Source organism: Microchirus variegatus (genome assembly GCF_963457635.1).
Source record: "Microchirus variegatus genome assembly, chromosome: 21".
Classification (NCBI taxonomy): domain Eukaryota; kingdom Metazoa; phylum Chordata; class Actinopteri; order Pleuronectiformes; family Soleidae; genus Microchirus; species Microchirus variegatus.
The window spans coordinates 7,668,059-7,740,147 of record NC_139822.1 but is presented as its reverse complement, the minus strand read 5'-3'; the positions used below and the strand labels follow the sequence as shown (position 1 = coordinate 7,740,147).

General features: G+C 41.0%; 2 protein-coding genes across 2 annotated transcripts in view; one reads left to right on the top strand and one right to left on the bottom strand.

The window, feature by feature from the left end:
• Positions 1-30,208: 30,208 nt before the first annotated feature.
• Positions 30,209-51,435, top strand: LOC310942434 (protein APCDD1; the record flags this gene model as incomplete). The annotated part of the gene is made up of 5 exons (XM_083907814.1): positions 30,209-30,283; positions 40,061-40,238; positions 41,210-41,735; positions 49,222-49,543; positions 50,978-51,435. The coding sequence occupies exons 1-5, from the start codon at positions 30,244-30,246 to the stop codon at positions 51,433-51,435; spliced, it is 1,524 nt and encodes a 507-aa protein (XP_083763940.1). The 5' UTR covers positions 30,209-30,243.
• A 17,816-nt stretch (positions 51,436-69,251) lies between these two features.
• Positions 69,252-72,089, bottom strand: part of LOC310942517 (vesicle-associated membrane protein-associated protein A-like) — a 15,392-nt gene continuing 12,554 nt past the window's right edge. Inside the window, exons 5-6 of the mRNA XM_083907917.1 lie at positions 71,146-71,331; positions 69,252-70,243 (exon numbers count right to left, since the gene is read on the bottom strand). Of these exons, the coding sequence (XP_083764043.1) occupies positions 70,082-70,243; positions 71,146-71,331 (348 nt within the window). The 3' untranslated portion in view covers positions 69,252-70,081. The remainder of the gene's footprint in view (positions 70,244-71,145; positions 71,332-72,089) is intronic.

Below are 72,089 nucleotides of genomic sequence, written 5' to 3'. Positions count from 1 at the left end.
AAGGCTTAAATTAAACTCAAACTTTCACTTTAAATCGCTCCCGGAATATTGTTTCTCTTTTAAAGAACAACTTACTATGAAATGTATTACAAGAGAAACTGAAAAATGGTGAATCTCCAGCGAAGCATTTAAAGCGACATAGGATAGGATTTGAGTGATTGGCCCTGCGATCTCAGTGCACCCTGTCATAAGCGATTGTGTAGACAACCTTGATTTATTTGCATGACATAGGAAATTATACAAAGAACATTTTACTTTAAAAGCTTCTGGGAAAAGTCATCTCCATTCTCAGTGTTGTAATCATTACCAGACTAAGCTGAGGGTAAAGATGGCCCATTTTCATGTCATTCCACCTACTAACTCATGATCGCTTCTATAATATGTTCCTGTGCAGTTGTTGAAATTTCTTGAAATTTAAATGTGTCTCTCAGCGTCACAGTCGGGGCTCAGGAACCGAGAGCCTCTGTCTTTGCTCATCAAATATCAATTATCTGCAGTTATTATCTTAGGTTGCATCTCCAGGCAGGCTTTTAATTTTGATGTTTAGTCTTAGGACGTACCCACTGAGAGAAACCCAACTATTAAAGGTATCGCATCAGTCGTTTTTTTGTCTTGAGTCTTGTATGTGTCTGTGTCTGGATGGAGGGGAACTTTGTCTGGTTTCACTGGAGGGGGGCCTCTGTTTTCTCCTGCCAGAAACTCAGACCACAGGACCACCACTGGGCGATGCACAGGGTCAAGGACAGGGGGAGTCCTCGAAAATATTGACTCATTGCGAGACACAGGAAACTTGAGTGGAATTCGATGTGTGTTACCTGGCTTTGGCTCTGTTTGTTTTGCATAGAACTTTAACTTTCAACAGAATAAATAAATAAATAAAAAATAGCCTTGAACAATAATGAGCAAATGAGACATGTTCAGATATGAACTCTTGTTCAGAAAATTGGGTTATGCACAGTTCATGGAATTTAACTTCAGCAGAGATGCCATGCCACTAATGCCATGTTTCCAATCTCATTGTTTTCCAGGTAGTGGCTTCCAGTCCAGTGACTAATTGAGTAGAACAAAGCAGTTAGCAGTTGTTTTGATCACATACTGACTGAGAAATCATCCATTTGAAATCATGCATTTATCTGCAACAAGCTCGAGTTGTTTTGAGCTTTTTAAAAGGGGACTCACATTTACACATCACTTTAATGATTAATCGTGGATAGAGTTGATGCTTGTGCTCAAGGTAGCTGTGGAGCTCCTGACATCATGTGACTCAGTTTGCTCACAGCACCATGTTGGCTGGCAAAGCCACTGAAAAATTTATCCGCACCAGTGCCGGTGTCTTTCAAAGTTCACTCTGCACTTTAAATCCACAGAGATCAAGCAACATATCGCATAAACTGACAGACTGAATACACCGGATCCTTACAATACCCTCACTTTTGGATGTATGTAAACAGCCACAGTGGATATTATCCCAGACCTGCAGCATTACATCTTCAATTATCTGCAGAAAACAGTTACACATAAACAATAAAAGCATGTAAAATACACAAGACATTTAAGCTAATTAGTGTTGGAGTCTGTAGCAAAGCTGAAGTTAAACGTTGTAGGTTACATTTTAAGTTTGCCCTTAACTGGGAAGCTTTGAATCTGGATACAAACTTCAGCCTCATGGTTAATTGACCACTTTGTAGCAAGAGTTGCTAATGTTGCTAATTTGATGGCGATGTTACGCCTGACTTTCTTCATTCTGTCCCTGTTTCTGTGATTGTATACATTGTAATGTAAAGCTTGAAAAATGTTTGTACACTGCAAAAGCAGGCTTTATGCACATGCTCAAGGTCTCCACCATTTTAGGTGTATTTCTATAGCAGCGTTACAGCAGGGAAAGGTCTGTTTCTACGTGGATAAGGCCCAAAGCAACATACCCACAATGCAGTTTTGCAACAGTTGGCGCCTCTTCTGCTCAAAGAAAATCATTGTAGGCCTCCACCACGTACATGTGAGTCCGCCTTCACTCTTGAAAGGCTCACATCAAACATGGACTTGCAATATTCCCATAGCAAAACCTTTCAAACCAAGCCTTAACAATGTATGGGCTCCAGTTAAAAAAAAAAAAAAAAAAAAAATGAAAGCACTGTTTTTACATTTGAGTGTGGGATCAAGTGAGGGTCACATAGCTCAAGTGCCTAAAATCCAACCTGCTGCCATATAACAGTTTCTAGACGGAGGGCTGGCGGCCCACGGCTGACGGCCCTCAACCCCCTCAAGCCCTGCAGTTGCTGTTTTGCCCCAAAATGGACACAGTGTGCTGGGAACAGGTGGAACATCGATGACAATGCCATGACATGAAGCCAGGGAAGGGATGTGCTCAAAAGAAGGGACTATATTTTTCTTGAGAAGCAAAGGAAGATGATCCCGACTCAACATGGGAGTGGAGCATGTGAATGTAAACAGGATATGGCACTGTCTCTAATTCTATACACACACTCACTTAGCAGATGCCTTTCCCTGCAGTGTACACACATACCTATGGCACGACCCCGTTGCCTGTGAGGCGGCCTTTCTGAAGGGTTAGAGAAACACTGATTAAATGGTTCCCTCTGTGAATAATTCACTAGCAAGATAAAGTTGATGGCGGAAGTGAGTGTTGAAAGAAAGTGGACAAACTTTGAATGTGCACTCCCTCCTCGCCCACACACACACACACACACATATGCACATACACACGCAATGTTCAACATTATAACATGTTTGATTACAAAAGGCGGAAATCAGTTAATGTGACTATTATGTAATAGAAAAATATTGAAAAGGTACAAAACTGAAAAATGTTTTCTCAATGATTTTTATTTATTATCCAAAGACCAGTAGAGGATCAGTAGACGTCATGTGTGCATAAGTCATGGCATTTAAGAGATTTCTTGAATGCATCTTGAAGCTGCTCATTATAGCTGAACATACTGTAGATCTTGCAGATGTGAAACAATTTGCCAAGGGTCCTTGAGTGCATCTTGTTAACATACTGCTTAACCTGTATTACTTTCACTTGCTCTTGCAACACTTAACAGGTAAAGTTGTGGTAAATAATATTCTTAATAAGGGCCCACGGTTGGTGTAGTGGTTAGCACTTTTGCCTTTGCAGCAAGAAGACCCGGGTTCCTGGGTTCGAGCCCTGTTTGGAACTACTTCGGAACAAGGGCCTTTCTGCAAGGAGTTCGCATGTTCTCCCCGTGTGTGCGTGGGTTTTCTCTGGCTTCCTCCCACAGTCCAAAAACCGTAGGTGTGAGTGTGAGTGAATGGTTGTTTGTCTCTATATGTGGCCCTGTGATGGACTGGCTAACTGTCCAGGGTGTACCCCACCTATCACACAATGTCAGCTGAGATAGGCACAGCACCCCCGCGACCCTCTGGTGGAGGATAAAGCGGTAGATAATGGATGGACGGATGGATATTCTTAATAAGATATTACAGCTTACTTTAAGCTTTAATTACAAGTAACAAACTAAAGCAAGAAATATCAACAGCTCGTGGTTTATGTGATCACTACTGTGTACATTAAGTTTGTTAAATATAGAAGTAAAACACACTATCACAGATCTCTATCACATAAGGTATACATTTTTTAATTTAGTTTAATCAAGTAACCATATCAACATGACAATTTCTTTCCTTGTGATCATTTCTTTGCTTTCTCTTTATGTGTCATTTGTCAGTTTTATCTAGTTTGTGGCCTGTTTTTGTTCTCATTTTAAGGAACATTACAGCCTCAAAGTGGTTGGATGTGCAAAATATTTTTCTTAAAACTTTCCTTAATCACTTTTAGAATATATTTGTTTTGTGTTTTTTACGGCTGGTTTTGCAGCGTGGCCATACTGCACTGTAAAATAAAATAGTTTTTTTGTTTGAGTTAAAACTGAGGTCAAGACATTAGACTGAAAGCTAAAATCAGATGTTTTGGAGGAAATATCAGCCCTCACAACCCCAACATGACAGTCCATCTCTTTCTGTGGCTTTGTCAACAGCATAGCTTCTCAGAACAAACACTGTGTGGTAATCATTTGAACAGTCACTGATGGCTGCCTCACTGGGTGATGCGGCAGCCATCAGAACAAAGACTTCTGCAGGTCAGAAGCCGTGGAGCTGTGCAACAGATGCAGACGATTAACTCAGGCTACTTCAGATTAGCTGCCTTTTGAAGTTCAAGTTTCTTTTTTGTGACATTTTCTTTTGTGAGACCAGCGTTGCCTTGTAATCCGAGACAGAAGGGGAGGGTTGGGAAAGCTGGGAAGAAAAGGGAGGGAGGGCGCTGGTGTGGGTGGTCTGTCCCTCACGGTGGAATGCTGAGTTTTCTTTGAGCTTGAACAGATTGCTCTGTCGCTCTGTATCTGATTTGGCTATCTGAGCCTAAACCTTGCCACCTGCAAACGTGCCTGCTGGACCCTCAAGCTGTCCTTAAACACATCGCTGGATTAATCCGCCAATACCTCATGATTTAGTATTGGAAACATTTGAAAATTTCCCCAGAAAGGAGGCGAGTTTACATGATAAGGAATATGCCAAATTTTGCTTGGCTAGAATACAATAGCTTGTACATCCTAGCAAAATTTAGGAATGTTGTAGATAAAAATTCTGTCACATAAGAAATGCTTGATTTAAATTAATCTTCCTTTACTTGAATAATTTAGCATCAAGAATTTATACTTATACTGCACTTGCACCAACAGGTTTTTTGAAAATTAATGGAACGATTTAAAGGGAATTGAAGATTGAAGCAAGCTTGTTCTTTTTGGGGCAAAAAATGTGAAACATTTCCCAAACACGAGGGTTAATTTACTTTCTTCACAATCAATGTTTGCAGTGACATTTTACAGTCTGAGTGGTCATATACAAAAATACCATTTATATAATGGTTTAAAAGGAAATAAGAACAAGTGAGAACATTTTGAATGAAAAGTAAAGGAATTAAACTATTGGCTTTGGTCTTGGTCAGAAGAGGAAGCATATTTTAAAATAACAGCCATGATTCAATAGAAACTGTGTATAAAACCTTAAAATATCTATTTATGTGCATAGTTTGATACATTGTCACCCAACGTATGACTTATGACCCTATTCTCACAATTATATATTGCAATTTTATTATTGGGGAAAATAAATACATTTTGTTGAATAAATCATGTCAGTAAAGCAAAGTGCTTGTTGGTGGTCTTGTCTCCTGACACTTTTGTTACTGAACAGTGGAAATCGACACATGACAAACACTCCTGAAATAAAGTTTGACGACAGGTTTTACGCTGCTCCGGTTTCTGCTGCTGAATGTGTAAAACCATGCAGGAGTTTGTGTGTGTGTTCATTGGCCCGAGTGGCTTAAAAAGTGGGATGAAGAAAGGATTATCTTATATTTTACGACAATGTTTGCTGAACAGAAACTGAATATGCCACAAATAGACCAACATCACTAATATCTTTATGATGCTAATAAATAATAGATTATAAATGCCATACCATCCATCCACTCACCTTCTCATGCTTTATCCTCCACATGGTGGCAGTATATGAGTGCAATCCTTACTTAAAAAACATAAAAAATGTCACATATAATCTGCTGTTCAGTATACAGAAACAGTTGGAACTAAAAAACGTGCATTTTTGAAATTTTTAGAAAGAGTCACCGTTATTGACCCAAGGCTTTGGGACTCGTGTCTACTTTACATAAATCTGATACGGAGCCACGAAATGGAAACCAAATGTTTATGAATTCTGAATGACTTGGTCTTATCCAGGAACACGTGTCGCAGAAGTGGCTGGATTCTTTCCTTCTCTTGTGTCGTGCAGCAAACCACACACGAGAAGACAGAGAAAGTCTTTAATGTTTATCTGCCTGGTATGGGATAAGACGAGGGTTAATAATGGGTAGCACTTACAATAGGAGTACTTATATTGTTAAACATTTACTAATTTTAACGAATGTTTTTACTAACCATTCTTTAATGATATTCATTTAATGGAGTTATTAATTCATATATTATTCAAGGAACTGTAAAGCTACTATTAATGTAATTATTAACTACACTTTTAAGAGCTTTAAATAAAGGTTCATTTACACTTTACAGTCCGTACAGCAAGTGACACCCTCTGTCCTCCCAGGATGGACAGACAGTTCAGCAGATTATAGACAAAACATCATATTTACAAAGAGAGGAGAGAGAAGAAAATACAGACAGGAGTATTTTAAAAAAATTGTTAAAGCTCCCATAGACCAGAAGTTCCAATTAACGCTGTTTTTTGGTGTGTATCTGCGCCATTACCTCATTTATGAAGCCCTAAAGTTTTGTTTTATTGTAATCTCTGGCTCTACAAGCGGTCTGAAAAAGCCTGGAATTGTTACGTGAGGATCATTTCTCCTGAACAGCAGATCGTTCTGCTCCGGGCACTAGTCCGGGCACATCCGGTTGCGTACATTGAACCGCAGAAGAAGAATAACGTCCGTTGTGGAGGTGTTTCACGAGCGACAGCGTCTTCTGACTCTGGGTCTGACTCCGGTTTAAAGTCATAAAAGTGTTAAAGTTATTTTACATGACTTTTTGAAACACTACGAAAATGAAACAAAGAATATTATACAGCGACTAGACAATGCAGGAGCACATAATATGTATAACAAAGTGGATTTTGGGTTATATAAACCCATAAATACTACACAGTGTCCCTTTAAGTTTCGTTTTACTTTTTTTAAAAGATTAATTCATTTTATTTTCAATATAGAGCTATTAATTCAAGGAACATATATTTGAACAGCTCATTGCTGTACAAATAATCCCATAATTGATTTGCTACAGCTTTTTCAAGGATTTTAGAAGTTAACGGTTAGAGAAAGGATGATAATTAGCCAGAACGTCCGGTTGATGGTGGGTTTTTTAAAGTAGGTGTTTAATGATGGCACATGGCCTATGAGTAAAGTGATTTTCACGACCTGACTCCGGTCATCCCGCTGAGGCGCCGCGATGTCCACGAGGACCCGGGACTGCTGCTGCTGCTGTAACGTGGTGGTGCTTTCCTGCATCGCAGCGAAGCATGTTCTTTGTGACAAATAATCTGTTTATTGTCGGGGAAAAAACGGGGAACACAAATCAAACATAAATAGTCCACGTCACTCTGACGGCCGAGGGCCCATGTGTCATGTTTTTCTCTATCTCTGGACCCAGCCTACTGCAAGAGACCAGAACCAGGTTACAAACACATATATATATATATTTAGCTGACTGATTACTTAATTCTGTCCAACTGTCTGATCACCGGCTGCCACTCCTTCCTCTCCTCCAGCAGCCGCCGCTCTAACCACGCCCCACTGCCACATTAATCAATCAATCGAACAATTAATTAATTCATTCATTCATTCATTCTGTAAATAAATACCTGATAAAGACCTGCAGCTGTGCTTGTGAGTTCATAGATTACAGATCCCGGTCTCTCCGTCAGATTTCTGAGGCAAGTGTTTGAAATAGTTCCGATATGCTAAGATGTTTTCCACTGTCACACCTCCCTATGTTTGCAACGTGCTGCAGGGACCAGATAAAAACTGCCCTGTCAAGAAATGGAGTTGGTGAAATACAACTCATCAGCCATAAAGTGTTTGAAAGGGTGTGGTCAGGAGAGGAGGAGGGGAGGAATTAAGCAGTTTCAGGCTCTGTGGCTAATCCTCAGTGGGTTTCTAACGGCTGAGAGAGATAAACAACATGTTGGCCTGACCATTAATAATCTCAAGTTCAAGGTTTGCTGTCTTCTTATGTCAAGTCAGGCTGTGTTCAGTTTTTCACTTTAGATGGTGATGGTGAGGAAACCCATCTGGACTCACGGCTGGTGGGCAGTGTCAATTCGCTGAAGTAAAAACCACAAGCTGTTAAACTGAAATCAGATCATTTCCACCAGATGTTAAACATCATTGTCACAGACATGTTCAAAGAAAGCAAATGCCAAGGATGAAAAAGAGTTTGGACAATGAGTTTATCTGACACGCCCAATGTCTGCATCACTGTGATTGGCTGAACGTGGTTTGGCTTTATTTTCACAATAAGATATGCAACGTTTCTTCTTACAGCTACATGATGATAGATTGGGAGAGAAAATAAGATCAGGGAATGTTCAGGAATTTCCAACATTATGGTTCAGATGTCAAAAGAAATGTCTAAAACGTAGTCAGACACTTAAATAACATGTATGTTTATGGTGAAAAGTCACAACTGTTCAAACTACTAGAAAAATAATAATTTTTATGCATTTTTTTTTTTTTTGAAAGTGTGCAAAAACGGCCCTGCGATGAACTGGCGAACTGTCCAGGGTGTACCCCGCCTATCGCCCATTGTCAGCTGATATAGGCACAGCATTCCCTGCAATCCTCTGGTGGAGGATAAAGTGGTAGATAATGGATGGATGGATGGACTGCAAAAAACATGAAGTGGTACACATTATGATTTTAGCAACTTGTCTTCATCAAGTGCTCCTCTGTCCTGTGGGATGTCCTTATGGGTGATCAGACCAACGGACGAAGAAACTCAGACAAAGGAAACACAGACTATTTAAGCATGGAGGTAATAGAGAACAGGTGGAGGCAGTTGGGAGTCACAGGCAGACACACAGCGCTGACCCATGAAGGAAGTGCTCTGAAACCATTTAACATAAACATTTTAATGTATGTATATAAATTAATAAAAAATAAAATGAAAACATCCTTTAATGAAAATAAGAACCCCAAGGCTACACGAGGAAAATCTATTTATGATCACATAAAATGTCTTGATGTTGAACAAAAAAGTGACTCACCCACCCATTCAGATTTGATCACTTACAGTCAACAATGCTTTTCCAATTAGCTGTAAAGATCAGATTAAAGAAGAATCTGATTTGCCTTCAGTCAGAACATGGTGTTTGACTCCTTTCTGGTTCTGGATCTGGTGATAACGACTGATGTTGCGTTCATCTGGCGATCATTTACTTTTATTATCCACGGTTTGTACTGCTATGTTCCCGTTTGCTCTCCTGGGGTGTTCCTGTCTTTGGTATTAACAGATATCTTAAGATGGTTTGTGGCTTGTGGTGAATCCCGGGTTCTTGGAAAGTTCAGCTCGATGTTCCGACGGTGAAGTTACCTACTCGATTAAAGTCAGGGAAAGACTGTGGTCATGGTTAAAAGACGCCAACAATCACTGAAAGTAAGTCACTGTTGCCATTTTCTGCCACGTTTCAACTACATTTATCCCCCAAGTACCACAAGAGGATACAGGGTGCGATTTGTAGGGGCGGATGGGGGGTGGGGGGGGTGGGCGGGGGGGGAGGGTGCAGTACAGAAGAGGGGTGGCTGACCCTTCTCCAAACTTCAACCTCGGGCTACTGTTTGTACTCCTTAGGCAGTTTCTATCAGGAGCAATACTGTGTTAAGTGTCTCACCAGCTGAGCACATCGGCTTGTAGACTAACAGAACCAGGAACTGAATCCACAACCCTCTAATTTAAAGATGACCCGCTCTACCACTGATCCACCATCACCCACCAAACAAGGCTTGTGTTCCATGACAAACTCTTTCTGGTTCACATTCACAGTCCCTCTAGACCATGGTATCACAAGAAAGAATGGGGATTATCTTTTCAATTTACTTGGTGTTTGATGTTATGCAAGCAAGATGGACTTGAGAGCAACCAAATCTGCTTAGTTGGACACCGTGGAATCTATTCCTCGGACCAGGAAGAGCGAAATCTGACTGGCTTTAAGGCCTAATGTGCTGCAGCTGATCCCTCTAGCTTTCGCGGCCTCATTCCTTCTTTCAATCATAAGATTATAACAGATTCCTAATAGGATACAGACTGTGCATTCCCCCCAAGTACGTAAGAAGCCCGTGGGCATCCAAATCATACTGTTCACATTTAGCTTGAAACAGTATGACAAAGAATCTGTGACACACAAATATTCACATGTACACACTGTTCTCATCAGGCTGTGGCTGGGAGGAGAGGGAGGCGAGGATCTGCACATTGTGCTCACAGCTCTGTCATCCAGGAGCACAAAGGACTTGAGGAGGACAATTTTGCTCAGAAATGGGTACAGGGGAAGTTGTAACCCTGGAAAATGTTGATTTCTAAAGAGAAATAACAAGAGAGATTACAAGTCTCTGAGTCATGAAAGTGGAATTGGCAGTCGTTGGTGTTTGACCAGAGGAAGCAAATACATCATTTTTTATCACATGTATGACCTCTTGTCCTTTTTCTCCTCCTTTCTATCCCCCACCTTTCCTCTGTCCCCCGTTTTTCCTTTCACCCCAATCGGTCGAGGCAGATGGCAGATATTTCTTCTTCTGTTAAAAGGGAGTTTTTTTCTCTCCCCTGATGCCTCGTGCTTGCTCATTTTGTGAATTGTTAGGTTTCTCCGCTCTGCCTGATTTTGTCTATGTACAGTGCCTTAGGATAATGTATGTTATCACCCATCCCATCAATTCCTACTGCATTTTTGCCGACCAACCTGGCGATTCATAGACACCAAGTCACATGACACCCAGGGCTCTATAAGTATCAGTATTAATCTCCTGATGAAGCAGGAAAGCATACATTTTAACCTCCAGTCAGCGGGGGAAAATCATGGACCTTTTAAATGTTGTTGTCATACGTATAGAAAGTGCTTGGTCGGAATGAATCCCATCACATTTTATGTATGTGGTGATGCTCTGCTCCCTCTGAGCCACAGAAAGAAGCTTCGTCTAACTTTCTAATCATGCGTTGGGCAAACATTGGTGGCGCTCCACAGTGACCCCGAGAAGCCAGCATTTAAAGATGTTCTGCATCACTGGAGCAGCACTCAAAACTCTCACTTACACCACTAGGTTAGGTATCATTAGGTATCACATGTCCTCAAATATGGCGTCATAAACACGCAAGAAAAATGAGAGCAGTTTTGCATTTGGTGAAGTTGTATTACGTACAGATACAACCAGACTTGTGAGTGCTGCAAGAGTCGGACACTGCTGAGTGGTTTCATTGTTGAGGACAAGGGTCTGTGAAGGAAGGACAGGCTTCCTGTCTGTGATCTTGTTGTCGTGGCAACAGCAGGCTTCAGTCAAACAGATTACTTAAGATCTTTTGAATCTTTAAGAAGGAAACCGAAGAGGATCCTTGAATTGGCAGCACTTCTCCGCATAAAACAAGCGTCGCAGAGTTCTTTTGTCAACGACTTAACATCTGATTTGTTGCCTGCAGGAAAACTCTGCATTTTTAAAACTTTAAAACCAACACTAAACTATCATCAAGCAAAAATTGGTCACACAAATAGACCCAACTAGACATGTTGTTAAACTGACGGGCAGGAACAAAAAAAAAACGTTGTGATATTGAAATGTCGCAGGTGAAGAGATGAACTCGTTCCAGCTTTATTTAGGCAAGATGACATTTATGTATAATATCAGTATCAGTACTTTTCTTATTGCCTGACAGTAGTAAACCTACCACCTGTTTTGTCTGTCTTATATGTGCATGTACATTTAAAAGGTGAAAGATCAGATGATTTGTTTTCTTTAAAAAAAGGTTCAGACTAAGATGAAGTTGTGCCAGTGTGACAGAAAATATTACTTATCATCCTATTCTATTACTTTACCTATTGACTTAGTAAAGTAATCATATAGTTATTGTAGCTATTATAGTTATAGTTAGAACTATTGTCAAAACTACTTCTAAAAACATAATATCAATTGTAGTTAGTAAACAATAGTTAAATTCTATTGTATACCTATCTTCAGGATAGTACTCAATGATGTAAATTTGTGATTCTAATTCACCAACCTGACAAACTTTCCGAACATTAAGGCTGGCTTTACACGACAACGCTCCCGGGTGAAACCGACAAAATATTTTATCAGATGTGCCTTTCGTTTAGACGACGGCGGCGGCGGCGTTTTTGGCGGCTTAAAAACGCAAAAAAATGAACCCACCCTCCAGAGTGGAAATCTTAAAAAACGCTTCGCTGTCGCGTTCCCGTCTAAAGGGTCGAAAACGCTAAAGTGTTTTCTGAGCTGCTCACGCTGGCTATCCTCCTGTACGCTGACGTCAGATCCATGTGCACTACAGCCAAACAAACAACAAACATGTCAGATTCGATCCATCAGTCCGACATTCAAGTTGCCTTAGCTGCTCTGATACATATCCAGGAGTCATTTCAGCAATTACGCCGAGTTAATGTTTTAGTTTTTGACTGTGGGCTACTTGGTGCTACCAGAGAGAAGTAGAAGGAAGTTTCAGCGCATGCGCACACTCCTGGTGTTGTTGTATGACGGTGCTTCACAGCGCCACCTAGCCACCTGGCATGCATATTGCATCAAATTTCACACACTTTTGCGTAACCGTGTGCGTGCAGATTTCCACCCAAAGACGCTCGTCTAAACGCGAAATAAAAAGTGGGAACGCAACGCCACTTTTTGCGGTTTGTGTTCAGATCGTTGTCGTGTAAAGCCAGCCTAAAGCTATTCTAATCCCACAGCTAGTTTTAAAAAATTCCCCTGGCAGCTCGACTACAACCTGATCGCTCACATAACTGCCCTCTGCATTTGTCTTCATCTGCAGTAAACAAAATCAGCGCTGTGTAGTTTTATTTTTCACCGGGTCAGATTGCCTTCCAATCAAAATGGATAGGATCACATAGTGTGCTCACCACGTCCACAATACTTTGGTTTACTGCATAAACAGTTATCTGACATATGAGATAAACAGTTCATGCCGTGTTTAGCTCACAGAGAGATGGGGAAACATGGAGAGGAAGCAGAGGGAGGGAAAGATGGTGGAAACTACTGTCTTTCCCTCTGCTGTAATCCTTCCTTCCTCTACACACTGCAGACAGAGACAGTAAAACATTATTATTCAGAGGTGGGATTAATCCTCCTGCCTGTAGCTCTCATTTGTTTTCATGTCCTCTCTACTACATTAGAGTCCCCGCTGACAGTGACCTGAGGGGGAATTCTTAATGTGTGTCTTTGTGTTTTTGTGGTTGGAGCCAAAGACTGAGCTCCGTAGGCCTTTCCTGCCAGTGTCACATGAGGGTCATAAATCAAAACTATTATGAGGTTTGTGTAATGGTACAGTGCAAGGCGGTTGTGGAGAGTCATGGAGGGGATGTTTGATTTGGCTTGTGTGCTGTCATGCTGCTGATATTGGTGTGGTTGCTGGTGGCCAAGTGGTCAGACAGACCGTCCTTCAAACACGGGAAAAGCATTGAAAAGCTGCTCTGTCAGCAAATAACCAGACTGCTGAAGTGTCCTCAAAGGAAAAGCCAACGTCGAGGAACAGCCACCGACCGGTCATGTACAGTGGGTTTGTTGTTTGCTATAGTGCCAACAATTTGTTCTGGTCAAAAGTGAATAAGAACACGTCCTTTCCAAATATCCAGTACAGCTAATTATGGAGTTTGATATTAGAATACTGCACTATCAGTAATGTACATTTGCAACTGTAGGCGCCGTTTTGTTTATAGAAATAAAAAAAAAATTCTATGATCCGCCATGTTGGCAGGCAAAGATGCAGCAAAAAGTAACCGGATCTGTGCTGGATTCATCACTGCAAATAGAGATCGACCGCAATATCGCAAACTATCTGGTCCTTATAGTGCCTTTGTACAAGTTTGGAAACAGGTGCAGAGGACATTATTCCAGACCTGCAGTATCCTCCTGACATCTTCAACTTTTTGATTAACTTCCCTTCATCTTACTCCAGAAAGTCATTGAAGGTTTACAATAGCCTGATGGGAAACAAGGAGGTATAATAATATAATATTGTATCATATTAATCATTATTCATATTATATTTATATTGCTGTCCAGAGTAGCGCTTGGTAAATCTAATCTGAGTCTATGATTTACCAAGTTTACCATGAAATCCATTGATTGTGTTTGTTTCCATCGCTCCACCTACTCACTATGATCATGTTTCAGAGATCATCTCCACTTTATCGCTGGATCTATGGGGATCAGTAGCGCGGGAAGTGCTGATGAACCCAAGATGAACATTTTCAGGGAGACGTCTTCAGCGACTCACTCTGTAATCATCCGCCCAAGTCCCTCTCTCAAATAATACATATTGAAGACACGTCTGCAGACATTGAGAAGATAGTTCTGGAAAAGTTGTGCATCAGTGGGATATTTTCATTTCAACTCGATGACATTTTCAAGTTGTATCAGAGTACCTTGAAAAAGGAGGATCGAAATCTGCGTAAGTGTTTGTGCCCATGGAGCAGCTGCCATGCTCGGGCGTACTAAATGATTTGTAAACAGAGTAAAAGAGCAAACATTCAGATGGCATCGCGACGCATTGTATTCCGCACCAGCAGACCTAGCTCCTGTACTGGAAGATGTTGTGCGCACGATAAACTTTGTGAAGACGAGACCTGTAAAAAAGTTGCACGTTTGCATCACTGTGTGAGGAAATGGAGCAGTGGAGCATAATGTGTTATTGCACCACATGGAGGTCCGGTGGCTAGTTACAGATAAAATAAAGGGATTTCGTTGAAAGGTGCAGCTCTGGAAAGAACATGTGGAAAGTGCCAACCTTGACATCTTCCCACACACCCAGAAATGTATCAAATTCTATCGCAGACGTTGTCATGTTATTTCTTTTCACTTTCCACTGATTGCCTTGACTGGGTTCGGAACCCGTACAGTATAGTTCAACCTCAATTGGAAAAGGACATGACTTTGCAGGAGCAGGAAGAAATTAACTGAGACAAATTTGTGGTGTAAAGCTGAGCTTTGATGATCTACCTTTGAACAGTTTTTGGCTGACTGCTGCCAAGGAGTTCCCTATTCTGGCAAACAAAGCTATTCCAGCTCTGCTCCCTTTCTACACAACCTACCTACCAAGTATGACCAAAAAAAAAGGGAGAGCGATCAGCTTTGTGTTCGACTAAACAGGCACAGATTTCACACTGAGTAAGAAAATTGTAAGTAAATTGAGACTAGATGTTCATTATGTTCATTATATATACTTTTATGACATTGACATTGTTGAAAAGCTTAGAAATCACACTTTCGGAATCTGTAAAATAACTCAAAATGTTCCTCAGCACACAGCAACAGGGCCACAACAAGCACGGTGTACTAGGTGTCCATAGTTAAATAATAAAAATACACACTGAAATAGAAGGAAAAACATTTTTAAAAAAAGACTAGTTTTAAGGGGGAATAGATAGAAAGTAGTGAGAGCTGCTGCCATCACTCCGTCCACAGCTGAAAGGAACAAGTTCAGGCATGTTTTCCAAAGTCATTCTGGGTGTAATGGCTCATCTAAACATGTAATCTTAACCACCACGGAGGTTAGATGGAGTGACTGAAACACACAGACTTTAAGCATGCTCAGAGATTTTCCAATATACATTTGTTTTATTACTCCAGTTGTTTAATATAAGGGAAGAAAAGGGACATTGTGCAAAGGCCGATATCTAACCTGCTTTACACATAAATCACTGCCTAATATACTGTAGACCGACAGAGGAGGAAGACCACACAGCACAACAAATATGTCCCTCAACTGCACACAGCATCATGAGTATCATGAACTCGAAAATCAACAACATCGAACTGATAATATATTATAATATATAATAATATTTAAATTGTCCAATTTCATTATAAATATAGTTCAAACACTGGGCAATGTAATAGTAATGGAATTTATGGCACTTGGCAGCGTGGTGTTGCATTACTGCCTCTGTGGTGTCTTTTCTTTTGTTACTGTTGACAACAACATATTTTACTTCATAATGTTGCATCGTTATTACATATCAATAAGGAATCTTGACTCTCTTGAAACATCTCATATATATATATATATATATACATACATATACATATACATATACATATACATATACATATACATATATATACATAAATACTGTACATATATCATCTGGTTCCTCTTGAGCCTGCGGTCACAACATTGCAAAGTGCCACATCAAAGCTTTTTCTATCCAGCCCGCAAAGAGGAGAGGAGAGCAAAGAGGGAAGAAGAAGAGGAGGAGGAAAAAAATCTGGGACAAATTCTGTTTTACACACACACACACACACACACACACACATACACACACCACAAATCTGTCTTTGCTCATGGAAAAATCGCAGTGTGCATCAGTAATAGTGATGCACTAAGGATCCATCAATCTCTGTGCCCAGACCCTTCACTCCCACGTTCTTTTTTTTTTGTTTGTTTTAAGTTGTAGCAGCTTTTGGCATGAAGGTGTTAAGATCTAGCATTTTTTTTGTCATTTTCTGATGTAATGTGTTACATCATTCATTCATTCGTGCTTTAATTTTCTACATGCGTTATACTCCACACGAGGGTTGCAGATGGACTGGAACCAATTCCAGCTGACACAGGGGGAACGGTGGGGTCACACCCTTGACAGGTCACCACTCTCACATTCATACCTACGGTCAATTTAGATTGTCCAATTAACATAATAATAATAAGAACCCACCCGCACAGTGTGATGATGGATCAGTGGGCAGAGCAAGTGATCTTTGAACAGGAAAGTTGTGGGTTAAATTCCTGGCTCCACCAGTCTCCAAGCCAATGTGTCTTTCGGCAAGACAAGGCCCATGTTGCTCCTGACCGCTGTGCCCGCCCGCGTGTAAATGGCAATACAGACAGGTGGATCCGGTATCCAAACACACACACACACACACACACACACACACACACACACACACACACACACACACACAGGAGAGGAGATCAAATGATGAGGGTGTGCAATGGATCATTTTGAAATGTGACCTTTTGGCATCACTTAAAGACACTGTTAAGACCAACATGAGCAGACCTGTTGCTGCTCTTTGTGTGTGACAGCCAAGATCTCTGCACAGACACGTTGTGACAACTGATGCCGAACAATAATTCATTACCATTAAATCACATTAGGTTTGCGCCAAAGCACTGAAGTCAGTGACGGATGAAAGCAGTGAGTGCCAGGAGGATGAGGAGTTTGGTTTAGCACAGGTTGGCTCATGATGAAAAAGTGATTGGGTCAAAAACAGATGAGCTGCGGTGTCGTCAGGCAGCAGCGACTGCACAGTTTTCAGTTCACTGAACAAGTACAAGCCCAGAAGTGACAATCAAATTATGAACTTGTTTGATCAGTGAAGAATCATGTCTTTGGATGGGTAATTTGGAATTTTAAAAAAAAAAAAAAAGTGAGTGTTTTTACACTTTTCAAGACTGTAGCTGCAGTAATGGTGGTGTTTGATATTGAACATTTATATATATATGTATATTTTTCCTGTGTCCTCCAATGGTTAACCTTGTCTCAAACATCCTGACACAATGCTATTAACTTCTCTCCAGATGTTACATTGTCATAAATGTATTTTCAGTTTCTGACAGTCTCCAGTAAATGAGGCCCAACTTGTGGATTTAAAAAAAAAAAAAAATCAGAGAATGTCTGTCTCGCAGCTGCAGTGCAGTGGTGGAAAATAAATATGTTGGCGACACAACATCAGTGCACAGTGACCTCATCCCTCAGGAAATGTAATCATTACCCCCAGGTAGGAGAAACTGTGAGGTAAGAGGTCAGAGCCACCTGTCAGGCCTCAGACAGAGGTCATACAGCGTCTCCCTCACACAGCACAACATTATGCCAAAGAAACAAAAAGATCAGGAGCTAGTCTGAGAGTAAATCTTGTCATAATGTTTCACAATTATGCAGATAAATGTATCTAGTATAAAAAATATTAAGTGTCCATCTAATCAACTCACATTAAAAATACAGCTCCACTTATAATACACTTGTGTTTTTGATGGATTCTAAGGATTCTGTTGATAGACTGCTGCTCTGGTGATCATCATAAGGCAACAACCATCCACACAATAGTTGTTGCCTTATGGTGGGTTTATACTCATGATAATTATAAAAGGTTTAGTGAATTATCAACTTTATCAGCAGGTCAGCAAAAGCATCACTGTAAATATTTAGCATAATTACTAAATTACACCCATCATCATAAGGCAGTTAAAATAAAACAACTTTTGTGTGTTTTCTGACTCTGTGTCTGACTAAAAGTCGTGACACAACCCATTTTTACACATTGTTAAAACAATAATGAGTAGCAGTGCATCCACTGTTCCAGAGGGGGGAGCTGCGCTTCTGAGAGCTGGCGTGCTGATTACGTCAGGTCACAGCATGGCTAACGAGAGCCTCAGTTAGGAGAGATTTCGATCAGCTTGTTTGCAGCTAGGAGGTTTTTGACCATAAAAACAAGTTCATGTATGTTAGACCTCCATAACTCATTATGCGATAGGACCACTCTATGGGCGCTTTAACAAATTGTAATACAAATAATAGCAGCGCTACCAAAACAGCATCTAAAAAGGATGTTGACGTGACTTTGAAATGAGATGACGGACACATTTTTGGCTTTCTGAGTCTTTCTTTTGTTGATCTCTGAGCATCAGTCATTTTCCAGCCATCTGCCAGCAGAGCATTCTGGAGAGTCAGGAAGTGTTTCACAGCTCACTCTTCCTCCTCCTCCTCCTCCTCACACTCGTGCCAGAGACTTTGATGCTGTACGCAGCTGCCTGTCACACCCAGGGGGAAAACCACTTGGACAGAAATAAACTTAAAATCTATATACAGTATGTGAAATTGTGGGAACCCTTCAACAGAAATGCTGATTTTGTTTGTTCACATTTTTGTTTACAAGTTTCTAATTGGAACAATTTTGGCCTGCAAACATTATAATAGTCCAACTAATCCCATTAACACATGACGTGACTGTATACGGCACCAAAATGAAGCTAGGACAACATTTGCCAGAAAAACAGATGTTCCCAACTCTTCGAAACAATGTGAACATCCATCATATCCATTGACATGAATCCTGCATTGAATCAAAACACTGTTTCTCAAACTTTTCTAACATAGTTAGCCATTGCAAATTGAAAAACAAAAAAAAAAGCATTTTGTCAATAATTAGCCAATGTCTACATCTGAAAATACTCAAAAATGACCATGGGAAAAAGGATCTTCAGTAAACTGATTAAACTGAAAGGGCAGGTGATCTGAAATAAGTCAACAACAAACACAAACTAGAAAAAACCTAAAGGGTAAACAAAAGTTGCTTCCGTATTCCAAACTCAAAGTGAGAGAGAGAAGGAGGGTGGGAGAGTAGGGAGCAGTGCGAGCCACTCTATCACACCTCACACTGCACTTCTGGTTGTGGAGAGAGAATGACGATGAAGTGGAGTCAGTGTGCCCCCCCTCCTCCTCTTCTCCCACACACAGGTTTTATATTTTCATTTTCAATTCATTTATCACATTAAAAGTAAACCCAAAACTGTTTAGCTAAATGAAATAACATCTTTAATGAGAAACACAGCACTCTTGCCTTTGTGGCCAGAAGACCTGGGTTCGCAATCTGGTCGGAACAAGGGCCTTTCTGCATTTATGCATGTTCTTCCCGTGTGTGTGTGTGTTGGGGGGTTTTCTCCGGGTTCTCCGGTTTCCTCCCACAGTCAGAAAACATGCAATATGGGGATTAGGCAAATGGGACACTCTAAATTGACCGTAGGTGTGAATGTGAGAGTGAATGATTGTTAAGGCCACGTTATACTTCTCCGACTGCATAATGCGTTATCCGACTGCGTAACCACGGAGACGCCTCGAGCCTTCGTAGTTCTCCGTCGTGGTGCCGGATACACACTGCAATTTCCCGCCCGATCAGTAGGGGTCGCTACGCAAGGTTGTTGTGCTTCTGGCTACAGTGAGCAATGGCGTCCGAGAGTGAAAGAGAGAGAAAGACTGTTGTTGTTGTTGTTGCAGCTGAATAACATTGAAACAGTGGTCGTTTCTCACCTGAAATAAATATCTTTCTGTCCGGGAACGCAGTTTTAAGATCATTTGAAGCAAAAAATGAGCCATTTAGAGTCTAAACTTGTGCTGTGTGTGTGTTAACATATGACGTATTTATAGTTTGGCAGTGACGTTTTTTCGGCGGTGATCAACGCTCGGTGCGCACTGTGAGCCGGCACAGAGCAGCGTTATCTCGGCCTGTCCTGAGGACCAATCGCAGCCCTTGCCGTCTCCGTTGTCCCTTGAGTGACGGACACTTAAAAAAAATTTTGTGCACCCGGAGACGACAGAGAGGCTCTTTGACAGGCTCTCCGGCGACATAGAGGCGTCTCTGTAACCGAGCACTATATGCAGGAGCATACATTGGGCTTTAGGTGATAAGTCTGAGTTAGTTAGTTTATGTGTACCCCTGGGTTTATTTTGGTGTAGGGTTTTTATCTGTCTCGTTGATTCCCTGATTGTCTGCACCTAGTGTTAATCAGTCCGTTCTCCTTAAATATGCCCTCCTCCCTTTGTCTTGTGCCAGCGTGTCTGTGTGTGTTACACCGACCCGTTTCTGTTTTGGATTTATGCATCTTGCTACCTGTGCCTGGCTTCCCCTCGTCTGACCTTGTCTGGAAGTTACGACTTTCTGCCGCAAGAAAAAAAAAAAAGCTCACAGATTTTCAAGTGCAAGCTACCAGCTATGTTTTCATTCAGAATGGGCTTTTCGCAAATGGCTGAAAAAGTCCAAAACTACACCGTCAGCGTCCCTGGAGCCTGGCAGCAGCAGCAGCAGCAGCAGCAGCAGCAGCAGGAGGACCGGTCCACATTCTGACTTGTAACAGTGCTGCAGTGTTGCATTACCACGGAATTAGATGTGTGTCAATATTTTCAAACAACACTTTAATAAGCAAAAAATTATCCTTTTTTTTCACTTGTTCTTTGTGCTCCGTGATTTGTTCTTTGCGCCATGGTTTTTTGTTTATGGGCGGACCTGAGGAGGCCTCAGACTTTGCGTATTGAGCAGAAGATTCATTGATTTCACACACTGCACATGCCTTCACAGCCAGCACCGAGTTGAACGAGGAAGAAGGACCCAGGTGACATTCGCTCCATATGTAGCTGCAACCTCTTCCGTTTCCACCCAGTGATTGTTGCACGATCACGGCTTGTTCAATGTCTGACACATTGCTCTTAACTACAGTGGTCTCATAGGTCATGTGGTCCAAATTAATCCTAATGAATCAGTGCTATGTGACCATAGTCCTGCACAGACTTTTTGGCTGTCCGTCATTTTGACCGATAGGGTTGTAAAAAAAATTATGAAATATAGTCCATCTAATGTTATTTCATTTTCAAAAACACTCCCGTCACATCAGGGCTTAAAGTTTTGAGGCAGAGAACTTTAGTCAATGCCTTCAGTTTGATGCTACACCAAAAACCAGAGAAGTTGTTGTAAACATTTGATATAATAACAGAAATGGAGACAGAATGGACAATATTCCAGTTTAGTGTGGCTATCATGTTGCTTTTTCAGTTTTTTTGCGCATTTAATTTTTTTTTAAATTCCACTGCAGACTCAGCTATAACAACAGAGGGACACCTTGACGTAAAAGTAAAAGTTTCATCATTTTTTGTCACCTGGACAACTGCTCAGTGTGGTACCGGCTGTGCCGACTGTTGTCCTGCAACCCTGACAAGAATCTCAAATCAAAGGTCCTGCCTCTCTTCCTTGTAGCTGACCAGTCTCAGCGTGACGTTTTTGTTAGCGCCTTAAAGTTAACAAATAAGAGACCAGCTTGCCCTCGTCGTACATGGGAAATCTGTGGGAAGAGCAGGATTTTCCGAAGCTTCTCAACCATGAGACAAATGCCTCTGATGAAGCCTACTCACAGTTTTCCTTTTTTTCAACCATGTTAACCCGCTTTTCAAACATTTGATACCTACAGTGCTGGTTTTTTTTGGCCACTATAGGAATTCGTCGTGTACTATATTTATGGTTACGATCATGGTCTCAGCACAAATCGCTGCAGCTTCAGTATAGGCCTGAAGACCTCTGCTTCCTCTGCCTGCTACGTACAGACCAGGGCGGTGCCGAGTCTGTGTGTTCACCAGGCAGTTTGGCACCACAGAGGATAAACAGCGGCCAGAGAAGACTGCAAAAACCACAAGAATCCTAACTCTGGCATGGCAGCACAAAAGCACAGGCTTCTTCTAAGATGGTTCAGAAGGAGGAAGGATCACGCCGCATCATAGATTATGCCTCTTTCTTCCCTCAGTTGAAGCTGCTCACTGCTGCTTGTTCTTGTCCGCAATGAAAAACAACTTCGGCAGTCCAGGAAATCACCCAAGGTAAACAATCCATCACAGAGAACATGACAGCTTAGGAATCCTGTCAGTGTTTGAGCTTTATCATCATTCCTTTTTGCCGAGCAGAGGGTTTTCATATCGGCGATAAATTACGCTGCGCTCTGCTTACTGTCAATCATCTCACACCTCGCTGGAAGACCTGCACCGTCTCCAGGAGGAAGTTCTCCCTGGAAACGTCACTATATATATATTGCTAATATTAGTAACATCTGAGCCTTTCTGACTGTCAGACCATATACTTCAAGCTACTGGAAGTAAATGGTACCATTTATATAGTTCTTTTCTAGTCTTGACCACTCAAAGCTGCTTTACACTACAGTTTTGCCCATTCACTCAAATGGGCAAAACTATATATAGTATATAGACTAGCGGAACCAGGAATCGAACCCACAACCTTCCAGCTGAAGGACAACTCACTCTTTGAGTCAAATTTGTATAGCTTTACAACACTCATGGGGTGCCCAAAGTGATTTACATGGATGAATAAGGAAATATACATACAATATAAGGAAAGTGTCAGGTATTAAAAACCAATCCAAATAAATAACATTTAAGTTTGGAACTTTGCAAGTCTGGACACTTTTTCGCCTTTAACTCCACATACTCTTAGAAACAAAAGTGCTAAGTAGAACCATATCAGGTCCTTCGGCTTGTCCTCATAGGAGAACCCTTTTTGGCTCCAGGTGGAACCTTTTTATAAAGGTTTGGGAGGGTTGCACCAAGAACCCTTATAAAAACCCTTTAGGGTTTTTCAGAAGCAAAATGGTTCCAGGTAGAACCTCAACCCTTATAGAGGGGCTGAGGGCTGCCCTCTCCTGGCTATGTGCCTTTGTTTTTGACGGAGCTGGTAAACACAAGCCATGGAGCCATGTCCTATAGTTCGTATATTTATCACGTCTCGTTACTCCAAAAAATCAGGTTGAATGTTTACTTGTGTGTAGCCCCTCGCTCGGTCAGGCATCGTTTTGTGGGGTGTGAAGAACAGGTAGTGCAGTATAAAAATTTATTAAATGACAGAAGGAAAAATAAATTTTAAAAAAAAGACAGAATTTCAGCCATGGCATGTTTTCCTTTTCCCTCCCAGTTGTTTCTGGAATTTTTCTTTTTCTTTTTTTCTTACATTGACAGTTTCTCCTTGACCCTGCAGGCCACTTTATTTCAAAGAACTCCTCCACAATGTGATCTCTCAGTGCACATGGGAGTATTTACCAAAGTAACACAGATGAAAAGCACTCCCCCTCCCATCTTATCCTCCACCACCTCTTTTTTCCCCCTCTGTTTCTGTCTCTGTGTTTCCCGCTCACAGTCTGGATTGATTTAACTGTACTATTCCAACTGCAGCAGCAGATGTCAGCCATACTGTGACTGAACACGGAGCCAGGCTTTCCCAACTGGGCTCTGGGCTACTTCATGTCTTTGACTCATTGTTTGGCTGAGGGAGAAACATCGCAGGTGGTGGAAGATCACTGCTCGCCTTCTGCGCTTGGAGCCATTAGACTGAGGATTGTTTGCAAATATATTTTATGTGTTTTATCTCACAGGGTCAAATTACACATGATGAAAAGGGAAAACAGTAGTAAAACACTCTGGCTCTATGAGGAGTTTTTCACTGTCAGGGAAAATAACTCATAGTAATCATAGTTTTTAGTGAAAGGATTTGTGGACTAATAGTGGATTCCACATTTGTGTTCATAGTGCATATTACAGGGGTCGTCGGTTTTGAAAGACGGTGGGATTTATGTGGCAGGTTAAATCTGATGGAAGGCTACTGGTTTGTTTTCTACCGAATAATTAAAGATCCATTATGTAAGAATTAGTGGCATCTAATGGTGAGACTATATATTGCAACCTCTGCTGCCTTTACCCAAACACATTAGGAACCTATGGTTCCAAAATTGGCATAGTAAAGCATGTCTTTCATACTCATTCACATGCTGCCAGCACAGCTGTCAGGAGCAATGTGGGCTTGAGTGTCTTGTCCAGTGTCAATTGACACCAGCTCCCTCGGCAATTAACCAGCAATTCAGCGCTGGTAAAGTTAGCACAACTTACATAGAAGTGAGCGGAGGCATTTCCGTTTCCGCCGGGCATCAGGCCATGTCCGCCCTCGGCTGTGGGAGGTCTTACATATTGTCCGAGCATGCATCAGTGTGTGTGGGCGAGCCCTCCCTGAGCCCATAGAAATGAATTGTAGGGTCCAGAATTTGAAAAAAAAAAAACGAATCTCAATATGTAAGAGCACTGGGTTTATTTTCAATCTGAATATGGGCCAGCTGCCCCTGTTTATAACACAATACAACACAGACACACATATTAAGCCTCATCTTCCTATTTTATTTAGGGAATAAGCTCATTTAGTGAAACAGACAATCATGGGAACTGATAGATTTTGGTCAAACAACATGCTGCTTGCTTAATTGCTCGCTGACATTGATAAAATAAACTAATCCTTAACTTAAATCGAATACCCAGTCGATACCTCCAAAGTGCTGAAGTTGGATACCCTGACTACGTCTGGTTCCCTTCATTGATTTGTAAAGCTCCATGGTGTTGGTCCCATATTTTAATAGTTGATTAACCTTTGGAGACTTTTATCTCACTTATTTATCCTACTAAACTTCTCAGGGTTTTTGGTTTTAACTCAAGATATCATGTGACCCCAGTGAACCCGGAGAGAAGGCTCAGGATAAGTTCTTTCAAAATCTTCTCGCTAGACTACGAGGATTTTTAGTGGCCAGGTGCTCTTGCAGTCATCCAGGATTCATAGAACAGTAGTTACATGCGTAACTTTTGTTCTATATCAGTGGTGTTTTAATCACTGGATGACTAATACCAACAGTGTCGCAAGGACAAGTACAAGCACACGCCTCATTACGTGGACGACATCGGAGTTCCATCTCAGGCAAGAATTGATAAACAGACGAGGCGTGCGGCTCGCAGACACGTTTGGCTGAAATTATAGCGAGGAAAAAGTGGACGCATCCGATTTCCGCTTGAGGCAAGGGCAACAGAAGACACCTCAATGTAAAGATGTGCACTATTATTATAGCTATGAAAAGCTATGTCTCCTTAAAGGGACACTGTGTAGTATTTATGGGTTTATATAACCCAAAATCCACTTTTTTATACATATTATGTGCTCTTGCATTGTCTAGTTGCTGTATAATAGTTTTTGTTTCATTTTCGTAGTGTTTCAAAAAGTCATGTAAAATAACATGGTCGCGGGACGCGGTTGCATAGCCACTGTTAGCAGCGAGACGCCATGTTTCTACGGGAGCCTGTAAGGACAAACGCGATACCGTTGCGCTCAGGGAAGGGAGGGGGTGAGCAGAGGAGCAGTTCTTTGTTGTAAATTTCAGCCTCTCATCTAGATGGCACTATAAACTACTTACTTCACCTTTAAGACATTTTCAAGTGGTAGCGACTACGTTTCAAAAGGTATAGGACCTAAAACTTAATCCTGAGGAACTCTTTAAATGAACACACATCCCACACATAGACCCGATATGTACATTTTAACATACATGTTAAAGACAGTGACTCAGTTGTAGACTAGGTTTGGTTCCCAGCTCTGCATACCAATGTGTCTATGTGCAATGGGCGAATGGCAAAAGTGGTCATCAACACTGTAAAAGCACAATATAAATGTAGACCATTTAAAATAAGATTTGACACCTTTAGATACTCAGAATTGATGCTAAATATATAATATGGATTAAAATAGAAATACACAAGCTTGCTTGTGAATCTTTTTCTTCTTTTACAAATATTATTTTTATATGTCAGTATTTTTTTAGAAAGCATTAAGAATAAAGATTGGCAAAGTTTGTAACGCTCCATAATCTGAGGCAGTGACTCCTCTGGCCTGATTTACAGTAACAAACTACAGAAAAATCCACCATTAAACACTTAACGTGTCATAACTCAGGATGAGGTTTATCTTCATTGTGTGACACTCCCTCGTCTTTCTGTCTTTTACAACACCCTCTAGAAATGACACAAAATGTCTGCAGGGAGACGGAGAGAGACACAAACAGAAAACAGTGCAGTCATCCAAATCTTCAGAACATGTCTTTAATCAGAAACAGAGAGACTGCAACTTTGAAAATGTCCCCATTCACATTTGTCTTCTCTGGCATGTTTACAGACGATAAAAAGCTTAACGAAAGAAACATGTTCGTCATGTTTCAAAGAGGGAGCAACAAGTTTCCACATTATGCAACAGTTTTTACGTGATAATATCACAACTTTTTTACAGGAAATGTGATAGCAAATTCTCAAGCATTTTCAAAGGTCTCACTGTCTCACTGAGCCTTTTGACAATCAAAGCATTTTGTATTTCCACCTCACATACACTGAATTCCTGCAGAGCCACAAAGAGAGTGCAGTGATGCTTTGATTAGCCTCACACAGGACAACACAGGGGTCAACACAGCAGAACAAGCCTCCCAGTTTCACTGCCTTGCCTCCGGTCTTACCTAAATCACCCCCCCCCCACCTTTTTGAAAAGCCTTCCGGGGATCTTACAAATCCCATCAGTCTGTTTGTCCAGTTCTTGCTCTGCGGCTTTTCCGGATCCTTAGAAAAGAAGGAATTCAGAAGGAGAGGAGGTCTGGAGCCACTCTCCCAGAGCGTAGAGCCAGGATTAGAGGGGAAAAAGAGCAAATACCATGGAGGATATTGTGGGAGGCAGCCAAGAGTGTTAAGTCTCCAAACAATAGAAATCAATTAAACCCTTCTCAGAGCAGCATTGCTCTATTGATTAAGGAATGGAGGATTATTGGATAAGCAGATTAAATAGTGTTTTTTTGTGTGTCATGGAGCTCCTTCATGGTGTCTCCTCTCATATGTGAAAACACAAATGCAAAGTTTACACAGCAAAATGGTTTTTTTTAGGATTTTACAGGGACACTGTGTAGTATTTATGGGTTTATATAACCCCAAATCCACTTTTTTATACATATTATGTGCTCCTTCATTGTCTAGTCGCTGTATAATAGTTTTTGTTTCATTTTCGTAGTGTTTCAAAAAGTCATGTAAAATAACATGGTCGCGGGTCGCGGTTGCATAGCCACTGTTAGCAGCGAGACGCCATGTTTCTTACCGGAGCCTGTAAGGACAAACGCGAGAGAACAAATCAAGCGTCTCTTTACTTGTAGCGGAAGTCCCGCCTCCTCTCTCTCCGCTTCATCTGCTACGGCAGCGGTAGCTCCGCCCTCTCCCTCGCCTCACGAACCTCATCTGCTGACACGGAGAAAGACGACGAGGACGACATTTGATCCAGCTGAGGATACCGTAGCGCTCAGGGAAGGGAGGGGGTGAGCAGAGGAGCAGTTCTTGTTGTAAATTTCAGCCTCTCCTCTAGATGGCACTATAAACTACTTACTTCACCTTTAAGACATATGTTTACTTGATTTGTTTCTCACTGTTTTGTAAGTCAACAGAGCGTGAATGCTTCAGTTTATAAAGTTGGGTTTAAGTGCTCCTCAGACAGTCCCATTTTCCAAGTTGGAGGGTCGCCCTTCTGACGTTAGCGTGTTGATGCGCTGTTAGTCTGAATGTGAAAACAACATGGATGCCATAAAAGAAGATGTAGTTTTATCCCAGCCTTGTTGCTGCTGCATCGTCTGAAGAACAGAAACTCTGACCGTCCAAAGAGCATGCCAATCATGAGATCTTGAAAACCTGATGTACAGGTCGCCCTTGATAGACCATTATTTAAAAATGTTTTCGTTTAAACAGTAGAATTTGCTCTTGGGGTCCCCCTACAGTTGGTAAACGTTGATTTGAATTCTTGATTGAATTCTATATTTTATTTGCCTTAAGTTATTCTTAATTCTCTAAATTCTTTAAAAGTTCAAGCTCATCGATAAAAGTCAAGAAGACAATTAGTAATTGCACTTTAAATTAAAGTTGTAAGTTGATGTGTTTTGGCTTTTGTGCAGAGTCAATGTTCAAAAGGTGTGACTGGATGAAAGAAGGGGAGTTGGAGAGTTTGCCTGAGGGTCAAAAGATCAGAGGAAGGAAAAAAAGAGCAGAGAACCATGAGTCAAAGAGAGGCAGAGATTCAAGGTCAAGGGCGCGCACACACACACACACACACACACACACACACACACACACACACACACACACACACACACAGGTGTGTGCAGAGGCAGACAGATGAGATGATGACTGTGTGCAGTCAAGAAAAATGAGTATGTTTGAAACAAGTAAAAATGAATGGAAACTGGACTGTTAAAGGTCTCTTTGTTAAAGGTGAAGTAAGTAGTTTATAGTGCCATCTAGAGGAGAGGCTGAAATTTACAACAAAGAACTGCTCCTCTGCTCACCCCCTCCCTTCCCTGAGCGCTACGGTATCCTCAGCCGGATCAAATGTCGTCCTCGTCGTCTTTCTCCGTGTCAGCAGATGAGGTTCGTGAGGCGAGGGAGAGGGCGGAGCTACCGCGGCCGTAGCAGACGAAGCGGAGAGAGAGAGGAGGCGGGACTTCCTGCTACAAGTAAAGAGACGCTTGTTTTGTTCTCTCGCGTTTGTCCTTACAGGCTCCGGTAGAAACATGGCGTCTTGCTGCTAACAGTGGCTATGCAACCGCCACCCGCGACCACGTTATTTTACATGACTTTTTGAAACACTACGAAAATGAAACAAAAACTATTATACAGCGACTAGACAATGCAGGAGCACATAATATGTATAAAAAAGTGGATTTTGGGTTATATAAACCCATAAATGCTACACAGTGTCCCTTTAACTGTTAATAGTCTGTCATATTAAAATGCCACATAGTCATTTTTAGCAATGAATTGAGCAAATAATCTTCAGATTAATCAATTATGAATATAATCATTGGTTTATCACCCACTCACACTTTCATACAGGACAACTATATGCAGGTCTTTTTCTATCGTTAATGTTTCATACCCACTCACACGCCGCCAGCACGGCCATCGGGAGCAACGTGGGGTCAAGTTTCTTGCCCAAGGACAAGACTAGGGAATCGAAGCCACAACCTTCCAGTTGAAAGATGATTTTTGATTAGGTTTTTTTTTTTTATATTCCTGTAACTTAGGTGAATTGGTCACTCTAAATTGACCGTAGGTGTGAGAGTGTGAGAGTGGGAGTGAATGGTTGTTTGTCTCTATATGTGACCCTGTGTGGTAGATAATGGATGGATGGATGGATATTCCTGTAACTGTGAAGAAGTTTGTTTTTTTTACAATTACATTTTCTTATATTGTTTTATTTTTGTGGTACTCGTTATGGTTTCCTATGGTTTTAGTCTTTCTTGTATCTTTTCTTTTGGGTTGTTTGTTTGTTTGATGTGTGTAATACAAAACTAAAAACTAAACTGGATTGTAACATGTAAAGGGGAAAATGAATGTAAGTGTGTTTTATGAACAATTGTTTTTTTTTTCATACAAATTGTTACACAGATTGTTTTTTAATCAAAATGATTCTAAGTCATTCATGTTAATTAGTTGATTGATTGCACTTGTGAATATTTGATTCTAAGTCATTCCTGTTAATTAGTTGATTGATTGCACTTGTGAATATTTGTTTTCCTCATGGTTCACCTAACTGGAGAAACCTTTATCACACACACTCCACGCCCACAGAGTGTGTAGAGAGGCGGGGGTTGAGTCCAGTTCACTCTGTAAAGTGAATACACTGACACACACACACAGACACACACACACACACACACACTCCTCCGGGGCGCAGGACGCACGGAGGGCACACTTTAACAAACAAAGATCTGTCTCGAGGTTTAATCTCTCTGAGGGAAAACTCTCGACTTTCCTTTTTTTTTGCGTTCTGTGTCGGACTTTTGTTTTGAAACACCGGGACAGTTTTCTCTGGAGCGAGCCATGACGCGCGGACACCACAGCAGCGCACACGCCAAGCTCTGGATCCATAATGTGAAGAGTCTGTGTTGGAATAAACGACGCTGCGTAAACGGAAAGCTGCAATCTTCCCAGTTTGACCAGTCAAGTTCGTTTTAATTGAATCCCTCCAAAAGGTACAGAATGGGATCATCATGTGTTCTGCTTCTCCTCGCCGTTTTGGGTAAGAAACATGTACATGTTTTTTGTGATATGTATTATATTTTATGATCAAGTTTGTGCAACAACATGAGGAGATTTCAAGGAGTTCGTTCCAAAAGCAACATGAGTTTTGCTCCACGTGTGCAGCGAAAACAAAATGCAGCCAATGAAAGTTTTGTTTGTCCAAACCTAATCTGGACGCCTTCAGAAATTAAACTGATTTGAAAGGTTTTCCATTTGTGCATCCGTCAACTCAGAGCACCTGTTTACTGTCATAGCACTGTTTGGGACTGAACAGTTTGGGTAAAATATCTTTTTCTTTTCTTTTCTTAATATATATCGCAATTAAAATAAACATTTTGTTCAATTTTTATTGAATTACAGTAAAAAATCACCACACGAGAGACCATCTAAATAACCAGGAATGGCTCAATGTGAATTTTTGTGTCAGATATCGATACTGATATTGCAACCTTGAGTACCAATACTGATATCAGTCCCATATAGTTATTATACACGTTTCTGTACAGACCTTCTTAAAGAGGGTAAACTATTGTGACACAATATAAATCATTACAAGAGCAAATTTGTGCACCAAATATCATCTTGAATGTAATTTCCAAGGGATGTTTAGTAAATGAATTAAAACTTTACTTTGCATGTTATTTAAAACATAAAGACAGTGATTCTGGACTGATACCGAAGTACCAGCTCATCCCTAATATTATGTATTATAATGCAAGGATGAGAATGACATGATATGCATGTTTAACTGGCATAGAACACGGAAATACAACCTGCACAATTTGCTGATTACATTGCTTCAATATATGATTTTCATTTGAAAACATGAATTGTTTCGCCCTAGAGTCCAACGTGATATTATTTCATGGCTGAGTTAGGGAAATGTACAGTATATTTTTGCATGCTATACATAGCAGGCAATAAAAATCTTTCCAGGGGCAACGAGACAGATGAAAGCACTGCTGTAAAGAGTTCAGAGCCACTTAAAAACACTCATTCCTGATGAAAACCTGTGTCTGAGCAGCAGAGGATTATGGGTCTGCCTTTGAGCCAGTGCATCTGCTGCTGCCAGTGACAGACAACGTTTTCAAGGCAACATTTGGCTGCAACTTCAAACGACGGGGTTGTGATAAAAACTATATTTTGGAGTCCACTTATCCTGAAGAGTGTTTAAGTGATTGGAACGTTCAATTAAGTGGTGTGTTATTGCAGGCTGTCACACTGGCAACGGAAAGGCACTGACAGGGCAGATATGGGAATGTGAGTGAGCTGTGAGCGAATAAATCTCACTCAGCCTTAGGATTTCATGCGCACTTTTGTTTTAGCTTGTTAGCTGAAGCTTCAAGTAAGTTGTATTAAGACAAAGGTATTTCCTATTTTTTACTTCTAGAAAATCTACTTTTGCATTGTTGTTTAACTTTAAAAAAAAGTGACGTGCTGGACTATAACCTGTGGATGGGAAAATGAATGAAAGATTCATATGATAAACATAATGATAAATGATGTTGCGTTCAGAATAAGGTCAATAGTCAAATAATTGGTGTCAGATATGTGAGAAAACTGGGGGAAGAAAAGCTCACTGAGCCTTAGTGGAAGTTTGGATGTAAAAAGACGTCGTCCAGTGGAGTAGTAGCTGCTTTGTCCTCACATTTTTCTGATACTAACTCACTTCTACACAACTTAAACATAGTTTTCACCTTAAAAATCAATCAATTACTCGGTCAACGTATACTTTATTGACCCATAGGGAAATGTGTCTTGTTGTGCATATGAACGCCCTCATAACACAATAAAAGCACCAAGGAAGCAATAAAAACATTAAAAACAGCATCTCAATATAAATTGTGTTATCGCAACAATCACTAAAAACGTGAAAAAACCCTGACCCTGAAATAACCCTAACCCTGTTTTCTGTTTGGTGGAGATATGTGTGATTCAATTGCAACAATTGATTGATTGACTAATAACTGTACATTGCAATATATATTTCTTCAATATCAATCAAATAACAAAGGTTCAGCATATGGATGACAACAAGCATATCTTGACAACACATAATAAAACAAAACACACGTAATGTAATGACCTTTTTGGACCATTTTTTTTCACATTATCTCAGATTTTCGTTTTTTACAGAACGCAATTCGAGATTTCGAAATGCCACTGCATGCTTCAAATCACAGTATTGTGGGTCTTAAAATCATAAACTTTGTATTTGAAATAGGGTTGTTTGATCGCTGTGAATCGATTCCAAGTCGGGGTGTGGTGATATCACATTCAAGTGCGTTTGTTGTTTTTCAACTGCTCATCACAGAGGAAACACATGGTTACTTAATATGCAGCTGCTGCTGCTGCAGAGGCTCCTCACTGTTACTGCTGCTTCGAGAAGCTGCGCATGTTTTCATCGTTGAGTGAAGATGGACAAGGAAAAACGCATTGCAGAAGAGCTAAATCGTGGCTGTTACAGCACAAATCTTTGGCAGTACTTCTTGCATTGTCGTTTTAAAAGGCAAATGATCAGATGATCGTAATGGGAGCATGTGAGCATTTGCTATTAATATGAATAACAAACCAAAATGATGTGATTGAATAATGTGTGAATGTCATAGCTTTGTGTATGAAGTATTGACTGTGATGCTGAAGATTCTCTCCCGCACAAACGGAGTGTTTGCTCGTGGATATAGCATTAAGTTCATTTTGATAACGTGTGTGTGTGCCATCAGGTGTATCCAAGTAGTAATCAAGCCCATTAGCGCATATATACCCCCGTGAATATTGGCACACACATGCGAGGATGGAAGAAATCGGCAGCAAAAAAAACAAGCGGGCACCGTCGTTTTACCGCGGAGGAGATGGGCGTGTTGGTGGACGAGGTGTGGCAGCACCGTGAAGTTTTATTTGGTGGAACTAAAGGAAATAAAAACATCACGGTGAAGAACCGTGTATGGCAGGCTATAGCGGAGAAGATGTCCCCCTCCAGCCCATGTGGCCTGCGTGACTGGCACAGGGTTGTTGATGGGTTTTTTTTATGTGTAGTACTATAAACTCATAAACGTGTAATTCAATAACAGTTTTTTCTTCTCTACTATTAGTCTATGTTTCTTGCGCCAGTGGTTCATAGCTATGAGCGCATTTCAACATTGAACATTGTTTTATTATTTCAAAAAGTGGAGAATATAAATTTCTCTGATGCGGCTTGATCACTGTAGCCTAGAAATCTAGACGCCCCTAGCGGCAGGCTGTGATCACTGAACAGTTGATCGCTAAGAAGGCTGTTAAGAGTGGGTCAGCTCGACCTTACGTTTCCTTCTTAGTGAAAGATCTTCTTAAGCTAAGAGCGACTCTGGGAAACACGTTCTTCTTTCACAGCGTTCTTAAGAGCGCTCCAAAGAAGATCTTAGCGTTAAGACTAGTGTAGTGATGATCATATATAGGCCCTGTCGCGGTGTTGCTGACAGAGATAAAAGGTCTCAAGAATTCCAGAATTCCTATTTAGGTCACAACTTACCCCTTTAAAAGCAAGTAATTTAGGTGACAGGTCGTCAAATACAAATAATGAAGCACTGTCGTATGACTCTATGACTTTAAATTTCCATGTCTGGATTTAAAGTTCTTGAAAGTGTGTTTTCTTTCTCTCTCTTTTGTTATTTCATGGTCTTCACAGTTTCTGCCAAATGATGTGATAACACAAAGAACAGTGTGTCTGGTCTCTGATCCTGTTCTTCAGGATTTTTCTCTTCCCATAAACGATGTGGAGACTTTCTGCTTGTCCGGGGTCCCAGTGCTGTTACCTCACCAGTGGGACTGGGCCAGTTGGAAATGTTCTCTGTGGTTTCGGGCTCTGGGAGTTTTGTGGGCTCTTTCATTTAGAGAGAGAGCAGCAGTTTGTGAAAGCAGCAGCAAAACAACAAGGGGCCAGAAAGACTTTAACTTGAGCTTCTCTTATTTGTGTCCTAATGGAGAGTTGTTGTTTTTTTTGATACATTTTTGTAAAGATAATAGAAAAACAACTACCATTACTAATACATTCAAAACTCATTAAATGTACAGAGAGAGAGACTCTTAAAAAGTTAACCTCCTTTTAATCATTTCCTCATTTACGTCCCTGTTAGTTTTCCATTTGAGCTGCCTCACTCTTGGCTTTGATCTAATATAAAAGATTTGTAACTGAGTTTAGAATTGCTTTAAATTAAGCTCATGTTCCGCCTTCATTTTAATATTTTTACCAAGCCACATGTTTTTGTCATGTTTGTTTGCTGCAGCTGACTTGGGATCAGCTATGCAAAGCACTGGTTCATTTACCCTCATCTGCCATTTGATAACAAATAAACATAAATGGCAATTAGCAAAATAAAATGCATACCATTTTTTTTTATTATTTAATGCATTCACATATTAGAGCATAACTTTCATGCTGCTCATCTTTTTGGAGTTAGAGGCAGGAGGAAAGTCTGCAGTTGAGATGGAATACTGGAGATATGTTTAAATGGATTTTAATGTTTCTGGACATTTTCTGGCTCTTATTATTGAGCAACATAAATGCCTGCTGACGAAATTTCCAAAAATACCCCACTGTATCTGTATGTTAACCATATGTGGCCAGCCATGGGAACTGGAACTGGGAACAAGTAGGCAGAATCTATCTGAATAGTGTTAATCATATATATTGTTTCAATCTAAGTCCAGTATCACCACACACAGTATTTCACATTGAATATGAAAGTACAAATTAAAAGTAGGCTATGTGGTTGGGGAAACAAACAAAAAACAAGCATGACAATGGTTTGGAGTAAATAACACAGCTATAATATAGTAAATGCAATTTATTGAGGTACAAATCAAATTCAACTTCGGGCCCCATAAACGTTTGGGCCGGCCCTGGAGCTAGTGAATAACAAAGTGACATTAATGAGATCTCACCCCATAAGAAGATAGAAGGTTAATAAGAGGTTCAGAGTGCTGGGGTCGCGTCATCATCTCAGACCAGGGATCACCAACCTTTTTGAGACCGAGAGCTAGCAGTGTTTTCCACGATTGGAAAAAAACCCCAAAAAAAACGGTGGAATGTGATGTCACCACACCCTAACTAGGAATGATTCACATCGATCAAACAACCTTAATTCAAATACAAATGTTATGGTTTTAAGACCCATAATACTGTGATTTGAAGCATGTAGTGGCTTCTTCCAAATATTTATATTTTATTATCCAATCCAATTGATTTGTTGCAAACTGATGACTGAAAAAGTTAGCCGGACGAGTGCGGGCACATGGAGTTGACTGAAACCTCTCGCGTGACTCATTTATTAAAAGAGTCAATCAACAGTATTTAAATCCCGCTTTTGTGTCAATTCACCAGCTCTTCTGGAACTGTTGGAATGCATTTCATCTTCAGAGACAGCGGTCATTTATGCCTCTTTTCATGTATGTACAGTATGACCACCTGTTGTTGCCCCACTTACATCATGTGATGAATACCCCATCTGCCGAAGAATACTTTCAGGTATGTGGTCAGAGGACAGCTGTCGGTTGAACTAAACTTGGTAGATGTCACTGGTTACGGCAGCCACCGTCAGATATCTATGTGTTAAGGCTGCAAATCCAGTGTTTAAAGGCCAAGTATCTTAGAGTTACTGAGTAACAGTTCATAGAACATCATATAACCAGCAAAAACTACTGTTTTTAAAGCAGGAACTAGTCGATATATATTTATTTATTTATTTATATATATATATATATATATATATATATATATATATATATAAATATCGCCTGTTTAAAAGAGCAGCTCAGACCCAAGAGAGTTTTAAATCTTTGTTTGAAACCCACTTGTCGTAATTCTAGTTGAGCTTGACAGTTATTTATATTTATTTAATTAGAGTGCAAGTACATTCTTGCTTTTATTGTGTGGTGTTTTTTATTGTTCTCATTTTTAATTGTTGTTTTTACTTCGTTGCATTTTATTGCGTTTTTACTGTCGTTTAAGCAGCTGTAGTGCTTCACTTTGAATATAAAAAAATGTACGTTATATTAAGGTCACATAATACTGATCAAAGCCTCGTTTATACTTTGCGTGTAGTGCCGTGGCGTGGGGCTCCGCAGACGTTGCGCGACCTACAGCATGCATGGAGGCGTTTGTGCTCAGCGCGTTGTTTGTTGCGGTATTCAACGCAACGGCAGGGGTGTACGGCCAAAATATTCAACTTTTACTGCCGGATAAACTGTCCGTCTCTTGGTGTTTCACGTATACATACACGATATGACATCATTTGGTGCTCGCCCATCACACTACTGCGACTATAAACCTAGCTTTAGTCTATCAGCTCCGCACAACTCTCTGTATTTTTCAGTAACGCAGTGTTTTGATCTTGTGTCGCCTGGTGACATTTCTACACTGCATACAGGAAGTGGTTTGTTTTATGTCAAGACAGAATAAGGCAACAACCATAGCCCATTTAGAAAAAATGGATGTAGAGTCTCTTCTGAAGCCAACCAGGAGGTGAGCATATACACAACAGCCACTAGGTGGCATCTTCATTGGTGGCAAGAAGAATACCATTTGAATAGAAGTCTATGGGAAAATAGTGTCAGCCAAATTGTGATTTTGCAGGCTCCATAATGGTAGTTCAGATTCTTTGGTTGACGTTATGATCCGTAGCCACTTTGTTCATCCATTTTATGTTGTGCGCTCTCACTTTGGACTGATGAGGAAATATTTCCTCGAAGGATCTGTGTTTTCGTCTCGGAGTGACGCTTAACATTCCCGCTTTTAATCGATAAAACCGTTTCCCAACATATGAGACATAAAGGTTGGGACTTGCTGTTGGAAGAATGAACATATTGCTCCGTCCATTCACTTTTAAACACTATGTTTTCTGGATCTTTCGAACAAGTCATGTCTTCTCATTCCTACGTCTCTCTTCCGGTAAACAATCAATTTGATTGACTCATTCGAGTGACGCTATGCTCAAGGTTAACGAGCATAGTGCATTAACTGGATTAGCTGCGCCTGCTGTCTGTAGCCACGACCATCGGGAGGAAAAAAACAATGAAGATAATTACATTTTCTCATATATTTATCACAAGTTGGTTACGGGTCTGGATAGAACCGTAACTTGGTCCGTGCCCAGACCGAGGTCCGCCATTTGGTGATGCCCGAGATAGAGGATGCAGAATACAAATATTGTTAAATCATTGCTGTTTATTAAGAATAAACAGAGGCAGGATAATAATAACAAAAAAATCACCAAAATCTAGACACTGCAGCTTTAAATGTGCTGTAGAAGTAAATATTGATTTTGATTCATGAAATTGGTAATTGGTTTAATTACCAGTGACACAGCCTTAGTTGCATTTATGCAGATTGTGTGTGTGTGTTACCTCTTTAGGACCTTGTAGTAGTCCTCATGGAGATAAAAACCTGGTACTATTGAGGCAGGACCAGGTTTTAGTGGTTGAACATTTGAATTGTTGTTAGATAAAGGTTAGTGTTAGGCATTAACTGGTAATGGTAGGGATAAGGCTTTGGGTAGACTGTCCAAATGAATGGAAGTCAATGCACGTCTTATAATGGATATGGTATGTTAACCTCAAATTCACCTGTCATTAAACCTGTAGTGGTATCTAAACCAGCAGAAACATAACTGAGGTTGAAAGTGTGTTTGTTTTACATGACTCTGCAGGTTTTCTTTATTCTCTCTTTTACACACACACTCACTGGTAGTTCCTGCTCTCTCATTATAAAAACAAGCTGTTGGCAGCCACTCGGGTTCTTTCCTTGTGCTCCAACTCTGTTACAGGTGCAATAAAAAAAAGTTCTCACTCACATAAACACACATGTTTAACTTGCAGCAAAATGGACGAAGCCTTTTCTTTAGTTTTTAATGCAGCTCTTTCCTGCAGCAGTGGAGTTGTGTTGCTCGTGCCACCAGCTGAGTTAGGAGAAAACTTCTCTTCATAAATGTCCAGTGTTAGTACAGAGCAGCACTGCAATGTGATGATCACGACACACTAAACTTAAGCTAACACACGTGCACACCACCTCACCGGGTGTAAAACAGCTGGACGGATCTTTGTTCCTTCAGCTTCTTTTCATCAGATATCTTTGTTCCTCCGCTGCTGTTATTAGTCTCAAATTAAAACCACAGAGGCGACCGCAGCTGCATTCCTGGGCTTTAAATGACAGTGCTCGACAAGTCTGGTCTGCTACAAAGAGTTTAATGCAAAGTCTACACATTTCAAAACATGTTTTTGATGATATTAGAGAACGGCACGGATGAAATCCTCCCCGGAATGTGAGCTCCAAGGCTTTTTGTTGGACTGCAAACTTTGAAAACTCTTTCATTTCCGATATTTTATCCCCTTAAGCTCGGCCCGTTGTTGAAGGTATTGTTATTTCATGTGGTGCATGGATGGTTCACGGACCAAATGGGAAATGGGAGTTTTCAAAGTGCAACACCACCCACATACTTTTTTCTTTTTTTTTTACTTTGTTTGCAGCTTCATGTCAGCGTTGTATTCTGATATGAATGACCAGAGAGACAGCTGCTCCTCAGCTTTGCTTTTCCATCACACATTCTGCTTCTCTCATCCCCATAAAGACTCACACCAGGTGTGGGAGGTCACTGATAAAGCGTCATAATCCTCAGGTGATGACATGAGTAAAAATGATTGAATTAAAGCCTCCAACACTTCAAAGACTCAGGGTTATATTGAAAACACGATGAAGAGGCCACTGCTTTCTCTTTTTGATTTGAACGTAACTAACTTTCGTCGCTTTTAAAAGAGTTGAGCTTCATTTATATATATTTATATAAGATCTAAGAGTTCTTTATGTAGCCTCTCAGGTTAGGATGAAACTTTAAGCATCAAGTTTGTCTATGTTTGTGGTTTGCATGTGTTTATTGTATACACATAATCGTAACTGGTAATACACGATATTGGACGTTTTGCCAATATGATGATGCAATACTCAATGTGTGAAGTGGGGAAAAAATAAGTGCCAGTACTGTACTACAAATCTTTAAACATTAAATTATGAACATTTTTAGTAAGTAAAAGATACCAGAAGAATTTTTTTGTACTGCAAAAAGTATACATAGCAAGTAGAAACAATAAAAAGAAAACAAACAAAGCAAAAAAACAGATAGCATGCACAAACGGCACACCCAAACAAAACAATCGTACAAAACGCATCCACCCCCGACCCTTCCTCCCCACAACCAAGGAAACATACCAGTTATGTTAAATTGACATGAAACTGAGAAAGAAATAATATAAATATGACATAGTCTGCATACATGTACACCTATGGTACATTGGAATACTTAAAGTATATAGGTGCAAATGAGCAGATATTTACACAATCATGAATAAACTCAAAACAAAAAAAAAATAATAATAATAAAAAAATTATATATATATATATATATATATATATAATAGTAAATAATAATAATACAGATAGTAACAAATAAATAAAAAATAAAATAAAATAAAAACAGCCACAATGCGAATCAATTCAGTACATCAGTTCACCAGTTCAGTCAAATCGGTTCATCACTGCCTCCATCGCTCCGTATCTCTAATCTAGTCTTCATCGGTATCCCAAACTTGTATCTTTAACTACAAAATAATTGAAAAATGTGAGTTTCATTATGACTAACCCTTCATGTAACACTAAAGTCTCCTGGAAGTAAAATAATTATTTTCTTGTCCAGTGTTTCAGCATTAGTGACTGCAGACTGTATCCTCATTGTCTCTCCTGTCCCGACAGGCTGGGCTGACGGTTCCTCTCATCACTACTCAGACTCCAGTCGTCTCTCCCTGGAGAAAACCTTTGGCCGCTCGGTCAAAGACTCTCAGTGTCAGCACATGTTGAAGCACCTTCACAATGGAGCCAGAATCACTGTGCAGATGCCTCCTAATGTGGAGGGTCGCTGGGTGTCCACCAGGTAAACAACTGGAAACGCATGGCTTTATGTTCTCTACACATATTTTTACACAAAGGCAGGACATTTCAGACATGATCTAAAGAAACTGTCACAGTATTTTAAAGGTGAAACAGTCAACTTGACGAGATATATTAATTTTTTCAGAAACTTTTTCTGCAAAAATGGCAACAACAAAAAAAAAAGGTAAACAAATTGAGTCATGCAACATCTGGAGCTCCATTGGCTAAAATCCTGAAAACTCACCCTTTAGCTACAATGACTATGTAATAACACATCAAAGTTGTGTTTCATTGTAATTTGAGACAGAACCAACATTTTTCTACAAGCACGATCAGCTAAAATAATATTTGTCATAAATCCTGCTTTGGCCGAGGGCCTTTCTGTGTGGAGTTTGCATATTCTCCCTGGGTTCTCCAGTTTCCCCACAGTCTGAAAACACCCTCGACTATACCACGACATTCGCCCTACATCAGCAGGCTCAGCATTGCTTGTTTATTTATTTATTTTATTTTTCTAAACTGGAGAACAAGGGCACTGCGCTCCCATGTAATCGAAGCCCCCCTCATAAGCCAATTGAACCCCAAGTCACACTATCAAATAGATCATTATTACCCCTTTTTTTATTTATGTTGATTTATTTTACTTTTAAATGTGACCAGCATTGCATGTCTTGTTTTAAGATTCACTGGTCGATTTACCTAATTAGTGAGAACAATTGATAGTATTTATTTTAATTTCAAGAGTGTCTTTTTGTAAGACTCTATAGTTGGTGTTTCAGTATTGGTAATAAATGTCTTACAATAACACATAATAGTCATCATTTCAAATTTCATGTCAACTTTTAACCTTTTATTTTTTACAAAAACACTGTGGGCCGCCGGTGGGCTGCCCGAGAGAAGGGAAATATGAATGAAGTTCAATGAATGAATGAATGAATGAATAACTGACGTTCTGAACTGTTTCTGTTACAGCTGCGAGGTGAGACCAGGACCTGAGTTCTTGACTCGCTCCTACAGTTTCTACCCCAACAACACCTTCCAGGCTCACCAGTTCTATTATGAGGACAACCACTGCACCAGACCCACCTACACTCTGGTAATCAGTGGCCGCCTGCGCCTACGCCAGGCCTCCTGGATCATCCGTGGTGGCACAGAGGCAGAGTACCACCTCCACCGCGTTCAGATGGTGTGTCACACAGTCGCGGTGGCCAAAGAGCTCAGGCAGAGGCTGAACCACAGCTGCCGGGGAGCAGTGAGGGGGCCCTGGGAGCCCAGTGTCATCTACGAGCTGTGGAGCGAGGAGGGTGGCTACGACTGCTCCAGGGAGCTCAACTTTGCCATGCATGAGCTGCAGCTGCTGAGGGTGGAGAAGCAGTACCTGCATCACAACCTGGATCACCTGGTGGAGGAGCTGTTCCTCGGGGACATCCACACAGAGCCATCACAGAGGCTATACTACAAGCCATCCAGCTACCAGACCGCCCTACAAAATGCCAAGGTCAGTTCCTGATGTCACCTCTAGAGGGAGGACTTTGTGTGTCTCTGGGCTCTATTTCACAGCTGTTTGAATTCTGTTGATTCTGTAGGTATTCTTCTGATATTTCTGATTATTATGTTGGATTTATTATGTATTAGGTTTGAAACCCTTCTTTGGTCATGCTACAGAGCAACCCCATTGGTAAAAAAAAAAAAAAACATCTTTTTTTGTTTTGTTTCAAAAACCAAAAAAACATTTGTTATTGACTGATACAAGGGAGAGCACACAGTTTGTATAATATAGGTTTAATTATATTCATTTGGCAGAAATTGAGGGTAAAAATCATTATTCTTAATGGTACAATCACCTGATTATATGAATGACCCCAGAATGAGGTAAAATGATGTATATATGAGGAGCTGGATCAGGTCTACAGTGCTGCCATTTTGGACCACCATGTTTTTACCCCAGCCCACAATAGACAAACTAAATCTCCTACAATCCATGCTTCATCCTCCATCACCTCTTACTCCGGAATCCACTATTGTTTATTGTACTAGATGTCCAGAGCCAGCGAGCAGAGCACAAAGGATGATTCTCTGTATAGTTTTCTACTCCACTGTGGCTGATGCTACAAGTTTTGCCCAGAAGACCTATTGTTTGATACTGTCACATGTCCGTGAAAGGAGTGACTTGTTTTGGCGACAGTGGGTCAGTTGTAGTGTGAGCTGTCTTTCAACTGAATGGTATAATGCGCTATGGTTTTTTCTTCTGTTTCCATGAGGAATAGTACCAAAATAACCAGCCCCAACTGTAAAATGGTACAGTACGGTCAGGGTGGAGTTAGACCATCTCCACGCACGACAGTCAGCTGACTGGGCAACAGAAAGAAAAAAAAAAACGTCACTCCCTTGCAATCCCTTACGTTGTAAATATCCCATGGAAATTGTGGCAAATGGTCTATTCTTATACAAAGCTTGACGTCTTGATGAGTATGACCCAGTCCTAATCATTAGTTTAGTAAATAGTCATTGGTCTGTATTTATAAAGCACTTTCCTGGTCTTAATGACCACTCAAAGACAGTTTTACCATTCACACTCATTCACACACACATTCATACAGAGCATCAATGTGCAGTGTTTTTACACCTCTCTTTCATACTCATCCACACACTGCTGGTACAGACATCAGTAGCAACGTGGGATTAAGTGCCTTGCCTAAGGACAAATCAGCATGTCGACGAGCAGAGTCGGAATCTAACCCACAACTTTTCAGTTACCATCTTTTTTTTCCTCAATCATTATGTTTTCAATGCTTCTGTTTATACGATGGGAGCGTATCAGCCCCGTTATGCTATGATTTGCGGGCGACACAAAATTGACGACCGTTATGCTAATACTTCGGGTGAATTCCAATTCCTTGCTTAACCCTCAATCTCAAAAATGTGCGCTCCCTCTAGTGCAAGTGCTGTCCCGATTCTCAGAAAAATTAAGTTGAGGGGCGAGTTTAAGGGCTGTATCGCCCTCAATATTGAGATTTTCCGAGACCCAGAATGCATTGCGGGTTTTGACATAACAAAGATGGCGCCGAAAGCAGCGAAACAAGTACGCTACAAATTAAGTATTTTCTTTGTTAATAGAGATATAAAAATGATGAAAACCATTGTATTATCCTAGTTTATGCCAATATTATGGATTACTGACGTCAGCTGAATATGTCCGTGGTTGTGGTATTTGTATGAGTATCATCTTATAACTAACTGACAACCTAATAACTTGACTGACAAACGGATCGTAATAAATAATCGTGACGTAAATGTGTTCTTCTTCTTCTTCTTCTTCTTTTTTGGAGTTGACAGACTGGACGCAGCTTTGGCGTTATTCTGCCCCCCACAGTCTGAAGACGTATCTGCATTTAATGGGTGTCCCATTTCTAAGTGACAAAATAACCCTCAACACTTGGTTTTGAGGGCCAGTTAAGATTAAGGGTTGAGCTTGAGGGTTAAGACTGAGGGTTAAGATAGGAATTGGAATTGGCCCCATACCTCACCTATTCCTTTTTATTTGTTTGAATAACTTTAAATATGGCAATACAAACCATAAAATGCTTATTTGCACTTGTCATAAAGTGATTGCAGCTCCTACAGTGTAACATACTTTTTATGTTGCCTCAAAATTGAACTTGAACCTAAATCTAGCCTGAAGAAAGGGCCCTTTCTTTCAATTCCTCTATTTACACTCCTGAACAGCATTTTGCTTCCCCTCTTGGTGAAACCTTGGAGTCATGTTTTTACTGTCACCCTCCACAGAGAAGACAGTGAAATCTGTTGTCTCAATAAACACCCATTTGTATGAGGATGATGGGGTTCAGAGTGTAAACAGTATGTAGAGCTGCTTAAATCCTGCCGGCCGACAGTGAATCAGTATGTGGTATTCCGAGAATTTGGAATCACGCTGACGAATGAATTATGCCACTGAGAATGTAGCAGCTCTGATTCCATGCTTGTCAGGCTCACATCAGTGTGGCATGTTCCCTTTTTATTAATTTTTTGGTGTAAAAAGGAAGGTGAGGCATTAATGGATCTGTGTCTCACTTCAAGTTTAAGTCAAACTTCAAGGTGCCATATGTAAGAATGTGGCCAAAAACAGTTACTACATTCAAATTCAAAACACCGAGGTCTTTTAAGTTTAGTTTTCTGACGTAACTGGCAACCCGTGGTTCGCTCGGCAGCTGAGACTCTACTGACTGCAATGATTGGTATATGGCAGTAGGTGGCGCCACATGCCTAAACATTTCAAAACATAAACAAATATTTTTTTTAATGCAAATATTTTGGCTGTACTGTTGTTGGTGGTGAGTTCAGTTTGTTATATGAACATTATTCCTGAGTCTCTGTGACACATTAGGAGGATTTTATGGCCAGTTTCTTTAGATGTATTACATAATGCACCTTTAATAAAGGGTCAGTTCACCAAAATAATCTTTATATCTCTTCAGGTGGTATTTAACCACATACTGTGCTGCAACATATATTTGAAGCTACTATATACACCTTTAACTTTACTGCATTATATTAAACAGCAATAGTTAAAGGGATCGTGTATTATTGATATTGTTGTTGTTATTATTATTAATAAGGGAAGGTATAAGAAATCTCTGACAGAACCAGACTCAAAGATGTGCAGGGGTGAGGGAGAGAAAGAGGGGAGGAACAGATATACAACAACTGCATCAAGTTAGAAGTTGGACAGTTCATCCATCCATCTTCTACTGCTTTATCCTCCACATGAGGGTCGTGTGGGAGTGCTAGTGCCAATCCCCGCTGACATAGGAAGAAAGGTGGTGTACACCCTGGACAGGGGCATCAACAATCATCTAATATTAAAATACACAACAATATGTCACTCACAGGGGACCACTATTTTGCATGATACAGACTTTATGTTTACTCATCATATATCAGTGCAAGATCCGTACCCCATTCTCTCAGCACCCAACACTCCACACCTCTGCTCGCCTTGTACCAATATAAACAGTTCAGTTTGTATAACTGAACCAGTATTTTCTGGGAGGAGAGGCTGCTGCTGCTTTTTTCCACCCGAAGCTGCAGTAATTAAATATTATGGCACAAATAGTGTTCAGTTCATTGTTTTGGTTAAATGATCTTTAACTTCGATGTTTGTAGTTTGTTCCCATTGACTATATCAATAGCAGGAAGTTAAAAGCATACATTCTCTCACATGCTGACTCTGTGTCACTTACACAAAAGTGAGTGCTGACCTGGGGAACATAAATGGAACATATATCACAGCCAGATATTTACCTGAGGCATTGGGACATAACAGAGAGTGAAAAATGGAGAATATGGCATTGGACATGGCTTTTTTATGGCAGTAGAGGTAGCTGGCAGATTAATCAATTGACTGGTTAATCAAGCCAAGTTTGGCCACCATTTATGATATTATTGTTATTGCCATTGTTATTATTATCAGCAATGTCCAATGTATTTCACAGCTTAATTAAATAACAACATCAATTATGTAAATGTAAATGTACTTCCGAGATCTATTTCCATGTTTTTAATCCAGTAGGAATAGGTGAGAAATACAGTGAGCTGCTATGTAATTTAGTTGAACTGACCCTTTAAATTTGATTATATGCTTCTGTAGCTTTTTCATTTTATAACTTTGGTTCATTTCAGGCTCAAATGGTCATCAACTGAACACATCTACTGTATATTTTTCGGCTGAATACCTCACTCCTTCCAACACTCGACCATTTGCTCGAGGCTGTAATGGATTTTTCTTCTCAGGGATTTTTTCTTTTATTTCCATGGCAACTATCCAATTCATTAATGTTGAGCTGTGCAGCCGGATCCCACTCCAGGACATTTGCCGGTCCCAGCAATGTGTGGTTATTGGGTGGATTTCAGGAGTGAAGGCAAAGAAGTAGACTTTGTTTTTGAGCTTGTTTTTTGTCGCCTGGTTCACTGCAGCGTCACTGAGGCGCAGTGATGACCACTTGATAATGACAGTTTGTTGGTAAAAAGTTTGTTGTTGTTGCCTTGTGTTTACTTATCCCTCATGCAGAGATCACTATGCTCTCCTGCTACTTTCCTTTGAGTCTTTGAAGTTCATGTGAAGCCCGAGCAATCGAGCCAGTGGGTCTAAGATAAGACTCTTATTATGGATTCCTGTGAAGTCGTCTCACGGGGAAGATGCTGGCGTAGCCTTCTCGTTTACCAACATTGACAAATATAGACAGCAGGGTTCTAAAGAAGTGCTTTAAAACTGGTTTCTGTTGCTCATAAAATGTTGGCTTCTTGACATTGTCCTCCGCTGAACTATGGCGGTAATCCCCAAAATGCCCAAATGAAAGATTGGCTGCCAAACAAAGTGAAGAATTCTTCTTGATCCACTGTGATTCAGATTGTACCTTTATTTGTATGTGACCACAGCACCCGGTGCAGTAAAACAATGAATTAATGTAATTTATATGAAGCAAAGGCAGTAATAGCCTGCCTCATTTCCTCAATGTCTCCACTTCCAGTAATGGTCTAAAAGGGTTTTGCTTCCAGCAAGAACTGTTGTAGAGCAACTCTGGGTTGTATGTAAGGAGACGCTTGAGCTGCTCTATGGCAAGTTACTAATGACCACAAAAGACTATCACCATGGAAACAGAACTTTCTCTTAACAAGGGATTGTTTCAAGAAATGTCTTCATCCACACAAAACTCCCCAAATGACTCTAAACGCTGTAGTACATATGCCAGGCCTGTATGTGGCGCTGTTGGTGTATACAGAATGAAGAAATCCAGGCTAAGGAAAGAAAACAAATTTACACAAGACAAAAGAAGAGGACAACAACAACAATGAACATAGAAAAAGTGAATGCAAGAGCAAGAAAGGAGGTGGGACTAAGACCTAATCGTTTTCCCAAAGTAGTATGTGGCAAGGCAAGTTTATTTGTAATGTAAGGTAACATTTATATGGAAAACATTAAGTAGAAGATGAGGAGAATGATATGTGTGTTTATTGCATACAGGACAAAGTAAAAAATTGAAGTGGGAAATGTAATCGATTTACCTTTTGCTCTGAATGAGCGCAGATCCTTTCTGTGCTTGGCAGCCTCACAGTCACGACAAGACTACAGGAAATCGGCCAACATATAAGCCTCCATAAATCCGCAGATTATAATTATGTTCAATTCAGTTTGGAGCGGTTTCTCACCGTTTCCACTCATTTATGTTAAGCTAAGCTGCTGGTCATCTCGTCGTTTTTGAGAAGCTAAACAATGAGAGTGGCATCTAGGTTCTCATGTAAGAGAGGGAATAATTATGTTCTCTCATGTTTGCTGTTAGGCTTATGAGGAGCAGATGGTGACAATATTCAGACTCTGAAGAGAAAATGTGCGACATCTACCTCCATTTTTTTTTTTTACAGTTGGTGTCAAGTTCTGCCTGTTTTCTCGCCACAACTCTGCCTAAACTTGAAAAACTGCTCAATCAATTTGGTAAAGGATGCAAAGGCTACTAAACTATTCTTATTCTTTTGTTTATTTTCTTGAAGATGGTTTGGTTTGGTTTTTGGTTTCTGCAGTAACACTGGTGCATTCAAGCTGTTTTTCTAGCATAGGAATTTACATACACGCCGCGCCGCGTGGCGCATTAACTGAAATTAATAACAAGCAAAGCAGCAGTGGCAAACCACTTCAAATCAGCAATACATGATAGTAAATAGTAAATAGTAAATAGTAACAATCTCACATTACACACAGTGTTCTTTGCAATGTTGTCTGGGAAAAGAGGATCAGGGAGGGTCGGTCTTAAATTTTGACCGCCCTCCAATCACACCTCCCCGGAGTTTGGTTCTTCGGAAAAAACCTTGTGGAATACAGTATAAAGACTTCAACTCTAAATGTGATCCGTAACTGTCCTGTCTGTGGCTAACATTATCCTCCATTAAAGCAGAATCCATGTAAATCAAATGATTGTCTGTCAACAGCAGAATGATTACAGGTTGTTGTAAGTTTTTGTTTGTGCGGGGCATAAAGAGCTGGACCCGTTGTTTCCTGGTGTCGTGGCTCTGGTTCAAACATACATCTGCCTTTGACTGTTTAAACGATGTGATCACACCAAGAAAATGCTGGAACCTCATCTGGATTCCAACGTCCCTGAGGTTTCAGACTGAAGGAAATAGTTTTTCCTCCCTCACCTCTGAACACACGCCAGCTGTCCTTTAAGTGGATTTCATGACACAATATAATTGTGATGGATTAAAATAACAAGACACACATTTCATTAGACATGCTGGACTTTTCAAACGGAGCTGTTGAACTTCACTTTACGGCTGTAACAGCTGATTGTCTTTATTAACCCTGTCCATATTTGTGTGTCTTTTTATGTGCGTGGTATTTCAGGATGACCGGTTTCTTTAAACGTGGCACAAACCTTCTCTTGGACTGAAATATGAAATAATTAAATATTTGTGGTCAAAGATCAAGGTCACCGTGACTTTATTTAACACTTATTTAACCACTAGAACTTCAGCGTTGATTCACTAATCATTTTGCTGCCAACCTTGGTCCCCTTGGCCCTTATATGAAATCCCATGCATGTAACCTGGGTGTCATTTTAGACTCTCATCTTAACCTGGACGAGCAAATCTCATCTGTTGTAAAGACCAGTTTTTATCAATTAATAATAATCTCCAAACTCAAGTCTGCTCTGTCATACAATGATCTGGAGAGAGTCATGTAAACTCCTTCTACTCCTTCTTCTACAGAAAAAAAAAACTTTACTTAATTTACAGAAGAAAGCCACTCCGTTGTTTGAAATGTTGACCCAACAGACCAAGGCCAACCACAAATGGAATGCACCCTAATACAACATTCATTTTAATCATAATCCCCTTGATTTACAAACTGATTTACCTCTTCTTTAAATCTTAACTTCCTCTTTTCCACTCATATATTCCGTTTTAACACCCACCCCTGCCTTTGTCTCCAGAGTCACGACCATGGCTGCATCGCCTGTCGCATAATCTACCGCTCCGACGAGTTCCACCCTCCCATCCTGCCGCCGCGCGCCGACCTGACCGTGGGCTTGTACGGTCAGTGGGTGAGCCAGCGGTGTGAGGTTCGTCCTGAGGTTCTCTTCCTCACCCGCCACTTCATCTTCCACGACAACAACCACACGTGGGAGGGCTATTATTACCACTACTCTGACCCCATCTGCAAACACCCCACCTTCACCATCTACGCCCGTGGACGCTACAGCCGAGGGCTTCACTCCAATCGGGTCAGGGGCGGGACCGACTTTGTCTTCAAAGGTAGCTGCGGTGTATTCTCTCATCATGGTATTGGTATTATCTGCACTGTTGATTTAATTGTGATGTTTCACTCCACTGGCTAAATAAATAAATATATTATATTATATTATATTATATGTATGTATGTATGTATATATATATATATATATATATATATATTTATTTTTTTATCATTATTATTATTTAATTATCTTCATGTTAACATTTGTTTAATCTATTCTAAGGTTCTAACAGAACTTCTGCAGGACCAGTCTGAAAATCTAACTCCTGACTACCAGGAAAAAAAATGTATTCAAAAATATAAACATTTAAAAAATGTTGTGATATAATATTGGTATCATTGAAAAGCCCTAAATGAGGACAAATTTGATCTACTGGTAGTCTGGAGGATATTATCGTCTATGTTATAGTGAAGCCTTGTTAACTGTTATAATGTCACACTTTCATTAACTTATCTAATATGTGAAGTGGAAACATTGTACTGGCTCAATGTGGAGATTTTCAGGATTAAACTGGAACAAATACAGCGATATATTCAATCTTGAGCACATTAGAGCTTTGTTAAAGTTTGAGAGATTTTGTTAGACAAAATAGTATTGGCCTTTTCCCATTTCCAGTTGTTGTGGTAAATTAGGTAAACTATCGGATGGAACGTTTTGTGTGAAAAGCTAGACTGATCCAGACCCTCATTTAAGTGTGGATGGAACCATGGGCATGTACGTGGACATGAAATACAAATTGGCTCTGTGCAGACACAGAGCTCAGAATGTACAACCCAGTCCCAAGCATTATTTGGGCTGCTGTAGAAATATGGGGGCTCAAAATGGCTGCTTCTACAAAGAAAGACCCTTGTCTTAAGTATATAATGCTGCATTCAAATTACATCAGAACTCAGAAGTCAGAACTGGGAGTGTTTTCACCCCTGAGTTCACCGAGAAGTTGGAATATTTTAGATCTGCTGATCTAAGTTTTGGTACAGTTCAGTACGGTTTAGAATGGTAAAGCCCTGGGTCAGACTTGCGTTTCAACTGAGAACAGTACCTTAGTAGGCGGAGTATGGGCTATGCCTGATACGTCGTACTGGTGCGATGACATCAGCGGACAATAGAGGATATCCAGCAGCTGTTTTGTTCATGCTCGAGTTGTTTGTCTCGACAAGACGTCAAACTTTGTCTGAGAATAGACTGCAGGCGTTGAAGAGAAAGAAAGATGGAAAAAGCAGGAAAGGCTGTCACCCAATCAGCTGGCTGTCATGGGTGAAAGCGGTCTAGCTGCACCCTGACCGTACTCTGGTTTCCCTAGGGAAGAAAGAATGGAACGGTAGGGGCTGGTTGTTTTGGTACTATTAAACCAATTCCACTCGATGGAAACACAGCTTATGGTACATGCATGTCATCGATGCTGTCTGTAATTCTGCTGTTGTCCTTTCTCTAGTCAACCACATGAGAGTGACGCCCATGGACTTGGCCACAACCTCCCTCCTCAACGTCTTCAATGGGAACGAGTGTGGGGAGCAGGGGTCCTGGCAGGTCGGCGTGGAGCAGGACGTCACCACAACCAACGGCTGCGTGGCGCTGGGGATCCGGCTGCCCCACACGGAGTACGAGCTCTTCCGCATGGAGCAGGATGCCCACGGCCCTTACCTGCTCTACAACGGTCAGCGTCCCAGCGACGGCTCCAGCCCAGACCGACCAGAGAAGCGGGCCACGTCCTACCAGATGCCCCTGGTGCAGTGCTCAGCAAGCAGTCACGTGTCGGACTACAGCCACGGGAACGGTGGCGACGGGCCTCCGCGGCACCACAGCGGCTGTGCAGGAAGTCACAGACGGCTACAACAAACCATGGCTTTGATTGCTTTTGTCACGTCTCTGCTCTTTTTCTGGCAAGGCTAGAGAGTAAACTGACGCTGTGACAATGAGTGTGGATTACAACGGCAGTCTGTATAAACATTCCCTCTTTTATGAGAATGAGGATGAAACCTGGTGCCTCTGATGGTCTGAACTCTCCCCAGCGACCTACAGTAAGACTGCTGCGCCACAGAAACTGCACTTTACCGAGGAACCAGAGACCGACCTGTCTCTGTTTCCACAAATATACAAAGATGTCTATGTCAAAGACCTGAGAGTCTTATACCATGTATTTACTTACAATTATCAAGTCTTCTCTTTTTAGTTTATTACAGCGAAAGAAAAAAAAACATGACCAGGTACGCGGTCCTAAGCTCCTTGTCTCAGAAGAAACAGTATCTGCCTGTGAGTCACTGTTTACAGTAAAAGGGAACTTCTGTACATATGAAAGCGTTTTCTGTCATTATTTTGTCATTAAATACTGCCATGCTGTTATTTTGGATACATCTATTTCATCTGCTGGTAAAGATGTATTTATTTGTCAAGAATAGTTCATTTAACCAGCCATATGTCAGAATATTGATGAGACCAATTATTAGCATGGTTTATGTATTCAAAACTCCAAAATACAAATTGTAAATGTGCAAAAAAACGTTTTTGATTATAATATATTTGGAGAAAAATTATTTTGCAAAATAATAATTAATAAATATGATTCCATGATAGACCATCAATATAATAACTAATACTAATAACTAGATAATAAAGACAAGTTCACAGTGAAGTGTTATATATACATATATATATATATGTATATATATTGAAAAAATATTTTGATTACCCAAAAAATTGGGTGAATTTTAGGGCAAACATGCTTCAGTTTTTGAATGTAATGCAAATACTACACATTATGAATCTAGACCTTTTGGCCCAACAACTAGACCAACCTTAGGCAGAGGTAAGTCCACAAGTTCCTCTCCACATAGGAACTAGAAAAATGCTTGATATTTAGCGTGTGTAGTCTTAGATGTGTAGAAGACAGAGAAACCATCCATAGGCATTAATTATTGAGCAAAATAATTTTACAGTAGCTCAAATATGGCCGAATATGCTACTTGGAGGGACAAATATGTATTTTTAATGATGACGACATACTATGCTATGACATTTTTGACCAATGTTGACCATTTTTTGATGACATACTATACTATAAGGTTTTTGACAATTTTTGGACGACATACTATACTATGACGTTTTTGACCAATGTTAACCATTTTTGGACGACATACTAACTATACTATGATGTTTTTGACCATTTTTGGACGACATACTATACTATGACGTTTTTGATCAATGTTGACCATTTTTTGATGACATACTATACTATGACATTTTTGATCAATGTTGACCATTATTTGATGACATACTATACTATGACGTTTTGACCAATGTTGACCATTTTTTGATGACATACTATACTATGACGTTTTTGACCAATGTTGACCATTATTTGATGACATACTATACTATGACGTTTTTGACCAATGTTAACCATTTTTGGAGGACATACTATACTATGATGTTTTTGACCATTTTTGGACAACATACTATACTATGATGTTTTTGACCATTTTTTGACGACACTATACTATGACGTTTTTGATCAATGTTGACCATTTTTTGATGACATACTATACTATACTATGACGTTTTTGATCAATGTTGACCATTATTTGATGACATACTATACGATGACGTTTTGACCAATGTTGACCATTTTTTGATGACATACTATACTATGACGTTTTTGACCAATGTTGACCATTTTTTGATGACATACTATACTATGACGTTTTTGACCAATGTTAACCATTTTTGGAGGACATACTATACTATGATGTTTTTGACCATTTTTGGACAACATACTATACTATGATGTTTTTGACCATTTTTTGACGACACTATACTATGACGTTTTTGATCAATGTTGACCATTTTTTGATGACATACTATACTATGACGTTTTTGATCAATGTTGACCATTATTTGATGACATACTATACGATGACGTTTTGACCAATGTTGACCATTTTTTGATGACATACTATACTATGACGTTTTTGACCAATGTTGACCATTTTTTGATTACATACTATACTATGACGTTTTTGACCAATGTTAACCATTTTTGGAGGACATACTATACTATGATGTTTTTGACCATTTTTGGACAACATACTTTACTATGACGTTTTTGACCATTTTTAGACGACATACTATACTATGATGTTTTTGACAATTTTTGGACGACATACTATACTATGACGTTTTTGATCAATGTTGACCATTTTTTGATGACATACTATACTATGACGTTTTTGACCAATGTTGACCATTATTTGATGACATACTATACTATGACGTTTTTTGACCAATGTTGACCATTATTTGATGACATACTATACTATGACGTTTTTGACCAATGTTGACCATTATTTGATGACATACTATACTATGACGTTTTTGACCAATGTTGACCATTATTTGATGACATACTATACTATGATGTTTTTGACCAATGTTGACCATTTTTTGATGACATACTATACTATGACGTTTTTGACCAATGTTGACCATTTTTGGACGACATACTATACTATAAGGTTTTTGACCAATGTTGACCATTTTTGGACGAGATACTATTCTATGACGTTTTTGACCAATGTTGACCATTTTTTGATGACATACTATACTATGACATTTTTGACCAATTTTGACAATTTTTCGCGACATACTATAGTATGAAGTTTTTGACCATTTTTGAACCACATACTATACTATGATGTTTTTGACCAATGTTGACCATTTTTTGATGACATACTATACTATGACGTTTTTGATCAATGTTGACCATTTTTTGATGACATACTATACTATGACGTTTTTGACAAATGTTGACCATTTTTTGATGACATACTATACTATGACGTTTTTGACCAATGTTGACCATTTCTGGACGACGTACTATACTATGACGTATTTGACCAATTTGGACCATTTTTTGATGACATACTATACTATGACGTTTTTGACCAATTTTGACAATTTTTCGAGACATACTATAGTATGAAGTTTTTGACCATTTTTGAATGACATACTCTACTATAAGGTTTTTGACCAATTTTGACCATTTTTGGACGACATACTATACTATGACGTTTTTGACCATTTTTGGATGACAAGCTATACTATGACGTTTTTGACCAATGTTGACAATTTTTGATGACATACTATACTATGATGTTTTTGACCAATGTTGACCATTTTTTGATGACATACTATACTATGACGTTTTTGACCAATGTTGACCATTTTTGGACGACATACTATACTATAAGGTTTTTGACCAATGTTGACCATTTTTGGACGACATACTATACTATGACGTTTTTGACCATTTTTGGACGACATACTATCCTATAAGGTTTTTGACCAATTTTGACCATTTTTGGACGACATACTTTACTATGACGTTTTTGGCCAATGTTGAACATTTTTTGATGACATACTATACTATGATGTTTTTGACCATTTTTGGACGACATAATATACTATGACGTTTTTGACCAATGTTGACCATTTTTTGATGACATACTATACTATGATGTTTTTGACCAATGTTGACCATTTTTGGACGACATACTATACTATAAGGTTTTTGACCAATTTTGACCAATTTTTGGACGACATACTATACTATGACGTTTTTGACCATTTTTGGACGACATACTATACTATAAGGTTTTTGACCATTTTTGGACGACATACTATACTATGACGTTTTTGACCAATGTTGACCATTTTTTGATGACATACTATACTATGACGTTTTTGACCAATGTTGACAATTTTTGGACGACATACTATACTATGACGTTTTTTACCAATTTTGGACAACAAACTATACTTTGACTTTTTTGACCATTTCTGGACAACATACTATACTATGACGTTTTTGACCATTTCTGGATGACGTACTATACTATGACGTTTTTGGCCAATTTTGGACAACATACTATACTATGACGTTTTTGACCATTATGGACGACATACTATCCTATAAGGTTTTTGACTAATTTTGACCATTTTTGGACGACATACTTTACTATGACGTTTTTGGCCAATGTTGAACATTTTTTGATGACATACTATACTATGATGTTTTTGACCATTTTTGGACGACATAATATACTATGACGTTTTTGACCAATGTTGACCATTTTTTGATGACATACTATACTATGACGTTATTGACCAATGTTGACCATTTTTGGACGACATACTATACTATAAGGTTTTTGACCAATTTTGACCAATTTTTGGACGACATACTATACTATGACGTTTTATACCATTTTTGGACGACATACTATACTATAAGGTTTTTGACAATTTTTGGACGACATACTTTACTATGACGTTTTTGACCAATGTTGACCATTTTTTGATGACATACTATACTATGACGTTTTTTACCAATTTTGGATGACATATTATACTATGATGTTTTTGACCAATTTTGCACCATTTCTGGATGACATACTATACTATGACGTTTTTGGCCAATTTTAGACCATTTCTAGACGACATACAATACTATGACGTTTTTTGGCCAATTTTGGACAACAAACTATACTATGACCTTTTTGACCAATTTTGGACGACATACTATACTATGAGGTTTTTGACCATTTCTGGATGACGTACTATACTATGACGTTTTTCACCAATTTTGGACGACATAATATACTATGACGTTTTTGGCCAATTTTGGACAACATACTATACTATGACGTTTTTGGCCAATTTTGGAAGACATACTATACTATGACGTCTTTGACCAATTTTGGATGACATATTATGTTTTTGACCAATTTTGCACCATTTCTGGATGACATACTATACTATGACGTTTTTGGCCAATTTTGGACCTAGCTAGACGATATACTATACTATGTCGTCCAAAATTGACAATTTTCTGGAAAAGAAAATTGTTCCAAAATTTCACCAAAAACAACTTACTATGTCGTCCATAATAAAAAAAAAAAAAGTATTTGGTCCAAAATTTGACAAAAAACAACATACTGTACTACGTCGTCCAAAATCCCAAGATGGAAGGCTGCCCCTTTCAGTTATTGCTGCATCTGTTGTTTTTGAATCAAATATTCCTCTAAATGTAATATCACGTGTGTCCACTGGAGGGCAGTTTCAACAGTTGAGCAGCCATGAATGATGTAATATCACATTTGTCCACCGGAGGGCAGTTTAGATAAATCCATTTGGAATCTTCCACTTCCTGTTTGCCATTTGGAGCCAGCAGGAGCAGGAGGAAACACATGGAGGACGAGGAGCAGCGGGGACAAACATGTGGTAACTGCTGCTTAAAAATGATCCACACATTTCTCTGATGTTCTGTTGACACTCTGTTTACAACTGTTGTTAACATCCGACCTGAGTGATCTGATCACAGGTGTTCACATGCCACCACATGCTGCTGCTAATGCTAATGCTATTGCTATTGCTATTGCTATTGCTATTGCTAATGCTAATGCTAATGCTAATGCTAATGTGAAGTCACTGCTCCACAGTAAACAAACACCTTTCATTTCATTTGTCTTCACATACAAATGATGTTGAAATCATCAGAGACAACATGATACGATTTATCACGATATTTGAAAAATCATATATTGCGTTATACTGACAGTGCTAGTGAAAGTGAGCACTTGGCACCATCTAGTGGACAGAACTATTAATTCAGAGTTGCATTTACACTTCTGTTCAATATTGTCACACTGTGTCTCCGACCACCTCCTGTCGTGGTTTGGCAAATCGGTTAGCAATCTGGTTTCTTGGTTTGTGGACAAAACAAGACATTTTAGAACATCATAATTTTCAGATCAACATTTTCTGACATTTTATGGACCAAACCATGAATCCAGTATTTGTTTATGGAGCAGTAAATTAGGATTCACCTGTGATTTCATCACCTCAGACGGACGTTAACAGCACTTGTCAACAGAGCCTCTGTTTAATGTGTCTGCATTGATTTCCATTGTTAACATGTGACTTTAGTGAAAACCACATTCACCTGTTTGCTGCTTTTTCAGGCTGAAGCCAGTCCAAGTCAACTGCAGCTTAAGAGCTCTTCATTGTTGGGATGTTAACACAGAAACTTGATCAACACTATTATTTGTCCAAAATGAGTGTTGATCAAGTTTCTGTGTGAACATTTCAACACTGAAGAGCTCCAAACAGCTGCAGTTGACTTGGACTGGCTTCAGTCTGAGAAAGCAGCAAACAGGTGAATGTGTTTTTCACTAAAGTCACATGTTAACATGTAAAAAATGATGTGCACACATTACTCACACAGAAGTCTAATTAATGTGCGGATGATTTTTGAGCAGCAGTTACTGGACACCTGGACCACAACTGTCTGGTGGACTTTCCTGGGAGTGAACCCCTGTCATTTTTTTTATGGTTTTTTTAATAAATTTTGGGGGAAAATGTGTGAAATAAAATGACATAACCCCCTCCTGTCATGTCTGTGAATTTCCGGGGGGACACAAGCCCAGCCCCGTTTCCCACCACCACACCAACACCAGTGAATAATCTCTTGGGACTGCGAGGTGGAATCGAACCGGCCATCACCAGACTGGTACAACCTTACGGTTGTGAATGAAACCACTACGCCACACATCCCTGTGAGATTTAGTAGCTCTTGGTGTTTTTCAGTGTTCACTTTGGATGTGGACCCTTAAATGTTGGACTATAAGGGAATTGAACCCATAATCCCAGGATCTCAATGACTGCTCCTTAACCAGTTGAGCTAAGTCCACACTCTTTTTCCCATCATTCGAACTCCTATTTACTCTTCTTGGTTGAATATTGTATTTAAAATGCAGTCCATGCAAGATTTGAACCCATGCTCACAATAACCTCAGGAACTTCAGTCATTCTCTTAGTGCCATGTGCTATCTGTCCTTGTGTGATTTTCCTAAAATTTGGAATAATAGAACCCATGACATCAACGTATTTAATTATTTGATAACGTCCGTCCGGCACATGCAGCCAAACAGTTAGTGTAATGGTTTACACACTTGTCTTTGGAGCAGCAGACCTGGGTTCGATTCCCACTTGGAGCAAGCACCTTTATGCATGCACATTTTCTCCCCATGTGATTGACACAAACACTGAGGTCTGGTTGTATGACCATCAACACTAACTTTGCATACACACACAGTGATTAACTGTGGGGGAGTGGTGGTGTGGAGTGGGGGGAAGTGGTGTGCTCAGTAGTGGGGGCAGTGTGGGGGGGTTATACACAAACACAGGGAGAACATGCAAAACAGCATGCAGGAAAGTCCATGTTCCAACCGGGATCTGAACCCTGTCCAAAGACAATGTAGTAACCGCTACACAAGTGCTCAACCAGGTGAGCTATTTGTACTTATGTGCTTTTTCCTAAAATTTGGAAGCCTTTCAATAATGGAACATGACGCCGACGTATTGTACTACTTAATAACGTCCGTCCGGCACATGCAGCCAAACAGTTAGTGTAATGGTTTACACACTTGTCTTTGGAGCAGAAGACCTGGGTTCGATTCCCACTTGGAGCAAGCACCTTTATGCATGCACATTTTCTCCCCATGTGATTGACACAAACACTGAGGTCTGGTTGTATGACCATCAACACAAACTTTGCATACACACACAGTGATTAACTGTGAGGGAGTGGTGTGGAGTGGGGGGGAAGTGGTGGTGTGGTGGTGTGGAGTGGGGGGGGAGTGGTGCTGTGGTGTGGAGTGGGGGGGAGTGGGGTTCTCAGGAGTGGGGGCAGTGTGGGGGGTAATACACAAACACAGGGAGAACCTGCAAAATGGCATGCAGGAAAGTCCATGTACCAACCGGGATGTGAACCCTGTCCAAAGACTATGTAGTAACACGCTACACAAGTGCTCAACCAGGTGAGCTATTTGTACTTATGTGCTTTTTCCTAAAATTTGGAAGCCTTTCAATAATGGAACATGACGCTGACGTATTGTACTACTTAACAACGTCCGTCCGGCACATGCAGCCAAACAGTTAGTGTAATGGTTTACACACTTGTCTTTGGAGCAGAAGACCTGGGTTCGATTCCCACATGGAGCAAGCACCTTTATGCATGCACATTTTCTCTCCATGTGATTGACACAAACACTGAGGTCTGGTTGTATGACCATCAACACTAACTTTGCATACACACACAGTGATTAACTGTGGGGGAGTGGTGGTGTGGAGTGGGGGGAAGTGGTGGAGTGGGGGGGGGAAGTGGTGGAGTGGGGGGAGAGTGGTGGAGTGGGGGGGTGGTGGAGTGGGTGGGGGGGTGGTGGAGTGGGAGGGGGGGTGGTGGAGTGGGAGGGGGGGAAGTGGTGGGGTGGGGGGGGAAGTGGTGGAGTGGGGGGGGGAAGTGGTGGGGGGGGTGGAGTGGAGTGGGGGCAGTGTGGGGGGTAATACACAAACACAGGGAGAACATGCAAAATGGCATGCAGGAAAGTCCATGTACCAACCGGGATGTGAACCCTGTCCAAAGACTATGTAGTAACACGCTACACATGTGCTCAACCAGGTGAGCTATTTGTACTTATGTGCTTTTTCCTAAAATTTGGAAGCCTTTCAATAATGGAACATGACGCCGACGTATTGTACTACTTAATAACGTCCGTCCGGCACATGCAGCCAAACAGTTAGTGTAATGGTTTACACACTTGTCTTTGGAGCAGAAGACCTGGGTTCGATTCCCACATGGAGCAAGCACCTTTATGCATGCACATTTTCTCCCCATGTGATTGACACAAACACTGAGGTCTGGTTGTATGACCATCAACACTAACTTTGCATACACACACAGTGATTAACTGTGGGGGAGTGGTGGTGTGGTGGTGTGGTGGTGTGGAGTGGGGGGGAGTGGTGGTGTGGGTGTGGTGGTGTGGTGTGGTGTGGTGTAGTGTGGTGTGGGGGGGAAGTGGTGGTGAAGTGGTGAAGTGGTGGAGTGGGGGGGAAGTGGTGGTGTGGAGTGGGGGGGAAGTGGGGGAAGTGGTGGTGTGGAGTGGGGGGGAAGTGGGGGAAGTGGTGGTGTGGAGTGGGGGGGAAGTGGTGGTGTGGAGTGGGGGGGAAGTGGTGGTGTGGAGTGGGGGGGAAGTGGTGGTGTGGAGTGGGGGGGAAGTGGTGGTGTGGAGTGGGGGGGGAAGTGGTGGTGTGGAGTGGGGGGGGAAGTGGTGGTGTGGAGTGGGGGGGGAAGTGGTGGTGTGGAGTGGGGGGGGAAGTGGTGGTGTGGAGTGGTGGGGGGAAGTGGTGGTGTGGAGTGGGGGGGAGGTGTGGAGTGGGGGGGAAGGTGTGGTGTGGAGTGGGGGGGAAGGGGTGGTGTGGAGTGGGGGGGAAGTGGTGGTGTGGAGTGGGGGGAAGTGGTGGTGTGGGGTGGTGTGGAGTGGGGGCAGTGTGTGGGGTAATACACAAACACAGGGAGAACATGCAAAACAGCATGCAGGAAAGTGCATGTACCAACCGGGATCTGAACCCTGTCCAAAGACAATGTAGTAACACGCTACACAAGTGCTCAACCAGGTGAGCTATTTGTACTTATGTTCTTTTTCCTAAAATTTGGAAGCCTTTCAATAATGGAACATGACGCCGACGTATTGTACTACTTAATAACGTCCGTCCGGCACATGCAGCCAAACAGTTAGTGTAATGGTTTACACACTTGTCTTTGGAGCAGAAGACCTGGGTTCGATTCCCACTTGGAGCAAGCACCTTTATGCATGCACATTTTCTCCCCATGTGATTGACACAAACACTGAGGTCTGGTTGTATGACCATCAACACTAACTTTGCATACACACACAGTGATTAACTGTGGGGGAGTGGGGGCAGTGTGTGTTGTGGGGGAGGAGTGCAGCGCACTCACACACACACACACACACACACACGGCTAATACGTTTGTGTGAAAGCAAAGTTAGTGTTGATGGTCATACAACCAGACCTCAGTGTTTGTGTCAATCACATGGGGAGAAAATGTGCATGCATAAAGGTGCTTGCTCCATGTGGGAATCGAACCCAGGTCTTCTGCTCCAAAGACAAGTGTGTAAACCATTACACTAACTGTTTGGCTGCATGTGCCGGACGGACGTTATTAAGTAGTACAATACGTCGGCGTCATGTTCCATTATTGAAAGGCTTCCAAATTTTAGGAAAAAGCACATAAGTACAAATAGCTCACCTGGTTGAGCACTTGTGTAGCGTGTTACTACATAGTCTTTGGACAGGGTTCACATCCCGGTTGGTACATGGACTTTCCTGCATGCCATTTTGCATGTTCTCCCTGTGTTTGTGTATTACCCCCCACACTGCCCCCACTCCACACCACCACTCCCCCCACTCCACACTCCACCCCCCACTCCACCACTTCCCCCCCACTCCACACCACCACTTCCCCCCCACTCCACACCACCACTTCCCCCCCACTCCACACCACCACTTCCCCCCCACTCCACACCACCACTTCCCCCCCACTCCAAACCACCACACCACCACACCACCACACCACACCACACCACACCACACCACCACTCCCCCACAGTTAATCACTGTGTGTGTATGCAAAGTTAGTGTTGATGGTCATACAACCAGACCTCAGTGTTTGTGTCAATCACATGGGGAGAAAATGTGCATGCATAAAGGTGCTTGCTCCATGTGGGAATCGAACCCAGGTCTTCTGCTCCAAAGACAAGTGTGTAAACCATTACACTAACTGTTTGGCTGCATGTGCCGGACGGACGTTATTAAGTAGTACAATACGTCGGCGTCATGTTCCATTATTGAAAGGCTCCCAAATTTTAGGAAAAAGCACATAAGTACAAATAGCTCACCTGGTTGAGCACTTGTGTAGCGTGTTACTACATAGTCTTTGGACAGGGTTCACATCCCGGTTGGTACATGGACTTTCCTGCATGCCATTTTGCATGTTCTCCCTGTGTTTGTGTATTACCCCCCACACTGCCCCCACTCCACACCACCACTCCCCCCACTCCACACTCCACCCCCCACTCCACCACTTCCCCCCCACTCCACACCACCACTTCCCCCCCACTCCACACCACCACTTCCCCCCCACTCCACACCACCACTTCCCCCCCACTCCAAACCACCACACCACCACACCACCACACCACACCACACCACACCACACCACACCACACCACACCACCACTCCCCCACAGTTAATCACTGTGTGTGTATGCAAAGTTAGTGTTGATGGTCATACAACCAGACCTCAGTGTTTGTGTCAATCACATGGGGAGAAAATGTGCATGCATAAAGGTGCTTGCTCCATGTGGGAATCGAACCCAGGTCTTCTGCTCCAAAGACAAGTGTGTAAACCATTACACTAACTGTTTGGCTGCATGTGCCGGACGGACGTTATTAAGTAGTACAATACGTCGGCGTCATGTTCCATTATTGAAAGGCTTCCAAATTTTAGGAAAAAGCACATAAGTACAAATAGCTCACCTGGTTGAGCACTTGTGTAGCGTGTTACTACATAGTCTTTGGACAGGGTTCACATCCCGGTTGGTACATGGACTTTCCTGCATGCCATTTTGCATGTTCTCCCTGTGTTTGTGTATTCCCCCCCACACTGCCCCCACTCCACACCACCACTTCCCCCCCACTCCACACCACCACTTCCCCCCCACTCCACACCACCACTTCCCCCCCACTCCACACCACCACTTCCCCCCACTCCACACCACCACTTCCCCCCCACTCCACACCACCACTTCCCCCCCACTCCACACCACCACTTCCCCCCCACTCCACACCACACCACCACTTCCCCCCACTCCACACCACCACTTCCCCACTTCCCCCACTCCACACCACCACTTCCCCCCCACTCCACACCACCACTTCCCCCCCACTCCACACCACCACTTCCCCCCCACACCACACCACACCACACCACACCACACCACACCACCCCACCACACCACCACTCCACCACTCCACACCACCACACCACCACTCCCCCACAGTTAATCACTGTGTGTGTATGCAAAGTTAGTGTTGATGGTCATACAACCAGACCTCAGTGTTTGTGTCAATCACATGGGGAGAAAATGTGCATGCATAAAGGTGCTTGCTCCATGTGGGAATCGAACCCAGGTCTTCTGCTCCAAAGACAAGTGTGTAAACCATTACACTAACTGTTTGGCTGCATGTGCCGGACGGACGTTCTTAAGTAGTACAATACGTCAGCGTCATGTTCCATTATTGAAAGGCTTCCAAATTTTAGGAAAAAGCACATAAGTACAAATAGCTCACCTGGTTGAGCACTTGTGTAGCGTGTTACTACATTGTCTTTGGACAGGGTTCACATCCCGGTTGGTACATGGACTTTCCTGCATGCCATTTTGCAGGTTCTCCCTGTGTTTGTGTATTACCCCCCACACTGCCCCCACTCCTGAGAACCCCACTCCCCCCCACTCCACACCACAGCACCACTCCCCCCCCACTCCACACCACCACACCACCACTTCCCCCCCACTCCACACCACCACTTCCCCCCCACTCCACACCACCACTTCCCCCCCACTCCACACCACTCCCTCACAGTTAATCACTCTGTGTGTATGCAAAGTTAGTGTTGATGGTCATACAACCAGACCTCAGTGTTTGTGTCAATCACATGGGGAGAAAATGTGCATGCATAAAGGTGCTTGCTCCAAGTGGGAATCGAACCCAGGTCTTCTGCTCCAAAGACAAGTGTGTAAACCATTACACTAACTGTTTGGCTGCATGTGCCGGACGGACGTTATTAAGTAGTACAATACGTCGGCGTCATGTTCCATTATTGAAAGGCTTCCAAATTTTAGGAAAAGCACATAAGTACAAATAGCTCACCTGGTTGAGCACTTGTGTAGCGTGTTACTACATAGTCTTTGTACAGGGTTCACATCCCGGTTGGTACATGGACTTTCCTGCATGCCATTTTGCATGTTCTCCCTGTGTTTGTGTATTACCCCCCACACTGCCCCCACTCCACACCACCACTCCCCCCCACTCCACACCACACCACCAGTCCCCCCCACTCCACACCACCAGTCCCCCCCACTCCACACCACCACTTCCCCCCACTCCACACCACCACTTCCCCCCACTCCACACCACCACTTCCCCCCACTCCACACCACCACTTCCCCCCCACTCCACACCACCACTTCCCCCCCACTCCACACCACCACTTCCCCCCCACTCCACACCACCACTTCCCCCCCACTCCACACCACCACTTCCCCCCCACACCACACCACTTCCCCCCCACACCACATCACACCACATCACACCACACCACACCACACCACCCCACCACACCACCACACCACCGCTCCACACCACCACACCACCACTCCCCCACAGTTAATCACTGTGTGTGTATGCAAAGTTAGTGTTGATGGTCATACAACCAGACCTCAGTGTTTGTGTCAATCACATGGGGAGAAAATGTGCATGCATAAAGGTGCTTGCTCCAAGTGGGAATCGAACCCAGGTCTTCTGCTCCAAAGACAAGTGTGTAAACCATTACACTAACTGTTTGGCTTCATGTGCCGGACGGACGTTATTAAGTAGTACAATACGTCGGCGTCATGTTCCATTATTGAAAGGCTTCCAAATTTTAGGAAAAAGAACATAAGTACAAATAGCTCACCTGGTTGAGCACTTGTGTAGCGTGTTACTACATTGTCTTTGGACAGGGTTCAGATCCCGGTTGGAACATGGACTTTCCTGCATGCCGTTTTGCATGTTCTCCCTGTGTTTGTGTATTACCCCCCCACACTGCCCACACTCCTGAGCACCCCACTCCCCCCCACTCCACACCACCACTCCCCCACAGTTAATCACTGTGTGTGTATGCAAAGTTAGTGTTGATGGTCATACAAGAAAATGTGCATGCATAAAGGTGCTTGCTGCAAGTGGGAATCGAACCCAGGTCTGCTGCTCCAAAGACAAGTGTGTAAACCATTACACTAACTGTTTGGCTGCATGTGCCAGACGGACATTATCAAATAATTAAATACGTTGATGTCATGGGTTCTATTATTGAAATGCTTCCAAATTTTAGGAAAATCACACAAGGACAGATAGCACATGGCACTAAGAGAATGACTGAAGTTCCTGAGGTTATTGTGAGCATGGGTTCAAATCTTGCATGGACTGCATTTTAAATACAATATTCAACCAAGAAGAGTAAATAGGAGTTCGAATGATGGGAAAAAGAGTGTGGACTTAGCTCAACTGGTTAAGGAGCAGTCATTGAGATCCTGGGATTATGGGTTCAATTCCCTTATAGTCCAACATTTAAGGGTCCACATCCAAAGTGAACACTGAAAAACACCAAGAGCTACTAAATCTCACAGGGATGTGTGGCGTAGTGGTTTCATTCACAACCGTAAGGTTGTACCAGTCTGGTGGCGGCCGGTTCGATTCCACCTCGCAGTCCCAAGAGATTACTCACTGGTGTTGGTGTGGTGGTGGGAAACGGGGCTGGGCTTGTGTCCCCCCGGAAATTCACAGACATGACAGGAGGGGGTTATGTCATTTTATTTCACACATTTTCCCCCAAAATTTATTAAAAAAACCATAAAAAAAATGACAGGGGTTCACTCCCAGGAAAGTCCACCAGACAGTTGGGGTCCAGGTGTCCAGTAACTGCTGCTTAAAAATCATCCGCACATTAATTAGACTTCTGTGTGAGTAATGTGTGCACATAATGTTTTACATGTTAACATGTGACTTTAGTGAAAAACACATTCACCTGTTTGCTGCTTTCTCAGGCTGAAGCCAGTCCAAGTCAACTGCAGCTGTTTGGAGCTCTTCAGTGTTGAAATGTTCACACAGAAACTTGATCAACACTCATTTTGGACAAATAATAGTGTTGATCAAGTTTCTGTGTTAACATCCCAACAATGAAGAGCTCTTAAGCTGCAGTTGACTTGGACTGGCTTCAGCCTGAAAAAGCAGCAAACAGGTGAATGTGGTTTTCACTAAAGTCACATGTTAACAATGGAAATCAATGCAGACACATTAAACAGAGGCTCTGTTGACAAGTGCTGTTAACGTCCGTCTGAGGTGATGAAATCACAGGTGAATCCTAATTTACTGCTCCATAAACAAATACTGGATTCATGGTTTGGTCCATAAAATGTCAGAAAATGTTGATCTGAAAATGATGATGTTCTGAAATGTCTTGTTTTGTCCACAAACCAAGAAACCAGATTGCTAACCGATTTGCCAAACCACGACAGGAGGTGGTCGGAGACACACTGTGACAATATTGAACAGAAGTGTAAATGCAACTCTGAATTAATAGTTCTGTCCACTAGATGGTGCCAAGTGCTCACTTTCACTAGCACTGTCAGTATAACGCAATATATGATTTTTCAAATATCGTGATAAATCGTATCATGTTGTCTCTGATGATTTCAACATCATTTGTATGTGAAGACAAATGAAATGAAAGGTGTTTGTTTACTGTGGAGCAGTGACTTCACATTAACATTAGCATTAGCATTAGCATTAGCAATAGCAATAGCATTAGCATTAGCAGCAGCAGCAGCATGTGGTGGCATGTGAACACCTGTGATCAGATCACTCAGGTCGGATGTAAACAACAGTTGTAAACAGAGTGTCAACAGAACATCAGAGAAATGTGTGGATCATTTTTAAGCAGCAGTTACCACATGTTTGTCCCCGCTGCTCCTCGTCCTCCATGTGTTTCCTCCTGCTCCTGCTGGCTCCAAATGGCAAACAGGAAGTGGAAGATTCCAAATGGATTTATCTAAACTGCCCTCCAGTGGACAAACGTGATATTACATCATTCATGGCTGCTCAACTGTTGAAACTGCCCTCCGGTGGACAAACATAATATTACATCATTAATGGCTGCTCAACTGTTGAAACTGCCCTCCGGTGGACTCTCACGTTTTTTACCATTTTTGTACGACATACTATACTATGATGATTTTGACCATTTTTGGAAGATGACATTTTTTATCAATTTTTGGACGACATACTATACTATGATGTTTTTGACCAATTTTGACTATTTTTTGACGACATACTATACTATGACGTTTTTGACCATTTTTGGACGACAAACTATATACTAAGACGTTTTATAAATTTTTGGACGACATACTATACTGTGACGTTTTTGACCAATTTTGGACAACATACTATACTATGACGTTTTTGACCAATTTTGGACAACATACTATACTATGACGTTTTTGACCAATGTTGACCATTTTTGGACAACATACTATACTATGATGTTTTCGACAATTTTTGGACGACATACTATACTATGATGTTTTTGACCAATTTTGGACGACATACTATACTATGATGTTTTTTACAATTTTTGGACGACATACTATACTATGATGTTTTTGACCATTTTTGGACGACATACTATACTGTGATGTTTTTGACAATTTTTGGACGACATACTATACTATGATGTTTTTGACCATTTTTGGACGACATACTATACTGAGATGTTTTTGACCATTTTTGGACGACATACTATACTATGATGTTTTTGACCAATTTTGGACGACATACTATACTATGATGTTTTTGACCAATGTTGACCATTTTTTGATGACATATTATACTATGACGTTTTTGACCAATGTTGACCATTTTTGGATGACATACTATACTATGATGTTTTTGACCATTTTTGGACGACATACTATACTATGATGTTTTTGACCATTTTTGGACGACATACTATACTATGATGTTTTTGACCATTTTTGGACGACATACTATACTATGATGTTTTTGACCAATTTTGGACGACATACTATACTATGATGTTTTCGACAATTTTTGGACGACATACTATACTATGACGTTTTTGACCATTTTTGGACGACATACTATACTATGATGTTTTTGACCAATTTTGGACGACATACTATACTATGACGTCTTTGACCATTTTTGGACGACATACTATACTATGATGTTTTTGACCAATTTTGGACGACATACTATACTATGACGTTTTTGACCATTTTTGGACGACATACTATACTATGATGTTTTCGACAATTTTGGACGACATACTATCCTATGATGTTTTTGACCAATTTTGGACGACATACTATACTATGATGTTTTTGACCATTTTTGGACAACATACTATACTATGATGTTTTTGACGACATACTATACTATGATGTTTTCGACAAATTTTGGACGACATATTATACTATGACGTATTTGACCAATTTTTACCATTTTTGGACGACATACTATACTATAAGGTTTTTGACCAATTTTGACCATTTTTGGACGACATAATATACTATGATGTTTTTGACCATTTTTGGACGACATACTATACTATGAGGTTTTTGACCAAATTTTGGACGACATACTATACTATGATGTTTTTGACCATTTTTGGACGACATACTATACTATGACGTATTTGACCAATTTTGACCATTTTTGGACGACATACTATACTATAAGGTTTTTGACCAATTTTGACCATTTTTGGACGACATACTATACTACAAGGTTTTTGACCAATTTTTAAAATTTTTTGATGACATTCTATACTATGACATTTTTGACCAATGTTGACCAATACCCTAACCCTTTGCTGGTAAAATGCATTGCGGCATATGCACCTCATAATTCAGATGTGAAGTGTATAGCAGAGAGATGCAGGAAAAGACAGCTATCAAAACCACATTTTTTCATTTTTATTTCTTCAATGCTTAATACCATGGACATGAGACCTTTGAAGGAATATATCTTTATATAATAATCATTAATAATCGTAATAATAATAATAATAATAATAACAATGATAACATAAAGTCTGCATCGGTGCTGTGCGGAAAAAGAACAGATCTTTATTAGAACGAGGCTGGACCTGAACATTCCAAGATCAGAATTAGAAATTACAAACAGAAACCATTTGACTTTGGAGGCAATCCAGCAACAGGTAGCAAGGTCATTGTGATGGAAGTTCTTTTCTTTTTTTCTTTTTTTTGTTTAAAAGGATTTTTAAAACATTTACAAGACACCTAACATTCCATTCAACTCCTATTAAAAACAGAGAGAGAAAGAAATAAAGAAAACAATAATCCAAACTTTTGACTGCTCTTGGTAGTGCATGGTCGTCTAGGTGCAGCTTCCATGTTGACTGACATTATATATATATCCATCTCTCAATGTCCCGCCACATTACCTGTTTATTCCAGCCTTAAAAAAAACTTAAACAGAAACAGAAAAAAAAGAAAAAGGGAGCGATTGGTTTTTGTTGCCTTTCGTTTCTCAACTCTGTGTGTGTGTGTGTGCGTGTGTGTGTGTGTGTGTGTGCTAACCGTGTGAGAGATTTGTAAAAAGACAACGCCTTCAAATGATGCTGTACAGATGTGTCACTGCCCACACGACCAATGATATGGCAAAGTCAACAGAAAGACTTCTTGGGTTTTTTCCAGGCCTTTTTTTTTTATTCCGGAGCCAGGGTGGTTGACGTGATAGGACTGGCATGCATCTCCCAGTCTACAAGATGAACTTCCCTAAGAAGAACCCGATGAAGATGGCTGCTATGACAACGAGGAGGGAGGGCAGGGATGCAGTGGTGGCTTCTCGGCCGAGGAGGCTGGTGGAGTTTGTCGTCATGTGGTCTGAGCGGGGAGCCTTTCTCATTCTAATACCGTCCTCCTGTACACAGGGAATAACATCATCAAAACGTTGACAAGAATTCCACACAATCTGTACAAATCTGTACCAACAGCCACACATTTTCTCACAAAAACACACTCAAAAATATATTTGTGTGTGTGAATAAAGCACAAAAGCCTTATAATAGTTTGTATTTCCATGCATTGGGAACACTGCACATTATATTCTAAATCATAACATGAAGAAAAAATTATAAATGTTTTAACTACTTTAGAGAACATTTACAAATAATAATAACATCATGAAAATGTACAGAGGTGCCCACATTTTTGCTTAGACTGTACATGAATAATAACCTTGAAATAATAATTCTCAAACTACCAATCAACAGACAGCAGTGTGTCGAGCTCCACTCTTTAGGTGTCGGACCACAGTGTGTGGAAATAGGGTTTTTGAAAACTAGTCATTCTAGGTGATTATTGGCACTTTTCCATTATGCAGTTCCATCACTACATGCTCTACTTGACATGGCTTTGCATCAGGCATGTCACTTTCCATTACTTCTTAGTACCACCCCAAGGTGGGCGGGGTCGTCTTAGCACGGCGACAAACTGCAGCGATGTTTTAAACCAAACGCAGGAATGTGTGCACCTCATTGACGGACCACGGTATATATTTGCGCACATCGGCCATGTATGCTTGTTATAGCGCTCTTGCTTTTTTTTCAAGAATAGTGGGCTTGATTCCTGTGTCGGACGTCACGCTCATGACTGACCAATCAGTGGCCAGCAGTCTGTTGACGTCATATTTCAGTATTGGCTTAGCTAGCTTGGAAGCCCAGATCAGGTACCAAAGAAGCACCAGGTACCACAGTGACAATGTTTCTGAGAGCGAAAATGTGCATTAATGAAAGGAACAATAATCATTTACAACAGCCAGACCTTTAGTTGTCGGTTCTCCTCAACCAGCTTGCTCATCTCGGATTGCAGCCTCTTGCACTTGTCCTGCACTTTCTTCATCTCTGCGTCGTCCTGCTGGGCAGCGGCGGCACCGGTCACTGTGGCCGCTGTAGGATCGGCCTTTGCAGAGTTCATCATCGGGGCCACTTTAGTTGCCTCAATGTCATTCTGCCAGACAAGGAGAGAGAGAGAGAGAGCGAGAGAGAGAGAGAACCACTGATGTGAAATCCAGCATGTCGAGAGCCAAAGAGTGAGGTTAGCCTCTAGACGAGAGGCTCTGCCAAAGAAAGGCAGCGGCTCACAGTGCCAGATCAAAGACACCAGGGAGGAAATGCTCCACAAGTCATGTCTGAGGTGGCTTTATAATGTAGGGCAGAATAAATGACATCAGAGGGAAAATACAATAACTGACCATCAGAACGCAAGACGGGATATGAAGTTATTTTCTCTCGAGTCATAATGCAAAACCCATTCTGTTAAAGCAAAAATAAAATCACTTGTGACTAAAATAAGTGACAAACATATTCAGTCAAAAGTCAAGAGGACTGTTGCTATACAACACATTCAACACTGAGCTTTTCAGTCCGACCAAAACCCTTTGTGTGAAAGGGAACTTTTCTATTTTGCTTCTCAAGACATTACCAATGGCAGGGCTTGATGCTGACATTTCCCCAAACAGCACATGAAAAATCAAACAATTTAGGGGCACACACATTATTCTTATTTATATCTCACTTTAGAATACTGAATACAATCCTTAAATGTATGTTATATTGTATTCCATTAGATTTCATCCACATTCGTCTGTTCATCGTTCAGTGGAAGTATTATATTCAATAATAATGACGTGTTCATTCATTCATTATCCACATGAGTGGAGGCTCGTGGGGAGCTGGAGCCAATCCCAGCTGACTGTGATGTTCAGT